This window comes from Leptodactylus fuscus, chromosome 2 (genome assembly GCF_031893055.1).
Source record: "Leptodactylus fuscus isolate aLepFus1 chromosome 2, aLepFus1.hap2, whole genome shotgun sequence".
NCBI classification, from domain to species: Eukaryota; Metazoa; Chordata; class Amphibia; order Anura; family Leptodactylidae; genus Leptodactylus; species Leptodactylus fuscus.
In genome coordinates this window covers 261,034,639-261,106,727 of record NC_134266.1, presented here as the reverse complement: position 1 = coordinate 261,106,727, position 72,089 = coordinate 261,034,639, and the positions used below count along the sequence as shown (strand labels likewise).

At 48.0% G+C, this 72,089-nt stretch overlaps 1 long non-coding RNA gene across 1 annotated transcript; it reads right to left on the bottom strand.

Annotated features, from left to right (window-relative positions):
- Positions 1–13,445: 13,445 nt before the first annotated feature.
- Positions 13,446–58,915, bottom strand: LOC142193958 (uncharacterized). The gene is made up of 3 exons (XR_012715007.1): positions 58,805–58,915; positions 13,906–14,009; positions 13,446–13,522 (listed from the first exon to the last, which is right to left on the bottom strand). It is a non-coding gene; the product is annotated as an uncharacterized LOC142193958 (long non-coding RNA).
- Positions 58,916–72,089: the final 13,174 nt, after the last annotated feature.

Here is a 72,089-nt window from a genome sequence, read left to right as displayed (position 1 = left end):
ACTCTGTCCCAGTGTCCAGTCATGTTTCCCAATCATAGGTCTATGGTCCTCTTGGGGTGGCTGACATACCCCAAGAGGTCGGGAAAGAAGACCAGACACCATGGTGGAGTCCCATTGGTGGTCTCTGGAGGAATGGGGTAAGAAGAATATTCCCTTTTTTAATTTTTGTGCACTTTACTGTGGGGGTCACAGAGGACATCATAGTGTAGTGTGGGGGAGCATTATAGTGTGGCACCCAAAATGAGAGGACATTATAATGTGGTGACCACAAGGAGAGGGATCACAAAGGGACCAGTTGGGATTCTAAAAGTTGGGAGGTTTGCATACAGTTTCTCCTTGTTAAACCCTCCTGACATTAAGTGTTCAATTTCCCTATAGCGCCACCACAGTAAGACTGAAGCATTACACAGTATGTTGTCTGGATAATGCAGGACAGGTTTTCCAGAGTGAGAGTTGATCGTTCTATCCCCTCTCCTCTCTGACTGGGCAGAGGACCCCCACAACTCTATTAATTCCTCTAATAAGAGATGTGATGATAGGATTGGATACCCTTTAAGGATCCGGCATTATACTATGGACACGGCGCAGTCTCCTGCTCTGTACTGAAGGATACTGATCACTTGACTTATTCAGCATGTTTTCACCAGATGGTTATTTGCGCTACTTGTATCGCTGCGTTCTCTAACAGAAAGTGTCACCAAGAGATGAATTACAAAGATCAGGATGACACGGGGAACGCTCGACTTGTAATTTGCTTTTAATATGTGACCTGAGGGCAAACAGCAAAATCAATTTTACAATTAAAATTTAAATTATGAATCTTATCTCCTGATAGAGATCTATTGACGGCTGCTCTTTAGAATGCACAACCAGGGGACGTCTTCCTGTCCTGACATTTCAGATTACAGCTTCAGCCATGTTTCTGTATATAGTATTCTGTTATACACTAGGTCACGTACAGAAAATGCACAAAACTTAAAGCCTATGTCAGCACTTCCTCCCTTCATTTCCGCACCTCATCTATTTATCTCATAGGACAAATAAAAATGAAGAATCTATAAAGAAAGGAGCTGAGCCTTGTTCCCTCTCCTTGTTGTTTTGTGCCTGGCTGTAAGACAACTGGCTGCAGCAGGAGCTTCCCCCTTCTGCTCTGTCTGCAATAGGATACAAAGATGGTCACAATCCAGGCTCTCGTCTAAGCCCCACCCTAGCAAGAAATTAAAAATTCTAACATATAGATATAATTATGTTTTGTGTGTCTGAGGAACTCAGCCATGCCCTCAATGTTAGGCTGTAAGACAACTGGCTGCAGCAGGAGGCTCCCCTTTCTACCCTGTCGGCAATAGGATACAAAGATGGTCACAATCCAGGCTTTCATATAAACCCCATTAGATTACAATGTATGTAGATACTGTATATATAATGTAAGATATATATATATATATATATATATATATATATATATATATATATCTTCCCTGTGTATCCAATTAGCTTAGCCATTTCCCTCTCCTCTTCAGTGTCCTGTGTCTGGCTGTAAGAAAACTGGCTGCAGCAGGAGCCTCCCCCTTCTGCTCTGTCTGCAATAGGATACAAAGATGGTCACAATCCAGGCTCTCGTCTAAGCCCCACCCTAGCAAGAAATTAAAAATTCTAACATATAGATATAATTATGTTTTGTGTGTCTGAGGAACTCAGCCATGCCCTCAATGTTAGGCTGTAAGACAACTGGCTGCAGCAGGAGGCTCCCCTTTCTACCCTGTCGGCAATAGGATACAAAGATGGTCACAATCCAGGCTTTCATATAAACCCCATTAGATTACAATGTATGTAGATACTGTATATATAATGTAAGATATATATATATATATATCTTCCCTGTGTATCCAATTAGCTTAGCCATTTCCCTCTCCTCTTCAGTGTCCTGTGTCTGGCTGTAAGAAAACTGGCTGCAGCAGGAGCCTCCCCCTTCTGCTCTGTCTACTGTAGGGTACAAACATAGTTACGGCTCGTTCACATCAGCGTTGTGAACTCCGTACTTCAGGTTTCCGTTTCCTGCCTAAAACAGAGGCAGGATATGGAAACCTGCAGGAGTCTCTCTCACCCATTCATTTGAATGGGTGAGAGAGATGTCCGGCCGTGAGCGGCGGTGAGCGTTTTAGGCTCTCCGCCGCGAAACCGGGTTTTATAATCCGGACACAGAGTCGGACATTCAGTACTCTGTGTCCGGATAAAAAAATCCGGTTTTGCGGCGGAGAGCCTAAAACGCTCACCGCCGCTCACGGCCGGACCCGGTCTGTGGTTTCCGTCTTCTGGCATGCAGAAGACGGAAACCACAGAACGGACAGGAGAACGCTAGTGTGAACCTAGCATTACAATGTATCCTTTTGTCTAAGCCCCACCACAGTCAAGAGTGAAATAAAACTGATGAACAGGAATAAATCTAAATAATTATGCTCTGTGTGTCTGAAGGGCTCAGCCATGCCCTACTTCGATCCTTAATATTAGGCAGTAAGACAACTGGCTGCAGCAGGAGCCTCCCCCCCTGCCCTGTCTGCAATAGGATACAAAGATGGTCACAATCTTTGCTTTTGTCTAAGCCCCATCACAGAAAAAATGGAACAATTCAGAAATCAACGCATTGCTGGCATTGAGCCCAGTGCATGAGGAATAAGTCACTCCAGTTGATATTTGGGCACAAAGGTGGACACAAATGAATGAGGGGCACAAGATAACACAATGGAAAGTTATTACTGTGTAGTGACACTGAGACTATTCGGATAGGGGATAAAAAAAAGGTGTTATTACTTTGGGGGGGGGGGGCAGAGAGGGACTATAGAGGGAAAATAATATAGTCTGGGACTTATTAGATCATGCATGCTCTGCTAAGAATTCTGGGTAAGGAATACAAAGACCTCGTTGGTTAAAAAGAGGCATTTGCTCCTTGTTGTACCTTGGATGAGTTTGTATATGGAGATAGTTGGGGTTGGAAGACGTCTACGTAGCAATCTGGAAGATGTCAACTCTAAGTCACTGACAAGTTTCGTGCGCTATCCCATAAGCGACTGCCTATTTACAGTCAGCGACTACTTAGTTCTACTGTTTATAATTAGAGGAGACATTTTTTTGATGGACAGATCAGGTATCATTACCAGATGACGGATGATTTTACCAGCGACACATTATCATCTGTCATCCTTCACTGCGGGAATCAATTGTCTTACGAAATTTGCAATTCTCTTTTTGACCTTTTATGATTATCCGACTGAAAATAGAAAGTATAATAAGAAAAATTGGAGAAGTCGCATCATGAAAGGAGACGGAATATGGAGAATGTTTCACATTGGCAATGACAATTGCGAAAAAAGTTTCTGTCTTATATTTCAGTATTGTGTGAACCTGGTTGGAAGGTCACATGTGTACAGGTCCTGTACCTTATAGGCCCAATACGCAAAAGGAGAGAAGAAGAGCACCGATAGGCAAGCTACCTTCATTTGAAAACATGGCCAGCGGTCTCTGGGACCTAGCGGCAGGAAAAACTTAAAGGGATTGTCCAAATTTCTTTTATTTTTCATGTGTTTGGACAATACCAGACAGGACCCATGGACAAATGTGGGTCTGTTTCTGGAAAAAAAATGCCGTATAGACTCGAGTATAAGCCGACCCGAATATAAGCCAAGGCCCCTAATTTTATCGCAAAAAACTGGGAAAACTTATTGACTCGAGTATAAGCCGAGGGGGGAAATGCAGCAGCTACTGGAAAATTTCAAAAATTAAAATGGTCGGTGTTTTTGGGTGCAGTAGATGCTGGGGAAGGGGAGGGGAGGGGGTGTTTTGGTTGTCTGTCTGCCCCTTCCCTGAGCTTGAGGACTGGGTTTGTTTTCCCCCACTTGGAATTCAGTCTGGCTGTATATAGGGGATCTGCAGTGCTCCTATTAACCCCTTCCCGACGGAACAGGAGCACTGCAGATCCCCTATATTCAGTAGACCGGGCACTGTCAGGCACAGGGATATCTAATGTGTATGTGTGTCACAGTCATTTTCTACTTTTATATGTATTCTAGGGAAAGGAGGGATTTACAACTTATTTATTTTATTTTTTTTACTATATTTTTTAAAGTTTTTTTTCACTATTTTTGGGAGATTCTATACATTACTATTGTGGCTGGTCAAAAAATGTATTTATTTTTTATTTTTTTGCTTGACTCGAGTATAAGCAAAAACTGTGCTGAAAAACTCGACTTATACTCGAGAATATACGGTAAGTCTTTCCTAAACAATCAAAATTCTAAACAACCCTCTCTACCTGAGAAGGTCCTGACTATTAAACTGGTTTCTATTGTAGTTACCTTGCACTTGAGAAAGGGTCGAAACGCGTTGTGATTTTTCTGCTTTTAGCTACCCCCAAAAAAGGTTTTTTGTCCATTTGGATTGTCCTGACTCTTCTTCTACAAACCAGTGAGCGCGGATTCCCTGTCTGTGGACTTAGGTCCATTTTGTTGCCTCCATTACATGAGTGAAGGATGGTGACCCATATACCATTTAATGGCTTACATACTGGGACCACTAAGGCTGGATTCCATTCTGGAATTCTGTCCCCCATTCTGTCCCCCATTCCTGCAAGCAGGACTCTCCACAATTTTTGGGTGGAAACTGAGCTGAAACCCACTCCGATCCCTGTTTTTAAGCAGATTGGGTTTCCATTTTTTGGGTCCTCAAGTGGACCAAAAGCGCAGGTGTGAAGACACAATCGGCACTACCACCAACACGGATCTTAGTAGTGGTTGTCAGATGTATTCCAGAGCAGCCCCTCATTCGGTGTATTATTTGCCTAGCAAAACCCTTGACAGGCAGCAATTCCCAACACAACCACTGGATGGCCACACGTACCAATATGGATAGATGTCTCCTGACAGAGTATTGCAAAATCACATTTTTGTTACAAACTTGGTCATCTAGCACCATTTATAGGATGAGCCAAAAGTAAAGGTAAGGAAGGACAGATAATGGGATGATCCACACGAAACATCTGCAGGTTGAGCTGACTTTGGTCTAACGTGTATGGCGAGTTTTCAGTCTTCATGTTGGTCACGGAATCTACGTCCTTCCCAATCGTGCAATGTTGCCAAGAAGCAAATGCAACGTTCTTAGTCAATTTTTTCATTTTCAATAATTTAGGTTTATTCATAAACTTTCAGATTTCTATTGACCGTGTTGTTCCAAAATATCATGCAACACATGCACGGTGCTGTGTGAGAGGTTTCCCCAGCAGACTCAATGAGTGCCAAGACATTTGCTTTTATCGTGTCACTTGACTGCTCTCATCGTTGTGACAAGGTGGGAGATTTTACACGAGATAAGTGCAAACATCGAAACGTAACATCAGAAGAGCTAGAAACAGAAAAGAACAATTCTCCCCAAATCTGTAAAGGAATAATAGACCTAAAATATTAACTATTATATAACAATGAGCTGCTAAGAATATACAGCAGTAAAACACAAGGAGAACGAGACTGCAATACCACACACAGCCAAGGGACAAGGGTGGTGCTATTTATGGCAAATGGGATCTTGTTTCTATTCTTATAGATATTTTTTTTTACTTCCTATTCAGATCCTCTATATACTACACCACACAGGACTGGTCCTCTATATACTACACCACACAGGACAGATCCTCTATATACTACACCACACAGGACAGATCCTCTATATACTACACCACACAGGACAGGTCCTCTATATACTACACCACACAGGACAGGTCCTCTATATACTACACCACACAGGAGAGATCCTCTATATACTACACCACACAGGACAGATCCTCTATATACTACACCACACAGGACAGATCCTCTATATACTACACCACACAGGAGAGATCCTCTATATACTACACCACACAGGACAGGTCCTCTATATACTACACCACACAGGACAGGTCCTCTATATACTACACCACACAGGACAGGTCCTCTATATACTACACCACACAGGACAGATCCTCTATATACTACACCACACAGGAGAAAGGACAGATCCTCTATATACTACACCACACAGGAGAGATCCTCTATATACTACACCACACAGGACAGATCCTCTATATACTACACCAAACAGGACAGGTCCTCTATATACTACACCACACAGGAGAGATCCTCTATATACTACACCACACAGGACAGGTCCTCTATATACTACACCACACAGGACAGGTCCTCTATATACTACACCACACAGGACAGATCCACTATATACTACACCACACAGGACAGGTCCTCTATATACTACACCACACAGGACAGATCCTCTATATACTACACCACACAGGAGAGAGGACAGATCCTCTATATACTACACCACACAGGAGAGATCCTCTATATACTACACCACACAGGAGAGATCCTCTATATACTACACCACACAGGAGAGATCCTCTATATAGTACACCACACAGGACAGGTCCTCTATATACTACATCACACAGGAGAGGTCCTCTATATACTACACCACACAGGACAGATCCTCTATATACTACACCACACAGGAGAGGTCCTCTATATACTACACCACACAGGACAGATCCTCTATATACTACACCACACAGGACAGATCCTCTATATACTACACCACACAGGAGAGGTCCTCTATATACTACACCACACAGGACAGGTCCTCTATATACTACACCACACAGGACAGGTCCTCTATATACTACACCACACAGGACAGATCATCTATATACTACACCACACAGGACAGATCCTCTATATACTACACCACACAGGACAGATCCTCTATATACTACACCACACAGGACAGATCCTCTATATACTACACCACACAGGACAGGTCCTCTATATACTACACCACACAGGACAGGTCCTCTATATACTACACCACACAGGACAGGTCCTCTATATACTACACCACACAGGACAGATCCACTATATACTACACCACACAGGAGAGATCCTCTATATACTACACCACACAGGACAGGTCCTCTATATACTACAGCACACAGGACAGATCCTCTATATACTACACCACACAGGAGAGAGGACAGATCCTCTATATACACCACCACACAGGACAGATCCTCTATATACTACACCACACAGGAGAGATCCTCTATATACTACACCACACAGGACGGATCCTCTATATACTACACCACACAGGAGAGAGGACAGATCCTCTATATACTACACCACACAGGACAGATCCTCTATATACTACACCGCACAAGAGAGATCCTCTATATACTACAGTACACCACACAGGACAGATCCTCTATATACTACACCACACAGGACAGATCCTCTATATACTACACCACACAGGAGAGATCCTCTATATACTACACCACACAGGAGAGATCCTCTATATACTACACCACACAGGAAAGGTCCTCTATATACTACATCACACAGGACAGATCCTCTATATACTACACCGCACAGGAGAGATCCTCTATATACTACACCACACAGGAGAGATCCTCTATATACTACACCACATAGGACAGATCCTCTATATACTACACCACACAGGACAGAACCTCTATATACTACACCACACAGGAGAGAGGACAGATCCTCTATATACACCACTGCACAGGAGAGATCCTCTATATACTACACCACACAGGACAGGTTCTCTATATACTACACCACACAGACAGATCCTCTATATACTACACCGCACAGGAGAGATCCTCTATATACACCACCACACAGGACAGATCCTCTATATACTACACCACACAGGACAGGTCCTCTATATACTACACCACACAGGAGAGATCCTCTATATACTACACCACACAGGACACATCCTCTATATACTACAGCACACAGGACAGATCCTCTATATACTACACCACACAGGACAGATCCTCTATATACTACACCACACAGGACAGGTCCTCTATATACTACACCACACAGGACAGGTCCTCTATATACTACACCACACAGGACAGATCCTCTATATACTACACCACACAGGAGAGATCCTCTATATACTACACCACACAGGACAGATCCTCTATATACTACACCACACAGGACAGATCCTCTATATACTACACCACACAGGAGAGATCCTCTATATACTACACCACACAGGACAGGTCCTCTATATACTACACCACACAGGACAGATCCTCTATATACTACACCACACAGGAGAGAGGACAGATCCTCTATATACTACACCACACAGGAAAGAGGACAGGTCCTCTATATACTACACCACACAGGACAGGTCTTCTATATACTACACCACACAGGACAGGTCCTCTATATACTACACCACACAGGACAGGTCCTCTATATACTACACCACACAGGACAGATCCTCTATATACTACACCACACAGGAGAGAGGACAGATCCTCTATATACTACACCACACAGGAGAGATCCTCTATATACTACACCACACAGGACAGATCCTCTATATACTACACCACACAGGACAGGTCCTCTATATACTACACCACACAGGAGAGATCCTCTATATACTACACCACACAGGAGAGATCCTCTATATACTACACCACACAGGAGAGATCCTCTATATACTACACCACACAGGAGAGATCCTCTATATAGTACACCAAACAGGACAGGTCTTCTATATACTACATCACACAGGAGAGGTCCTCTATATACTACACCACACAGGACAGATCCTCTATATACTACACCACACAGGAGAGGTCCTCTATATACTACACCACACAGGACAGGTCCTCTATATACTACACCACACAGGACAGGTCCTCTATATACTACACCACACAGGACAGATCCTCTATATACTACACCACACAGGACAGATCCTCTATATACTACACCACACAGGACAGATCCTCTATATACTACACCACACAGGACAGATCCTCTATATACTACACCACACAGGAGAGGTCCTCTATATACTACACCACACAGGACAGGTCCTCTATATACTACACCACACAGGACAGCTCCTCTATATACTACACCACACAGGACAGATCCTCTATATACTACACCACACAGGACAGATCCTCTATATACTACACCACACAGGACAGATCCTCTATATACTACACCACACAGGACAGATCCTCTATATACTACACCACACAGGACAGGACCTCTATATACTACACCACACAGGACAGGTCCTCTATATACTACACCACACAGGACAGGTCCTCTATATACTACACCACACAGGACAGATCCTCTATATACTACACCACACAGGAGAGATCCTCTATATACTACACCACACAGGACAGGTCCTCTATATACTACACCACACAGGACAGATCCTCTATATACTACACCACACAGGAGAGATCCTCTATATACTACACCACACAGGACGGATCCTCTATATACTACACCACACAGGAGAGAGGACAGATCCTCTATATACTACACCACACAGGACAGATCCTCTATATACTACACCGCACAAGAGAGATCCTCTATATACTACACCACACAGGAGAGATCCTCTATATACTACACCACACAGGAAAGGTCCTCTATATACTACATCACACAGGACAGATCCTCTATATACTACACCGCACAGGAGAGATCCTCTATATACTACACCACACAGGAGAGATCCTCTATATACTACACCACATAGGACAGATCCTCTATATACTACACCACACAGGACAGAACCTCTATATACTACACCACACAGGAGAGAGGACAGATCCTCTATATACACCACTGCACAGGAGAGATCCTCTATATACTACACCACACAGGACAGGTTCTCTATATACTACACCACACAGACAGATCCTCTATATACTACACCGCACAGGAGAGATCCTCTATATACACCACCACACAGGACAGATCCTCTATATACTACACCACACAGGACAGGTCCTCTATATACTACACCACACAGGAGAGATCCTCTATATACTACACCACACAGGACACATCCTCTATATACTACAGCACACAGGACAGATCCTCTATATACTACACCACACAGGACAGATCCTCTATATACTACACCACACAGGACAGGTCCTCTATATACTACACCACACAGGACAGGTCCTCTATATACTACACCACACAGGACAGATCCTCTATATACTACACCACACAGGAGAGATCCTCTATATACTACACCACACAGGACAGATCCTCTATATACTACACCACACAGGACAGATCCTCTATATACTACACCACACAGGAGAGATCCTCTATATACTACACCACACAGGACAGGTCCTCTATATACTACACCACACAGGACAGATCCTCTATATACTACACCACACAGGAGAGAGGACAGATCCTCTATATACTACACCACACAGGAAAGAGGACAGGTCCTCTATATACTACACCACACAGGACAGGTCTTCTATATACTACACCACACAGGACAGGTCCTCTATATACTACACCACACAGGACAGGTCCTCTATATACTACACCACACAGGACAGATCCTCTATATACTACACCACACAGGAGAGAGGACAGATCCTCTATATACTACAACACACAGGAGAGATCCTCTATATACTACACCACACAGGACAGATCCTCTATATACTACACCACACAGGACAGGTCCTCTATATACTACACCACACAGGAGAGATCCTCTATATACTACACCACACAGGAGAGATCCTCTATATACTACACCACACAGGAGAGATCCTCTATATACTACACCACACAGGAGAGATCCTCTATATAGTACACCACACAGGACAGGTCCTCTATATACTACATCACACAGGACAGGTCCTCTATATACTACACCACACAGGACAGATCCTCTATATACTACACCACACAGGAGAGGTCCTCTATATACTACACCACACAGGAGAGGTCCTCTATATACTACACCACACAGGACAGGTCCTCTATATACTACACCACACAGGACAGATCCTCTATATACTACACCACACAGGACAGATCCTCTATATACTACACCACACAGGACAGATCCTCTATATACTACACCACACAGGACAGATCCTCTATATACTACACCACACAGGAGAGGTCCTCTATATACTACACCACACAGGACAGGTCCTCTATATACTACACCACACAGGACAGCTCCTCTATATACTACACCACACAGGACAGATCCTCTATATACTACACCACACAGGACAGATCCTCTATATACTACACCACACAGGACAGATCCTCTATGTACTACACCACACAGGACAGATCCTCTATATACTACACCACACAGGACAGGTCCTCTATATACTACACCACACAGGACAGGTCCTCTATATACTACACCACACAGGACAGGTCCTCTATATACTACACCACACAGGACAGATCCTCTATATACTACACCACACAGGAGAGATCCTCTATATACTACACCACACAGGACAGGTCCTCTATATACTACACCACACAGGACAGATCCTCTATATACTACACCACACAGGAGAGAGGACAGATCCTCTATATACACCACCACACAGGACAGATCCTCTATATACTACACCACACAGGAGAGATCCTCTATATACTACACCACACAGGACGGATCCTCTATATACTACACCACACAGGAGAGAGGACAGATCCTCTATATACTACACCACACAGGACAGATCCTCTATATACTACACCGCACAAGAGAGATCCTCTATATACTACAGTACACCACACAGGACAGATCCTCTATATACTACACCACACAGGACAGATCCTCTATATACTACACCACACAGGAGAGATCCTCTATATACTACACCACACAGGAGAGATCCTCTATATACTACACCACACAGGAAAGGTCCTCTATATACTACATCACACAGGACAGATCCTCTATATACTACACCGCACAGGAGAGATCCTCTATATACTACACCACACAGGAGAGATCCTCTATATACTACACCACATAGGACAGATCCTCTATATACTACACCACACAGGACAGAACCTCTATATACTACACCACACAGGAGAGAGGACAGATCGTCTATATACACCACTGCACAGGAGAGATCCTCTATATACTACACCACACAGGACAGGTTCTCTATATACTACACCACACAGACAGATCCTCTATATACTACACCGCACAGGAGAGATCCTCTATATACTACACCACACAGGAGAGATCCTCTATATACTACACCACACAGGACAGGTCCTCTATATACTACACCACACAGGAGAGATCCTCTATATACTACACCACACAGGACACATCCTCTATATACTACACCACACAGGACAGATCCTCTATATACTACACCACACAGGACAGATCCTCTATATACTACACCACACAGGACACATCCTCTATATACTACACCACACAGGACAGCTCCTCTATATACTACACCACACAGGAGAGATCCTCTATATACTACACCACACAGGACAGATCCTCTATATACTACATCACACAGGACAGATCCTCTATATACTACACCGCACAGGAGAGATCCTCTATATACTACACCACACAGGAGAGATCCTCTATATACTACACCACACAGGACAGATCCTCTATATACTACACCACACAGGACACATCCTCTATATACTACACCACACAGGACAGATCCTCTATATACTACACCACACAGGACAGATCCTCTATATGCTATACCGCACAGGACAGGTCCTCTATATACTACACCACACAGGACAGATGCTCTATATACTACACCACACTGGACAGGTCCTCTATATACTACACCACACAGGACAGATCCTCTATATACTACACCACACAGGGCAGATCCGCTATATACTACACCGCACAGGGAAGATCCTCTATATACTACACCGCACAGGACAGATCCTCTATATACTACACCACACAGGACAGGTCCTCTATATACTACACCACACAGGACAGATCCTCTATATACTACACCACACAGGACAGGTCCTCTATATACTACATCAGACAGGAGAGATCCTCTATATACTACACCGCACAGGACAGATCCTCTATATACTACAGCACACAGGACAGATCCTCTATATACTACAGCACACAGGACAGGTCCTCTATATACTACACCACACAGGAGAGAGGACAGATCCTCTATATACCACACCACACAGAAGAGAGGACAGATCCTCTATATACTACACCGCACAGGAGAGATCCTCTATATACTACACTGCACAGGAGAGATCCTCTATATACACCACCACACAGGACAGGTCCTCTATATACTACACCACACAGGACAGGTTCTCTATATACTACACCACACAGGACAGTTCCTCTATATACTACACCACACAGGACAGATCCTCTATATACTACATCACACAGGACAGATCCTCTATATACTACACCATACAGGACAGGTCCTCTATATACTACACCACACAGGACAGATCCTCTATATACTACATCACACAGGACAGATCCTCTATATACTACACCACACAGGACAGATCCTCTATATACTACACCGCACAGGAGAGATCCTCTATATACTACACCGCACAGGAGAGATCCTCTATATACACCACCACACAGGACAGGTCCTCTATATACTACACCACACAGGACAGGTCCTCTATATACTACACCACACAGGACAGATCCTCTATATACTACACCACACAGGACAGATCCTCTATATACTACAGCACACAGGACAGATCCTCTATATACTACAGCACACAGGACAGATCCTCTATATACTACAGCACACAGGACAGATCCTCTATATACTACACCACACAGGACAGATCCTCTATATACTACACCACACAGGACAGGTCCTCTATATACTACACCACAAAGGACAGATCCTCTATATACTACACCACACAGGAGAGATCCTCTATATACTACACCACACAGGACAGATCCTCTATATACTACACCACACAGAAGAGAGGACAGATCCTCTATATACTACACCGCACAGGAGAGATCCTCTATATACTACACCGCACAGGAGAGATCCTCTATATACACCACTAGAGATGAGCGAACACTAAAATGTTCGAGGTTCGAAATTCGATTCGAACAGCCGCTCACTGTTCGTGTGTTCGAACGGGTTTCGAACCCCATTATAGTCTACGGGGAACATATACTCGTTAAGGGGGAAACCCAAATCCGTGTCTCGAGGGTCACCAAGTCCACTATGACACCCCAGGAAATGATGCCAACACCTCTGGAATGACACTGGGACAGCAGGGGAAGCATGTCTGGGGGCATCTAACACACCAAAGACCCTCTATTACCCCAACATCACAGCCTAACAACTACACACTTTACACACTCAATACCACCTCTCTGACAGTAGGAAAACACCTTGAAACATGTGTATTTGGCACTTGGAGTGAGGAGAGCTTGTCACCAGCAGTGAATTTGGCCCTTGTAGTAAGTTGAGGTTGGCACCAACATTTGTTTTGAAAATCAGGGTGGATTGAGCCTCTAACCAGCAGAGTTTGGGCAAATTCATGGTGGAGGGAGCCTCTAAAAACCCCAGTTTGGACCAATTCATGGTGGAGGGAGCCTCTAAAAACCCCAGTTTGGACCAATTCATGGTGGAGGGAGCCTCTAAAAACCCCAGTTAGGCCAAATTCATGGTGGAGGGAGCCTCTAAAAACCCCAGTTTGGACCAATTCATGGTGGAGGGAGCCTCTAAAACCCCCAGTTTGGACCAATTCATGGTGGAGGGAGCCTCTAAAAACCCCAGTTTGGACCAATTCATGGTGGAGGGAGCCTCTAAAAACCCCAGTTAGGCCAAATTCATGGTGGAGGGAGCCTCTAAACAGCCCAGTTTGGACCAATTCATGGTGGAGGGAGCCTCTAAAAACCCCAGTTAGGCCAAATTCATGGTGGAGGGAGCCTCTAAACAGCCCAGTTTGGACCAATTCATGGTGGAGGGAGCCTCTAAAACCCCAGTTAGGCCAAATTCATGGTGGAGGGAGCCTCTAAACAGCCCAGTTTGGACCAATTCATGGTGGAGGGAGCCTCTAAAAATCCCAGTTTGGACCAATTCATGGTGGAGGGAGCCTCTAAACAGCCCAGTTTGGGCAAATTCATGGTGGAGGGAGCCTCTAAAAACCCCAGTTTGGACCAATTCATGGTGGAGGGAGCCTCTAAAAACCCCAGTTTGGACCAATTCATGGTGGAGGGAGCCTCTAAACAGACCAGTTTGGACCAATTCATGGTGGAGGGAGCCTCTAAAAACCCCAGTTAGGCCAAATTCATGGTTTAGGGAGCCTCTAAACAGCCCAGTTTGGACCAATTCATGGTGGAGGGAGCCTCTAAAACCCCCAGTTAGGCCAAATTCATGGTGGAGGGAGCCTCTAAACAGCCCAGTTTGGACCAATTCATGGTGGAGGGAGCCTCTAAAAATCCCAGTTTGGACCAATTCATGGTGGAGGGAGCCTCTAAAAATCCCAGTTTGGACCAATTCATGGTGGAGGGAGCCTCTAAACAGCCCAGTTTGGGCACATTCATGGTGGAGGGAGCCTCTAAAAACCCCAGTTTGGACCAATTCATGGTGGAGAGAGCCTCTAAAAACCCCAGTTAGGCCAAATTCATGGTGGAGGGAGCCTCTAAAAACCCCAGTTAGGCCTAATTCATGGTGGAGGGAGCCTCTAAACAGCCCAGTTTGGACCAATTCATGGTGGAGGGAGCCTCTAAAAACACCAGTTAGGCCAAATTCATGGTGGAGGGAGCCTCTAAACAGCCCAGTTTGGACCAATTCATGGTGGAGGGAGCCTCTAAAAATCCCAGTTTGGACCAATTCATGGTGGAGGGAGCATCTAAACAGCCCAGTTTGGACCAATTCATGGTGGAGGGAGCCTCTAAACAGCCCAGTTTGGCCAAATTCATGGTGGAGGGAGCCTCTAAAAACCCCAGTTTGGACCAATTCATGGTGGAGGGAGCCTCTAAAAACCCCAGTTTGGACCAATTCATGGTGGAGAGAGCCTCTAAAAATCCCAGTTTGGACCAATTCATGGTGGAGGGAGCCTCTAAACAGCCCAGTTTGGGCAAATTCATGGTGGAGGGAGCCTCTAAACAGCCCAGTTTGGACCAATTCATGGTGGAGGGAGCCTCTAAACAGCCCAGTTTGGACCAATTCATGGTGGAGGGAGCCTCTAAAAATCCCAGTTTGGACCAATTCATGGTGGAGGGAGCCTCTAAAAACCCCAGTTTGGACCAATTCATGGTGGAGGGAGCCTCTAAAAACCCCAGTTTGGACCAATTCATGGTGGAGGGAGCCTCTAAAAACCCCAGTTAGGCCAAATTCATGGTGGAGGGAGCCTCTAAACAGCCCAGTTTGGGCAAATTCATGGTGGAGGGAGCCTCTAAACAGCCCAGTTTGGGCAAATTCATGGTGGAGGGAGCCTCTAAAAACCCCAGTTTGGACCAATTCATGGTGGAGGGAGCCTCTAAAAACCCCAGTTTGGACCAATTCATGGTGGAGGGAGCCTCTAAAAACCCCAGTTAGGCCAAATTCATGGTGGAGGGAGCCTCTAAACAGCCCAGTTTGGACCAATTCATGGTGGAGGGAGCCTCTAAAAACCCCAGTTTGGACCAATTCATGGTGGAGGGAGCATCTAAAAACCCCAGTTAGGCCAAATTCATGGTGGAGGGAGCCTCTAAACAGCCCAGTTTGGGCAAATTCATGGTGGAGGGAGCCTCTAAAAACCCCAGTTAGGCCAAATTCATGGTGGAGGGAGCCTCTAAACAGCCCAGTTTGGGCAAATTCATGGTGGAGGGAGCCTCGAAAAACCCCAGTTTGGACCAATTCATGGTGGAGGGAGCCTCTAAAAACCCCAGTTTGGACCAATTCATGGTGGAGGGAGCTTCTAAAAACCCCAGTTAGGCCAAATTCATGGTGGAGGGAGCCTCTAAAAACCCCAGTTTGGACCAATTCATGGTGGAGGGAGCCCCTAAAACCCCCAGTTTGGACCAATTCATGGTGGAGGGAGCCTCTAAAAACCCCAGTTTGGACCAATTCATGGTGGAGGGAGCCTCTAAAAACCCCAGTTAGGCCAAATTCATGGTGGAGGGAGCCTCTAAACAGCCCAGTTTGGACCAATTCATGGTGGAGGGAGCCTCTAAAACCCCAGTTAGGCCAAATTCATGGTGGAGGGAGCCTCTAAACAGCCCAGTTTGGACCAATTCATGGTGGAGGGAGCCTCTAAAAATCCCAGTTTGGACCAATTCATGGTGGAGGGAGCCTCTAAACAGCCCAGTTTGGGCAAATTCATGGTGGAGGGAGCCTCTAAAAACCCCAGTTTGGACCAATTCATGGTGGAGGGAGCCTCTAAAAACCCCAGTTAGGCCAAATTCATGGTGGAGGGAGCCTCTAAACAGCCCAGTTTGGGCAAATTCATGGTGGAGGGAGCCTCTAAACAGCCCAGTTTGGACCAATTCATGGTGGAGGGAGCCTCTAAAAACCCCAGTTTGGACCAATTCATGGTTGAGGGAGCCTCTAAAAACCCCAGTTTGGACCAATTCATGGTGGAGGGAGCCTCTAAAAACCCCAGTTAGGCCAAATTCATGGTGGAGGGAGCCTGTAAAAACCCCAGTTAGGCCAAATTCATGGTGGAGGGAGCCTCTAAAAACCCCAGTTAGGCCAAATTCATGGTGGAGGGAGCCTCTAAACAGCCCAGTTTGGACCAATTCATGGTGGAGGGAGCCTCTAAACAGCCCAGTTTGGACCAATTCATGGTGGAGGGAGCCTCTAAAAATCCCAGTTTGGACCAATTCATGGTGGAGGGAGCCTCTAAACAGCCCAGTTTGGGCAAATTCATGGTGGAGGGAGCCTCTAAAACCCCCAGTTTGGACCAATTCATGGTGGAGTGAGCCTCTAAACAGCCCAGTTTGGGCAAATTCATGGTGGAGGGAGCCTCTAAACAGCCCAGTTTGGACCAATTCATGGTGGAGGGAGCCTCTAAAAATCGCAGTTTGGACCAATTCATGGTGGAGGGAGCCTCTAAACAGCCCAGTTTGGGCAAATTGATGGTGGAGGGAGCCTCTAAATATCCCAGTTTGGACCAATTCATGGTGGAGGGAGCCTCTAAACAGCCCATTTTGGGCAAATTCATGGTGGAGGGAGCCTCTAAAACCCCAGTTTGGACCAATTCATGGTGGAGGGAGCCTCTAAAAACCCCAGTTTGGACCAATTCATTGTGGAGGGAGCCTCTAAAAACCCCAGTTAGGCCAAATTCATGGTGGAGGGAGCCTCTAAAAACCCCAGTTAGGCGAAATTCATGGTGGAGGGAGCCTCTAAACAGCCCAGTTTGGACCAATTCATGGTGGAGGGAGCCTCTAAAAATCCCAGTTTGGACCAATTCATGGTGGAGGGAGCCTCTAAACAGCCCAGTTTGGGCAAATTCATGGTGGAGGGAGCCTCTAAAAACCCCAGTTTGGACCAATTCATGGTGGAGGGAGCCTCTAAACAGCCCAGTTTGGACCAATTCATGGTGGAGGGAGCCTCTAAACAGCCCAGTTTGGACCAATTCATGGTGGAGGGAGCCTCTAAAAATCCCAGTTTGGACCAATTCATGGTGGAGGGAGCCTCTAAACAGCCCAGTTTGGGCAAATTCATGGTGGAGGGAGCCTCTAAAAACCCCAGTTTGGACCAATTCATGGTGGAGTGAGCCTCTAAACAGCCCAGTTTGGGCAAATTCATGGTGGAGGGAGCCTCTAAACAGCCCAGTTTGGACCAATTCATGGTGGAGGGAGCCTCTAAACAGCCCAGTTTGGGCAAATTGATGGTGGAGGGAGCCTCTAAATATCCCAGTTTGGACCAATTCATGGTGGAGGGAGCCTCTAAACAGCCCATTTTGGGCAAATTCATGGTGGAGGGAGCCTCTAAAACCCCAGTTTGGACCAATTCATGGTGGAGGGAGCCTCTAAAAACCCCAGTTAGGCCAAATTCATGGTGGAGGGAGCCTCTAAAAACCCCAGTTAGGCGAAATTCATGGTGGAGGGAGCCTCTAAACAGCCCAGTTTGGACCAATTCATGGTGGAGGGAGCCTCTAAAAATCCCAGTTTGGACCAATTCATGGTGGAGGGAGCCTCTAAACAGCCCAGTTTGGGCAAATTCATGGTGGAGGGAGCCTCTAAAAACCCCAGTTTGGACCAATTCATGGTGGAGGGAGTCTCTAAAAACCCCAGTTTGGACCAATTCATGGTGGAGGGAGCCTCTAAAAACCCCAGTTAGGCCAAATTCATGGTGGAGGGAGCCTCTAAAAACCCCAGTTTGGACCAATTCATGGTGGAGGGAGCCTCTAAAAACCCCAGTTAGGCCAAATTCATGGTGGATGGAGCCTCTAAACAGCCCAGTTTGGGCAAATTCATGGTAGAGGGAGCCTCTAAAAACCCCAGTTTGGGCAAATTCATGGTGGAGGGAGCCTCTAAAAACCCCAGTTTGGACCAATTCATGGTGGAGGGAGCCTCTAAAAACCCCAGTTTGGACCAATTCATGGTGGAGGGAGCCTCTAAAAACCCCAGTTTGGACCAATTCATGGTGGAGGGAGCCTCTAAAAACCCCAGTTAGGCCAAATTCATGGTGGAGGGAGCCTCTAAACAGCCCAGTTTGGACCAATTCATGGTGGAGGGAGCCTCTAAAAACCCCAGTTTGGACCAATTCATGGTGGAGGGAGCATCTAAAAACCCCAGTTAGGCCAAATTCATGGTGGAGGGAGCCTCTAAACAGCCCAGTTTGGGCAAATTCATGGTGGAGGGAGCCTCTAAAAACCCCAGTTAGGCCAAATTCATGGTGGAGGAATCCTCTAAACAGCCCAGTTTGGGCAAATTCATGGTGGAGGGAGCCTCGAAAAACCCCAGTTTGGACCAATTCATGGTGGAGGGAGCCTCTAAAAACCCCAGTTTGGACCAATTCATGGTGGAGGGAGCTTCTAAAAACCCCAGTTAGGCCAAATTCATGGTGGGGGGAGCCTCTAAAAACCCCAGTTTGGACCAATTCATGGTGGAGGGAGCCCCTAAAACCCCCAGTTTGGACCAATTCATGGTGGAGGGAGCCTCTAAAAACCCCAGTTTGGACCAATTCATGGTGGAGGGAGCCTCTAAAAACCCCAGTTAGGCCAAATTCATGGTGGAGGGAGCCTCTAAACAGCCCAGTTTGGACCAATTCATGGTGGAGGGAGCCTCTAAAACCCCAGTTAGGCCAAATTCATGGTGGAGGGAGCCTCTAAACAGCCCAGTTTGGACCAATTCATGGTGGAGGGAGCCTCTAAAAATCCCAGTTTGGACCAATTCATGGTGGAGGGAGCCTCTAAACAGCCCAGTTTGGGCAAATTCATGGTGGAGGGAGCCTCTAAAAACCCCAGTTTGGACCAATTCATGGTGGAGGGAGCCTCTAAAAACCCCAGTTAGGCCAAATTCATGGTGGAGGGAGCCTCTAAACAGCCCAGTTTGGGCAAATTCATGGTGGAGGGAGCCTCTAAACAGCCCAGTTTGGACCAATTCATGGTGGAGGGAGCCTCTAAAAACCCCAGTTTGGACCAATTCATGGTTGAGGGAGCCTCTAAAAACCCCAGTTTGGACCAATTCATGGTGGAGGGAGCCTCTAAAAACCCCAGTTAGGCCAAATTCATGGTGGAGGGAGCCTGTAAAAACCCCAGTTAGGCCAAATTCATGGTGGAGGGAGCCTCTAAAAACCCCAGTTAGGCCAAGTTCGTGGTGGAGGGAGCCTCTAAACAGCCCAGTTTGGACCAATTCATGGTGGAGGGAGCCTCTAAACAGCCCAGTTTGGACCAATTCATGGTGGAGGGAGCCTCTAAAAATCCCAGTTTGGACCAATTCATGGTGGAGGGAGCCTCTAAACAGCCCAGTTTGGGCAAATTCATGGTGGAGGGAGCCTCTAAAAACCCCAGTTAGGCCTAATTCATGGTGGAGGGAGACTCTAAACAGCCCAGTTTGGACCAATTCATGGTGGAGGGAGCCTCTAAAAACCCCAGTTAGGCCAAATTCATGGTGGAGGGAGCCTCTAAACAGCCCAGTTTGGACCAATTCATGGTGGAGGGAGCCTCTAAAAATCCCAGTTTGGACCAATTCATGGTGGAGGGAGCCTCTAAACAGCCCAGTTTGGGCAAATTCATGGTGGAGGGAGCCTCTAAAAACCCCAGTTTGGACCAATTCATGGTGGAGTGAGCCTCTAAACAGCCCAGTTTGGGCAAATTCATGGTGGAGGGATCCTCTAAACAGCCCAGTTTGGACCAATTCATGGTGGAGGGAGCCTGTAAAAACCCCAGTTTGGACCAATTCATGGTTGAGGGAGCCTCTAAAAACCCCAGTTTGGACCAATTCATGGTGGAGGGAGCCTCTAAAAACCCCAGTTAGGCCAAATTCATGGTGGAGGGAGCCTGTAAAAACCCCAGTTAGGCCAAATTCATGGTGGAGGGAGCCTCTAAAAACCCCAGTTAGGCCAAGTTCATGGTGGAGGGAGCCTCTAAACAGCCCAGTTTGGACCAATTCATGGTGGAGGGAGCCTCTAAACAGCCCAGTTTGGACCAATTCATGGTGGAGGGAGCCTCTAAAAATCCCAGTTTGGACCAATTCATGGTGGAGGGAGCCTCTAAACAGCCCAGTTTGGGCAAATTCATGGTGGAGGGAGACTCTAAAAACCCCAGTTAGGCCTAATTCATGGTGGAGGGAGACTCTAAACAGCCCAGTTTGGACCAATTCATGGTAGAGGGAGCCTCTAAAAACCCCAGTTAGGCCAAATTCATGGTGGAGGGAGCCTCTAAACAGCCCAGTTTGGACCAATTCATGGTGGAGGGAGCCTCTAAAAATCCCAGTTTGGACCAATTCATGGTGGAGGGAGCCTCTAAACAGCCCAGTTTGGGCAAATTCATGGTGGAGGGAGCCTCTAAAAACCCCAGTTTGGACCAATTCATGATGGAGTGAGCCTCTAAACAGCCCAGTTTGGGCAAATTCATGGTGGAGGGAGCCTCTAAACAGCCCAGTTTGGACCAATTCATGGTGGAGGGAGCCTCTAAAAATCGCAGTTTGGACCAATTCATGGTGGAGGGAGCCTCTAAACAGCCCAGTTTGGGCAAATTGATGGTGGAGGGAGCCTCTAAATATCCCAGTTTGGACCAATTCATGGTGGAGGGAGCCTCTAAACAGCCCAGTTTGGGCAAATTCATGGTGGAGGGAGCCTCTAAAACCCCAGTTTGGACCAATTCATGGTGGAGGGAGCCTCTAAAAACCCCAGTTTGGACCAATTCATGGTGGAGGGAGCCTCTAAAAACCCCAGTTAGGCCAAATTCATGGTGGAGGGAGCCTCTAAAAACCCCAGTTAGGCGAAATTCATGGTGGAGGGAGCCTCTAAACAGCCCAGTTTGGACCAATTCATGGTGGAGGGAGCCTCTAAAAATCCCAGTTTGGACCAATTCGTGGTGGAGGGAGCCTCTAAACAGCCCAGTTTGGGCAAATTCATGGTGGAGGGAGCCTCTAAAAACCCCAGTTTGGACCAATTCATGGTGGAGGGAGCCTCTAAAAACCCCAGTTTGGACCAATTCATGGTGGAGGGAGCCTCTAAAAACCCCAGTTAGGCCAAATTCATGGTGGAGGGAGCCTCTAAAAACCCCAGTTTGGACCAATTCATGGTGGAGGGAGCCCCTAAAACCCCCAGTTTGGACCAATTCATGGTGGAGGGAGCCTCTAAAAACCCCAGTTTGGACCAATTCATGGTGGAGGGAGCCTCTAAAAACCCCAGTTAGGCCTAATTCATGGTGGAGGGAGCCTCTAAACAGCCCAGTTTGGACCAATTCATGGTGGAGGGAGCCTCTAAAAACCCCAGTTTGGACCAATTCATGGTGGAGGGAGCCTCTAAAAACCCCAGTTTGGACCAATTCATGGTGGAGGGAGCCTCTAAAAACCCCAGTTAGGCCAAATTCATGGTGGAGGGAGCCTCTAAAAACCCCAGTTTGGACCAATTCATGGTGGAGGGAGCCTCTAAAACCCCCAGTTTGGACCAATTCATGGTGGAGGGAGCCTCTAAAAACCCCAGTTTGGACCAATTCATGGTGGAGGGAGCCTCTAAAAACCCCAGTTAGGCCAAATTCATGGTGGAGGGAGCCTCTAAACAGCCCAGTTTGGACCAATTCATGGTGGAGGGAGCCTCTAAAAACCCCAGTTAGGCCAAATTCATGGTGGAGGGAGCCTCTAAACAGCCCAGTTTGGACCAATTCATGGTGGAGGGAGCCTCTAAAACCCCAGTTAGGCCAAATTCATGGTGGAGGGAGCCTCTAAACAGCCCAGTTTGGACCAATTCATGGTGGAGGGAGCCTCTAAAAATCCCAGTTTGGACCAATTCATGGTGGAGGGAGCCTCTAAACAGCCCAGTTTGGGCAAATTCATGGTGGAGGGAGCCTCTAAAAACCCCAGTTTGGACCAATTCATGGTGGAGGGAGCCTCTAAAAACCCCAGTTTGGACCAATTCATGGTGGAGGGAGCCTCTAAACAGACCAGTTTGGACCAATTCATGGTGGAGGGAGCCTCTAAAAACCCCAGTTAGGCCAAATTCATGGTTTAGGGAGCCTCTAAACAGCCCAGTTTGGACCAATTCATGGTGGAGGGAGCCTCTAAAACCCCCAGTTAGGCCAAATTCATGGTGGAGGGAGCCTCTAAACAGCCCAGTTTGGACCAATTCATGGTGGAGGGAGCCTCTAAAAATCCCAGTTTGGACCAATTCATGGTGGAGGGAGCCTCTAAAAATCCCAGTTTGGACCAATTCATGGTGGAGGGAGCCTCTAAACAGCCCAGTTTGGGCACATTCATGGTGGAGGGAGCCTCTAAAAACCCCAGTTTGGACCAATTCATGGTGGAGAGAGCCTCTAAAAACCCCAGTTAGGCCAAATTCATGGTGGAGGGAGCCTCTAAAAACCCCAGTTAGGCCTAATTCATGGTGGAGGGAGCCTCTAAACAGCCCAGTTTGGACCAATTCATGGTGGAGGGAGCCTCTAAAAACACCAGTTAGGCCAAATTTATGGTGGAGGGAGCCTCTAAACAGCCCAGTTTGGACCAATTCATGGTGGAGGGAGCCTCTAAAAATCCCAGTTTGGACCAATTCATGGTGGAGGGAGCATCTAAACAGCCCAGTTTGGACCAATTCATGGTGGAGGGAGCCTCTAAACAGCCCAGTTTGGCCAAATTCATGGTGGAGGGAGCCTCTAAAAACCCCAGTTTGGACCAATTCATGGTGGAGGGAGCCTCTAAAAACCCCAGTTTGGACCAATTCATGGTGGAGAGAGCCTCTAAAAATCCCAGTTTGGACCAATTCATGGTGGAGGGAGCCTCTAAACAGCCCAGTTTGGGCAAATTCATGGTGGAGGGAGCCTCTAAACAGCCCAGTTTGGACCAATTCATGGTGGAGGGAGCCTCTAAACAGCCCAGTTTGGACCAATTCATGGTGGAGGGAGTCTCTAAAAATCCCAGTTTGGACCAATTCATGGTGGAGGGAGCCTCTAAAAACCCCAGTTTGGACCAATTCATGGTGGAGGGAGCCTCTAAAAACCCCAGTTAGGCCAAATTCATGGTGGATGGAGCCTCTAAACAGCCCAGTTTGGGCAAATTCATGGTAGAGGGAGCCTCTAAAAACCCCAGTTTGGGCAAATTCATGGTGGAGGGAGCCTCTAAAAACCCCAGTTTGGACCAATTCATGGTGGAGGGAGCCTCTAAAAACCCCAGTTTGGACCAATTCATGGTGGAGGGAGCCTCTAAAAACCCCAGTTAGGCCAAATTCATGGTGGAGGGAGCCTCTAAACAGCCCAGTTTGGGCAAATTCATGGTGGAGGGAGCCTCTAAACAGCCCAGTTTGGGCAAATTCATGGTGGAGGGAGCCTCTAAAAACCCCAGTTTGGACCAATTCATGGTGGAGGGAGCCTCTAAAAACCCCAGTTTGGACCAATTCATGGTGGAGGGAGCCTCTAAAAACCCCAGTTAGGCCAAATTCATGGTGGAGGGAGCCTCTAAACAGCCCAGTTTGGACCAATTCATGGTGGAGGGAGCCTCTAAAAACCCCAGTTTGGACCAATTCATGGTGGAGGGAGCATCTAAAAACCCCAGTTAGGCCAAATTCATGGTGGAGGGAGCCTCTAAACAGCCCAGTTTGGGCAAATTCATGGTGGAGGGAGCCTCTAAACAGCCCAGTTTGGGCAAATTCATGGTGGAGGGAGCCTCGAAAAACCCCAGTTTGGACCAATTCATGGTGGAGGGAGCCTCTAAAAACCCCAGTTTGGACCAATTCATGGTGGAGGGAGCTTCTAAAAACCCCAGTTAGGCCAAATTCATGGTGGAGGGAGCCTCTAAAAACCCCAGTTTGGACCAATTCATGGTGGAGGGAGCCCCTAAAACCACCAGTTTGGACCAATTCATGGTGGAGGGAGCCTCTAAAAACCCCAGTTTGGACCAATTCATGGTGGAGGGAGCCTCTAAAAACCCCAGTTAGGCCAAGTTCATGGTGGAGGGAGCCTCTAAACAGCCCAGTTTGGACCAATTCATGGTGGAGGGAGCCTCTAAAACCCCAGTTAGGCCAAATTCATGGTGGAGGGAGCCTCTAAACAGCCCAGTTTGGACCAATTCATGGTGGAGGGAGCCTCTAAAAATCCCAGTTTGGACCAATTCATGGTGGAGGGAGCCTCTAAACAGCCCAGTTTGGGCAAATTCATGGTGGAGGGAGCCTCTAAAAACCCCAGTTTGGACCAATTCATGGTGGAGGGAGCCTCTAAAAACCCCAGTTAGGCCAAATTCATGGTGGAGGGAGCCTCTAAACAGCCCAGTTTGGGCAAATTCATGGTGGAGGGAGCCTCTAAACAGCCCAGTTTGGACCAATTCATGGTGGAGGGAGCCTCTAAAAACCCCAGTTTGGACCAATTCATGGTTGAGGGAGCCTCTAAAAACCCCAGTTTGGACCAATTCATGGTGGAGGGAGCCTCTAAAAACCCCAGTTAGGCCAAAATCATGGTGGAGGGAGCCTGTAAAAACCCCAGTTAGGCCAAATTCATGGTGGAGGGAGCCTCTAAAAACCCAGTTAGGCCAATTCATGGTGGAGGGAGCCTCTAAACAGCCCAGTTTGGACCAATTCATGGTGGAGGGAGCCTCTAAAATCCCAGTTTGGACCAATTCATGGTGGAGGGAGCCTCTAAACAGCCCAGTTTGGGCAAATTCATGGTGGAGGGAGCCTCTATAAACCCAGTTTGGACCAATTCATGGTGGAGTGAGCCTCTAAACAGCCCAGTTTGGGCAAATTCATGGTGGAGGGAGCCTCTAAACAGCCCAGTTTGGACCAATTCATGGTGGAGGGAGCCTCTAAAAATCGCAGTTTGGACCAATTCATGGTGGAGGGAGCCTCTAAACAGCCAGTTTGGGCAAATTGATGGTGGAGGGAGCCTCTAAATATCCCAGTTTGGACCAATTCATGGTGGAGGGAGCCTCTAAACAGCCCATTTTGGGCAAATTCATGGTGGAGGGAGCCTCTAAAACCCCAGTTTGGACCAATTCATGGTGGAGGGAGCCTCTAAAAACCCCAGTTTGGACCAATTCATTGTGGAGGGAGCCTCTAAAAACCCCAGTTAGGCCAAATTCATGGTGGAGGGAGCCTCTAAAAACCCCAGTTAGGCGAAATTCATGGTGGAGGGAGCCTCTAAACAGCCCAGTTTGGACCAATTCATGGTGGAGGGAGCCTCTAAAAATCCCAGTTTGGACCAATTCATGGTGGAGGGAGCCTCTAAACAGCCAGTTTGGGCAAATTCATGGTGGAGGGAGCCTCTAAAAACCCCAGTTTGGACCAATTCATGGTGGAGGGAGCCTCTAAAAACCCCAGTTTGGACCAATTCATGGTGGAGGGAGCCTCTAAAAACCCCAGTTAGGCCAAATTCATGGTGGAGGGAGCCTCTAAAAACCCCAGTTTGGACCAATTCATGGTGGAGGGAGCCTCTAAAAACCCCAGTTAGGCCAAATTCATGGTGGATGGAGCCTCTAAACAGCCCAGTTTGGGCAAATTCATGGTAGAGGGAGCCTCTAAAAACCCCAGTTTGGGCAAATTCATGGTGGAGGGAGCCTCTAAAAACCCCAGTTTGGACCAATTCATGGTGGAGGGAGCCTCTAAAAACCCCAGTTTGGACCAATTCATGGTGGAGGGAGACTCTAAAAACCCCAGTTAGGCCAAATTCATGGTGGAGGGAGCCTCTAAACAGCCCAGTTTGGGCAAATTCATGGTGGAGGGAGCCTCTAAACAGCCCAGTTTGGGCCAAATTCATGGTGGAGGGAGCCTCTAAAAACCCCAGTTTGGACCAATTCATGGTGGAGGGAGCCTCTAAAAACCCAGTTTGGACCAATTCATGGTGGAGGGAGCCTCTAAAAACCCCAGTTAGGCCAAATTCATGGTGGAGGGAGCCTCTAAACAGCCCAGTTTGGACCAATTCATGGTGGAGGGAGCCTCTAAAAACCCCAGTTTGGACCAATTCATGGTGGAGGGAGCATCTAAAAACCCAGTTAGGCCAAATTCATGGTGGAGGGAGCCTCTAAACAGCCCAGTTTGGGCAAATTCATGGTGGAGGGAGCCTCTAAAAACCCCAGTTAGGCCAAATTCATGGTGGAGGAATCCTCTAAACAGCCCAGTTTGGGCAAATTCATGGTGGAGGGAGCCTCGAAAACCCCAGTTTGGACCAATTCATGGTGGAGGGAGCCTCTAAAAACCCCAGTTTGGACCAATTCATGGTGGAGGGAGCTTCTAAAAACCCCAGTTAGGCCAAATTCATGGTGGAGGGAGCCTCTAAAAACCCCAGTTTGGACCAATTCATGGTGGAGGGAGCCCCTAAAACCCCCAGTTTGGACCAATTCATGGTGGAGGGAGCCTCTAAAAACCCAGTTTGGACCAATTCATGGTGGAGGGAGCCTCTAAAAACCCCAGTTAGGCCAAATTCATGGTGGAGGGAGCCTCTAAAAACCCCAGTTTGGACCAATTCATGGTGGAGGGAGCCTCTAAAAACCCCAGTTAGGCCAAATTCATGGTGGATGGAGCCTCTAAACAGCCCAGTTTGGGCAAATTCATGGTAGAGGGAGCCTCTAAAAACCCCAGTTTGGGCAAATTCATGGTGGAGGGAGCCTCTAAAAACCCCAGTTTGGACCAATTCATGGTGGAGGGAGCCTCTAAAAACCCCAGTTTGGACCAATTCATGGTGGAGGGAGACTCTAAAAACCCCAGTTAGGCCAAATTCATGGTGGAGGGAGCCTCTAAACAGCCCAGTTTGGGCAAATTCATGGTGGAGGGAGCCTCTAAACAGCCCAGTTTGGGGCAAATTCATGGTGGAGGGAGCCTCTAAAAACCCCAGTTTGGACCAATTCATGGTGGAGGGAGCCTCTAAAAACCCCAGTTTGGACCAATTCATGGTGGAGGGAGCCTCTAAAAACCCCAGTTAGGCCAAATTCATGGTGGAGGGAGCCTCTAAACAGCCCAGTTTGGACCAATTCATGGTGGAGGGAGCCTCTAAAAACCCCAGTTTGGACCAATTCATGGTGGAGGGAGCATCTAAAAACCCCAGTTAGGCCAAATTCATGGTGGAGGGAGCCTCTAAACAGCCCAGTTTGGGCAAATTCATGGTGGAGGGAGCCTCTAAAAACCCCAGTTAGGCCAAATTCATGGTGGAGGAATCCTCTAAACAGCCCAGTTTGGGCAAATTCATGGTGGAGGGAGCCTCGAAAACCCCAGTTTGGACCAATTCATGGTGGAGGGAGCCTCTAAAAACCCCAGTTTGGACCAATTCATGGTGGAGGGAGCTTCTAAAAACCCAGTTAGGCCAAATTCATGGTGGAGGGAGCCTCTAAAAACCCCAGTTTGGACCAATTCATGGTGGAGGGAGCCCCTAAAACCCCCAGTTTGGACCAATTCATGGTGGAGGGAGCCTCTAAAAACCCCAGTTTGGACCAATTCATGGTGGAGGGAGCCTCTAAAAACCCCAGTTAGGCCAAATTCATGGTGGAGGGAGCCTCTAAACAGCCCAGTTTGGACCAATTCATGGTGGAGGGAGCCTCTAAAACCCCAGTTAGGCCAAATTCATGGTGGAGGGAGCCTCTAAACAGCCCAGTTTGGACCAATTCATGGTGGAGGGAGCCTCTAAAAATCCCAGTTTGGACCAATTCATGGTGGAGGGAGCCTCTAAACAGCCCAGTTTGGGCAAATTCATGGTGGAGGGAGCCTCTAAAAACCCCAGTTTGGACCAATTCATGGTGGAGGGAGCCTCTAAAAACCCCAGTTAGGCCAAATTCATGGTGGAGGGAGCCTCTAAACAGCCCAGTTTGGGCAAATTCATGGTGGAGGGAGCCTCTAAACAGCCCAGTTTGGACCAATTCATGGTGGAGGGAGCCTCTAAAAACCCCAGTTTGGACCAATTCATGGTGGAGGGAGCCTCTAAAAACCCCAGTTAGGCCAAATTCATGGTGGAGGGAGCCTGTAAAAACCCCAGTTTGGACCAATTCATGGTGGAGGGAGCCTCTAAAAATCGCAGTTTGGACCAATTCATGGTGGAGGGAGCCTCTAAACAGCCCAGTTTGGGCAAATTGATGGTGGAGGGAGCCTCTAAATATCCCAGTTTGGACCAATTCATGGTGGAGGGAGCCTCTAAACAGCCCATTTTGGGCAAATTCATGGTGGAGGGAGCCTCTAAAACCCCAGTTTGGACCAATTCATGGTGGAGGGAGCCTCTAAAAACCCCAGTTTGGACCAATTCATTGTGGAGGGAGCCTCTAAAAACCCCAGTTAGGCCAAATTCATGGTGGAGGGAGCCTCTAAAAAACCCCAGTTAGGCGAAATTCATGGTGGAGGGAGCCTCTAAACAGCCCAGTTTGACCAATTCATGGTGGAGGGAGCCTCTAAAAATCCCAGTTTGGACCAATTCATGGTGGAGGGAGCCTCTAAACAGCCCAGTTTGGGCAAATTCATGGTGGAGGGAGCCTCTAAAAACCCCAGTTTGGACCAATTCATGGTGGAGGGAGCCTCTAAAAACCCCAGTTTGGACCAATTCATGGTGGAGGGAGCCTCTAAAACCCCAGTTAGGCCAAATTCATGGTGGAGGGAGCCTCTAAAAACCCCAGTTTGGACCAATTCATGGTGGAGGGAGCCTCTAAAAACCCCAGTTAGGCCAAATTCATGGTGGATGGAGCCTCTAAACAGCCCAGTTTGGGCAAATTCATGGTAGAGATGGTAGAGGGAGCCTCTAAAAACCCCAGTTTGGGCAAATTCATGGTGGAGGGAGCCTCTAAAAACCCCAGTTTGGACCAATTCATGGTGGAGGGAGCCTCTAAAAACCCCAGTTTGGACCAATTCATGGTGGAGGGAGCCTCTAAAAACCCCAGTTAGGCCAAATTCATGGTGGAGGGAGCCTCTAAACAGCCCAGTTTGGACCAATTCATGGTGGAGGGAGCCTCTAAAAACCCCAGTTTGGACCAATTCATGGTGGAGGGAGCATCTAAAAACCCCAGTTAGGCCAAATTCATGGTGGAGGGAGCCTCTAAACAGCCCAGTTTGGGCAAATTCATGGTGGAGGGAGCCTCTAAAAACCCCAGTTAGGCCAAATTCATGGTGGAGGAATCCTCTAAACAGCCCAGTTTGGGCAAATTCATGGTGGAGGGAGCCTCGAAAAACCCCAGTTTGGACCAATTCATGGTGGAGGGAGCCTCTAAAAACCCAGTTTGGACCAATTCATGGTGGAGGGAGCTTCTAAAAACCCCAGTTAGGCCAAATTCATGGTGGAGGGAGCCTCTAAAAACCCCAGTTTGGACCAATTCATGGTGGAGGGAGCCCCTAAAACCCCCAGTTTGGACCAATTCATGGTGGAGGGAGCCTCTAAAAACCCCAGTTTGGACCAATTCATGGTGGAGGGAGCCTCTAAAAACCCCAGTTAGGCCAAATTCATGGTGGAGGGAGCCTCTAAAAACCCCAGTTTGGACCAATTCATGGTGGAGGGAGCCTCTAAAAACCCCAGTTAGGCCAAATTCATGGTGGATGGAGCCTCTAAACAGCCCAGTTTGGGCAAATTCATGGTAGAGGGAGCCTCTAAAAACCCCAGTTTGGGCAAATTCATGGTGGAGGGAGCCTCTAAAAACCCCAGTTTGGACCAATTCATGGTGGAGGGAGCCTCTAAAAACCCCAGTTTGGACCAATTCATGGTGGAGGGAGACTCTAAAAACCCCAGTTAGGCCAAATTCATGGTGGAGGGAGCCTCTAAACAGCCCAGTTTGGGCAAATTCATGGTGGAGGGAGCCTCTAAACAGCCCAGTTTGGGCAAATTCATGGTGGAGGGAGCCTCTAAAAACCCCAGTTTGGACCAATTCATGGTGGAGGGAGCCTCTAAAAACCCCAGTTTGGACCAATTCATGGTGGAGGGAGCCTCTAAAAACCCCAGTTAGGCCAAATTCATGGTGGAGGGAGCCTCTAAACAGCCCAGTTTGGACCAATTCATGGTGGAGGGAGCCTCTAAAAACCCCAGTTTGGACCAATTCATGGTGGAGGGAGCATCTAAAAACCCCAGTTAGGCCAAATTCATGGTGGAGGGAGCCTCTAAACAGCCCAGTTTGGGCAAATTCATGGTGGAGGGAGCCTCTAAAAACCCCAGTTAGGCCAAATTCATGGTGGAGGAATCCTCTAAACAGCCCAGTTTGGGCAAATTCATGGTGGAGGGAGCCTCGAAAACCCCCAGTTTGGACCAATTCATGGTGGAGGGAGCCTCTAAAAACCCCAGTTTGGACCAATTCATGGTGGAGGGAGCTTCTAAAAACCCCAGTTAGGCCAAATTCATGGTGGAGGGAGCCTCTAAAAACCCCAGTTTGGACCAATTCATGGTGGAGGGAGCCCTAAAACCCCCAGTTTGGACCAATTCATGGTGGAGGGAGCCTCTAAAAACCCCAGTTTGGACCAATTCATGGTGGAGGGAGCCTCTAAAAACCCCAGTTAGGCCAAATTCATGGTGGAGGGAGCCTCTAAACAGCCCAGTTTGGACCAATTCATGGTGGAGGGAGCCTCTAAAACCCCAGTTAGGCCAAATTCATGGTGGAGGGAGCCTCTAAACAGCCCAGTTTGGACCAATTCATGGTGGAGGGAGCCTCTAAAAATCCCAGTTTGGACCAATTCATGGTGGAGGGAGCCTCTAAACAGCCCAGTTTGGGCAAATTCATGGTGGAGGGAGCCTCTAAAAACCCCAGTTTGGACCAATTCATGGTGGAGGGAGCCTCTAAAAACCCCAGTTAGGCCAAATTCATGGTGGAGGGAGCCTCTAAACAGCCCAGTTTGGGCAAATTCATGGTGGAGGGAGCCTCTAAACAGCCCAGTTTGGACCAATTCATGGTGGAGGGAGCCTCTAAAAACCCCAGTTTGGACCAATTCATGGTGGAGGGAGCCTCTAAAAACCCCAGTTAGGCCAAATTCATGGTGGAGGGAGCCTGTAAAAACCCCAGTTTGGACCAATTCATGGTGGAGGGAGCCTCTAAAATCGCAGTTTGGACCAATTCATGGTGGAGGGAGCCTCTAAACAGCCCAGTTTGGGCAAATTGATGGTGGAGGGAGCCTCTAAATATCCAGTTTGGACCAATTCATGGTGGAGGGAGCCTCTAAACAGCCCATTTTGGGCAAATTCATGGTGGAGGGAGCCTCTAAAACCCCAGTTTGGACCAATTCATGGTGGAGGGAGCCTCTAAAAACCCCAGTTTGGACCAATTCATTGTGGAGGGAGCCTCTAAAAAACCCCAGTTAGGCCAAATTCATGGTGGAGGGAGCCTCTAAAAACCCCAGTTAGGCGAAATTCATGGTGGAGGGAGCCTCTAAACAGCCCAGTTTGGACCAATTCATGGTGGAGGGAGCCTCTAAAAATCCCAGTTTGGACCAATTCATGGTGGAGGGAGCCTCTAAACAGCCCAGTTTGGGCAAATTCATGGTGGAGGGAGCCTCTAAAAACCCCAGTTTGGACCAATTCATGGTGGAGGGAGCCTCTAAAAACCCCAGTTTGGACCAATTCATGGTGGAGGGAGCCTCTAAAAACCCCAGTTAGGCCAAATTCATGGTGGAGGGAGCCTCTAAAAACCCCAGTTTGGACCAATTCATGGTGGAGGGAGCCTCTAAAAACCCCAGTTAGGCCAAATTCATGGTGGATGGAGCCTCTAAACAGCCCAGTTTGGGCAAATTCATGGTAGAGGGAGCCTCTAAAAACCCCAGTTTGGGCAAATTCATGGTGGAGGGAGCCTCTAAAAACCCAGTTTGGACCAATTCATGGTGGAGGGAGCCTCTAAAAACCCCAGTTTGGACCAATTCATGGTGGAGGGAGCCTCTAAAAACCCCAGTTAGGCCAAATTCATGGTGGAGGGAGCCTCTAAACAGCCCAGTTTGGACCAATTCATGGTGGAGGGAGCCTCTAAAAACCCCAGTTTGGACCAATTCATGGTGGAGGGAGCATCTAAAAACCCCAGTTAGGCCAAATTCATGGTGGAGGGAGCCTCTAAACAGCCCAGTTTGGGCAAATTCATGGTGGAGGGAGCCTCTAAAAACCCCAGTTAGGCCAAATTCATGGTGGAGGAATCCTCTAAACAGCCCAGTTTGGGCAAATTCATGGTGGAGGGAGCCTCGAAAAACCCCAGTTTGGACCAATTCATGGTGGAGGGAGCCTCTAAAAACCCAGTTTGGACCAATTCATGGTGGAGGGAGCTTCTAAAAACCCCAGTTAGGCCAAATTCATGGTGGAGGGAGCCTCTAAAAACCCCAGTTTGGACCAATTCATGGTGGAGGGAGCCCCTAAAACCCCCAGTTTGGACCAATTCATGGTGGAGGGAGCCTCTAAAAACCCCAGTTTGGACCAATTCATGGTGGAGGGAGCCTCTAAAAACCCCAGTTAGGCCAAATTCATGGTGGAGGGAGCCTCTAAAAACCCCAGTTTGGACCAATTCATGGTGGAGGGAGCCTCTAAAAACCCCAGTTAGGCCAAATTCATGGTGGATGGAGCCTCTAAACAGCCCAGTTTGGGCAAATTCATGGTAGAGGGAGCCTCTAAAAACCCCAGTTTGGGCAAATTCATGGTGGAGGGAGCCTCTAAAAACCCCAGTTTGGACCAATTCATGGTGGAGGGAGCCTCTAAAAACCCCAGTTTGGACCAATTCATGGTGGAGGGAGACTCTAAAAACCCCAGTTAGGCCAAATTCATGGTGGAGGGAGCCTCTAAACAGCCCAGTTTGGGCAAATTCATGGTGGAGGGAGCCTCTAAACAGCCCAGTTTGGGCAAATTCATGGTGGAGGGAGCCTCTAAAAACCCCAGTTTGGACCAATTCATGGTGGAGGGAGCCTCTAAAAACCCCAGTTTGGACCAATTCATGGTGGAGGGAGCCTCTAAAAACCCCAGTTAGGCCAAATTCATGGTGGAGGGAGCCTCTAAACAGCCCAGTTTGGACCAATTCATGGTGGAGGGAGCCTCTAAAAACCCCAGTTTGGACCAATTCATGGTGGAGGGAGCATCTAAAAACCCCAGTTAGGCCAAATTCATGGTGGAGGGAGCCTCTAAACAGCCCAGTTTGGGCAAATTCATGGTGGAGGGAGCCTCTAAAAACCCCAGTTAGGCCAAATTCATGGTGGAGGGAATCCTCTAAACAGCCCAGTTTGGGCAAATTCATGGTGGAGGGAGCCTCGAAAAACCCCAGTTTGGACCAATTCATGGTGGAGGGAGCCTCTAAAAACCCAGTTTGGACCAATTCATGGTGGAGGGAGCTTCTAAAAACCCCAGTTAGGCCAAATTCATGGTGGAGGGAGCCTCTAAAAACCCCAGTTTGGACCAATTCATGGTGGAGGGAGCCCCTAAAACCCCCAGTTTGGACCAATTCATGGTGGAGGGAGCCTCTAAAAACCCCAGTTTGGACCAATTCATGGTGGAGGGAGCCTCTAAAAACCCCAGTTAGGCCAAATTCATGGTGGAGGCAGCCTCTAAACAGCCCAGTTTGGACCAATTCATGGTGGAGGGAGCCTCTAAAACCCCAGTTAGGCCAAATTCATGGTGGAGGGAGCCTCTAAACAGCCCAGTTTGGACCAATTCATGGTGGAGGGAGCCTCTAAAAATCCCAGTTTGGACCAATTCATGGTGGAGGGAGCCTCTAAACAGCCCAGTTTGGGCAAATTCATGGTGGAGGGAGCCTCTAAAAACCCCAGTTTGGACCAATTCATGGTGGAGGGAGCCTCTAAAAACCCCAGTTAGGCCAAATTCATGGTGGAGGGAGCCTCTAAACAGCCCAGTTTGGGCAAATTCATGGTGGAGGGAGCCTCTAAACAGCCCAGTTTGGACCAATTCATGGTGGAGGGAGCCTCTAAAAACCCCAGTTTGGACCAATTCATGGTGGAGGGAGCCTCTAAAAACCCCAGTTAGGCCAAATTCATGGTGGAGGGAGCCTGTAAAAACCCCAGTTAGGCCAAATTCATGGTGGAGGGAGCCTCTAAAAACCCCAGTTAGGCCAAGTTCATGGTGGAGGGAGCCTCTAAACAGCCCAGTTTGGACCAATTCATGGTGGAGGGAGCCTCTAAACAGCCCAGTTTGGACCAATTCATGGTGGAGGGAGCCTCTAAAAATCCCAGTTTGGACCAATTCATGGTGGAGGGAGCCTCTAAACAGCCCAGTTTGGGCAAATTCATGGTGGAGGGAGCCTCTAAAAACCCCAGTTAGGCCTAATTCATGGTGGAGGGAGACTCTAAACAGCCCAGTTTGGACCAATTCATGGTGGAGGGAGCCTCTAAAAACCCCAGTTAGGCCAAATTCATGGTGGAGGGTGCCTCTAAACAGCCCAGTTTGGACCAATTCATGGTGGAGGGAGCCTCTAAAAATCCCAGTTTGGACCAATTCATGGTGGAGGGAGCCTCTAAACAGCCCAGTTTGGGCAAATTCATGGTGGAGGGAGCCTCTAAAAACCCCAGTTTGGACCAATTCATGGTGGAGTGAGCCTCTAAACAGCCCAGTTTGGGCAAATTCATGGTGGAGGGAGCCTCTAAACAGCCCAGTTTGGACCAATTCATGGTGGAGGGAGCCTCTAAAAATCGCAGTTTGGACCAATTCATGGTGGAGGGAGCCTCTAAACAGCCCAGTTTGGGCAAATTGATGGTGGAGGGAGCCTCTAAATATCCCAGTTTGGACCAATTCATGGTGGAGGGAGCCTCTAAACAGCCCAGTTTGGGCAAATTCATGGTGGAGGGAGCCTCTAAAACCCCAGTTTGGACCAATTCATGGTGGAGGGAGCCTCTAAAAACCCCAGTTTGGACCAATTCATGGTGGAGGGAGCCTCTAAAAACCCCAGTTAGGCCAAATTCATGGTGGAGGGAGCCTCTAAAAACCCCAGTTAGGCGAAATTCATGGTGGAGGGAGCCTCTAAACAGCCCAGTTTGGACCAATTCATGGTGGAGGGAGCCTCTAAAAATCCCAGTTTGGACCAATTCGTGGTGGAGGGAGCCTCTAAACAGCCCAGTTTGGGCAAATTCATGGTGGAGGGAGCCTCTAAAAACCCCAGTTTGGACCAATTCATGGTGGAGGGAGCCTCTAAAAACCCCAGTTTGGACCAATTCATGGTGGAGGGAGCCTCTAAAAACCCCAGTTAGGCCAAATTCATGGTGGAGGGAGCCTCTAAACAGCCCAGTTTGGACCAATTCATGGTGGAGGGAGCCTCTAAAAACCCCAGTTTGGACCAATTCATGGTGGAGGGAGCCTCTAAAAACCCCAGTTTGGACCAATTCATGGTGGAGGGAGCCTCTAAAAACCCCAGTTAGGCCAAATTCATGGTGGAGGGAGCCTCTAAAAACCCCAGTTTGGACCAATTCATGGTGGAGGGAGCCTCTAAAACCCCCAGTTTGGACCAATTCATGGTGGAGGGAGCCTCTAAAAACCCCAGTTTGGACCAATTCATGGTGGAGGGAGCCTCTAAAAACCCCAGTTAGGCCAAATTCATGGTGGAGGGAGCCTCTAAACAGCCCAGTTTGGACCAATTCATGGTGGAGGGAGCCTCTAAAAACCCCAGTTAGGCCAAATTCATGGTGGAGGGAGCCTCTAAACAGCCCAGTTTGGACCAATTCATGGTGGAGGGAGCCTCTAAAACCCCAGTTAGGCCAAATTCATGGTGGAGGGAGCCTCTAAACAGCCCAGTTTGGACCAATTCATGGTGGAGGGAGCCTCTAAAAATCCCAGTTTGGACCAATTCATGGTGGAGGGAGCCTCTAAACAGCCCAGTTTGGGCAAATTCATGGTGGAGGGAGCCTCTAAAAACCCCAGTTTGGACCAATTCATGGTGGAGGGAGCCTCTAAAAACCCCAGTTTGGACCAATTCATGGTGGAGGGAGCCTCTAAACAGACCAGTTTGGACCAATTCATGGTGGAGGGAGCCTCTAAAAACCCCAGTTAGGCCAAATTCATGGTTTAGGGAGCCTCTAAACAGCCCAGTTTGGACCAATTCATGGTGGAGGGAGCCTCTAAAACCCCCAGTTAGGCCAAATTCATGGTGGAGGGAGCCTCTAAACAGCCCAGTTTGGACCAATTCATGGTGGAGGGAGCCTCTAAAAATCCCAGTTTGGACCAATTCATGGTGGAGGGAGCCTCTAAAAATCCCAGTTTGGACCAATTCATGGTGGAGGGAGCCTCTAAACAGCCCAGTTTGGGCACATTCATGGTGGAGGGAGCCTCTAAAAACCCCAGTTTGGACCAATTCATGGTGGAGAGAGCCTCTAAAAACCCCAGTTAGGCCAAATTCATGGTGGAGGGAGCCTCTAAAAACCCCAGTTAGGCCTAATTCATGGTGGAGGGAGCCTCTAAACAGCCCAGTTTGGACCAATTCATGGTGGAGGGAGCCTCTAAAAACACCAGTTAGGCCAAATTCATGGTGGAGGGAGCCTCTAAACAGCCCAGTTTGGACCAATTCATGGTGGAGGGAGCCTCTAAAAATCCCAGTTTGGACCAATTCATGGTGGAGGGAGCATCTAAACAGCCCAGTTTGGACCAATTCATGGTGGAGGGAGCCTCTAAACAGCCCAGTTTGGCCAAATTCATGGTGGAGGGAGCCTCTAAAAACCCCAGTTTGGACCAATTCATGGTGGAGGGAGCCTCTAAAAACCCCAGTTTGGACCAATTCATGGTGGAGAGAGCCTCTAAAAATCCCAGTTTGGACCAATTCATGGTGGAGGGAGCCTCTAAACAGCCCAGTTTGGGCAAATTCATGGTGGAGGGAGCCTCTAAACAGCCCAGTTTGGACCAATTCATGGTGGAGGGAGCCTCTAAACAGCCCAGTTTGGACCAATTCATGGTGGAGGGAGCCTCTAAAAATCCCAGTTTGGACCAATTCATGGTGGAGGGAGCCTCTAAAAACCCCAGTTTGGACCAATTCATGGTGGAGGGAGCCTCTAAAAACCCCAGTTAGGCCAAATTCATGGTGGAGGGAGCCTCTAAAAACCCCAGTTTGGGCAAATTCATGGTGGAGGGAGCCTCTAAAAACCCCAGTTTGGACCAATTCATGGTGGAGGGAGCCTCTAAAAACCCCAGTTTGGACCAATTCATGGTGGAGGGAGCCTCTAAAAACCCCAGTTTGGGCAAATTCATGGTGGAGGGAGCCTCTAAAAACCCCAGTTTGGACCAATTCATGGTGGAGGGAGCCTCTAAAAACCCCAGTTTGGACCAATTCATGGTGGAGGGAGCCTCTAAAAACCCCAGTTAGGCCAAATTCATGGTGGAGGGAGCCTCTAAACAGCCCAGTTTGGGCAAATTCATGGTGGAGGGAGCCTCTAAACAGCCCAGTTTGGGCAAATTCATGGTGGAGGAAGCCTCTAAAAACCCCAGTTTGGACCAATTCATGGTGGAGGGAGCCTCTAAAAACCCCAGTTTGGACCAATTCATGGTGGAGGGAGCCTCTAAAAACCCCAGTTAGGCCAAATTCATGGTGGAGGGAGCCTCTAAACAGCCCAGTTTGGACCAATTCATGGTGGAGGGAGCCTCTAAAAACCCCAGTTTGGACCAATTCATGGTGGAGGGAGCATCTAAAAACCCCAGTTAGGCCAAATTCATGGTGGAGGGAGCCTCTAAACAGCCCAGTTTGGGCAAATTCATGGTGGAGGGAGCCTCTAAAAACCCCAGTTAGGCCAAATTCATGGTGGAGGGAGCCTCTAAACAGCCCAGTTTGGGCAAATTCATGGTGGAGGGAGCCTCGAAAAACCCCAGTTTGGACCAATTCATGGTGGAGGGAGCCTCTAAAAACCCCAGTTTGGACCAATTCATGGTGGAGGGAGCTTCTAAAAACCCCAGTTAGGCCAAATTCATGGTGGAGGGAGCCTCTAAAAACCCCAGTTTGGACCAATTCATGGTGGAGGGAGCCCCTAAAACCCCCAGTTTGGACCAATTCATGGTGGAGGGAGCCTCTAAAAACCCCAGTTTGGACCAATTCATGGTGGAGGGAGCCTCTAAAAACCCCAGTTAGGCCAAATTCATGGTGGAGGGAGCCTCTAAACAGCCCAGTTTGGACCAATTCATGGTGGAGGGAGCCTCTAAAACCCCAGTTAGGCCAAATTCATGGTGGAGGGAGCCTCTTAACAGCCCAGTTTGGACCAATTCATGGTGGAGGGAGCCTCTAAAAATCCCAGTTTGGACCAATTCATGGTGGAGGGAGCCTCTAAACAGCCCAGTTTGGGCAAATTCATGGTGGAGGGAGCCTCTAAAAACCCCAGTTTGGACCAATTCATGGTGGAGGGAGCCTCTAAAAACCCCAGTTAGGCCAAATTCATGGTGGAGGGAGCCTCTAAACAGCCCAGTTTGGGCAAATTCATGGTGGAGGGAGCCTCTAAACAGCCCAGTTTGGACCAATTCATGGTGGAGGGAGCCTCTAAAAACCCCAGTTTGGACCAATTCATGGTTGAGGGAGCCTCTAAAAACCCCAGTTTGGACCAATTCATGGTGGAGGGAGCCTCTAAAAACCCCAGTTAGGCCAAATTCATGGTGGAGGGAGCCTGTAAAAACCCCAGTTAGGCCAAATTCATGGTGGAGGGAGCCTCTAAAAACCCCAGTTAGGCCAAATTCATGGTGGAGGGAGCCTCTAAACAGCCCAGTTTGGACCAATTCATGGTGGAGGGAGCCTCTAAACAGCCCAGTTTGGACCAATTCATGGTGGAGGGAGCCTCTAAAAATCCCAGTTTGGACCAATTCATGGTGGAGGGAGCCTCTAAACAGCCCAGTTTGGGCAAATTCATGGTGGAGGGAGCCTCTAAAAACCCCAGTTTGGACCAATTCATGGTGGAGTGAGCCTCTAAACAGCCCAGTTTGGGCAAATTCATGGTGGAGGGAGCCTCTAAACAGCCCAGTTTGGACCAATTCATGGTGGAGGGAGCCTCTAAAAATCGCAGTGTGGACCAATTCATGGTGGAGGGAGCCTCTAAACAGCCCAGTTTGGGCAAATTGATGGTGGACGGAGCCTCTAAATATCCCAGTTTGGACCAATTCATGGTGGAGGGAGCCTCTAAACAGCCCATTTTGGGCAAATTCATGGTGGAGGGAGCCTCTAAAACCCCAGTTTGGACCAATTCATGGTGGAGGGAGCCTCTAAAAACCCCAGTTTGGACCAATTCATTGTGGAGGGAGCCTCTAAAAACCCCAGTTAGGCCAAATTCATGGTGGAGGGAGCCTCTAAAAACCCCAGTTAGGCGAAATTCATGGTGGAGGGAGCCTCTAAACAGCCCAGTTTGGACCAATTCATGGTGGAGGGAGCCTCTAAAAATCCCAGTTTGGACCAATTCATGGTGGAGGGAGCCTCTAAACAGCCCAGTTTGGGCAAATTCATGGTGGAGGGAGCCTCTAAAAACCCCAGTTTGGACCAATTCATGGTGGAGGGAGCCTCTAAAAACCCCAGTTTGGACCAATTCATGGTGGAGGGAGCCTCTAAAAACCCCAGTTAGGCCAAATTCATGGTGGAGGGAGCCTCTAAAAACCCCAGTTTGGACCAATTCATGGTGGAGGGAGCCTCTAAAAACCCCAGTTAGGCCAAATTCATGGTGGATGGAGCCTCTAAACAGCCCAGTTTGGGCAAATTCATGGTAGAGGGAGCCTCTAAAAGCCCCAGTTTGGGCAAATTCATGGTGGAGGGAGCCTCTAAAAACCCCAGTTTGGACCAATTCATGGTGGAGGGAGCCTCTAAAAACCCCAGTTTGGACCAATTCATGGTGGAGGGAGCCTCTAAAAACCCCAGTTAGGCCAAATTCATGGTGGAGGGAGCCTCTAAACAGCCCAGTTTGGGCAAATTCATGGTGGAGGGAGCCTCTAAACAGCCCAGTTTGGGCAAATTGATGGTGGAGGGAGCCTCTAAAAACCCCAGTTTGGACCAATTCATGGTGGAGGGAGCCTCTAAAAACCCCAGTTTGGACCAATTCATGGTGGAGGGAGCCTCTAAATACCCCAGTTAGGCCAAATTCATGGTGGAGGGAGCCTCTAAACAGCCCAGTTTGGACCAATTCATGGTGGAGGGAGCATCTAAAAACCCCAGTTAGGCCAAATTCATGGTGGAGGGAGCCTCTAAACAGCCCAGTTTGGGCAAATTCATGGTGGAGGGAGCCTCTAAAAACCCCAGTTAGGCCAAATTCATGGTGGAGGAATTCTCTAAACAGCCCAGTTTGGGCAAATTCATGGTGGAGGGAGCCTCGAAAAACCCCAGTTTGGACCAATTCATGGTGGAGGGAGCCTCTAAAAACCCCAGTTTGGACCAATTCATGGTGGAGGGAGCTTCTAAAAACCCCAGTTAGGCCAAATTCATGGTGGAGGGAGCCTCTAAAAACCCCAGTTTGGACCAATTCATGGTGGAGGGAGCCCCTAAAACCCCCAGTTTGGACCAATTCATGGTGGAGGGAGCCTCTAAAAACCCCAGTTTGGACCAATTCATGGTGGAGGGAGCCTCTAAAAACCCCAGTTAGGCCAAATTCATGGTGGAGGGAGCCTTTAAACAGCCCAGTTTGGACCAATTCATGGTGGAGGGAGCCTCTAAAACCCCAGTTAGGCCAAATTCATGGTGGAGGGAGCCTCTAAACAGCCCAGTTTGGACCAATTCATGGTGGAGGGAGCCTCTAAAAATCCCAGTTTGGACCAATTCATGGTGGAGGGAGCCTCTAAACAGCCCAGTTTGGGCAAATTCATGGTGGAGGGAGCCTCTAAAAACCCCAGTTTGGACCAATTCATGGTGGAGGGAGCCTCTAAAAACCCCAGTTAGGCCAAATTCATGGTGGAGGGAGCATCTAAACAGCCCAGTTTGGGCAAATTCATGGTGGAGGGAGCCTCTAAACAGCCCAGTTTGGACCAATTCATGGTGGAGGGAGCCTCTAAAAACCCCAGTTTGGACCAATTCATGGTTGAGGGAGCCTCTAAAAACCCCAGTTTGGACCAATTCATGGTGGAGGGAGCCTCTAAAAACCCCAGTTAGGCCAAATTCATGGTGGAGGGAGCCTGTAAAAACCCCAGTTAGGCCAAATTCATGGTGGAGGGAGCCTCTAAAAATCCCAGTTAGGCCAAGTTCATGGTGGAGGGAGCCTCTAAACAGCCCAGTTTGGACCAATTCATGGTGGAGGGAGCCTCTAAACAGCCCAGTTTGGACCAATTCATGGTGGAGGGAGCCTCTAAAAATCCCAGTTTGGACCAATTCATGGTGGAGGGAGCCTCTAAACAGCCCAGTTTGGGCAAATTCATGGTGGAGGGAGCCTCTAAAAACCCCAGTTAGGCCTAATTCATGGTGGAGGGAGACTCTAAACAGCCCAGTTTGGACCAATTCATGGTGGAGGGAGCCTCTAAAAACCCCAGTTAGGCCAAATTCGTGGTGGAGGGAGCCTCGAAAAACCCCAGTTTGGACCAATTCATGGTGGAGGGAGCCTCTAAAAACCCCAGTTTGGACCAATTCATGGTGGAGGGAGCCTCTAAAAACCCCAGTTAGGCCAAATTCATGGTGGAGGGAGCCTCTAAACAGCCCAGTTTGGACCAATTCATGGTGGAGGGAGCCTCTAAAAACCCCAGTTTGGACCAATTCATGGTGGAGGGAGCATCTAAAAACCCCAGTTAGGCCAAATTCATGGTGGAGGGAGCCTCTAAACAGCCCAGTTTGGGCAAATTCATGGTGGAGGGAGCCTCTAAAAACCCCAGTTAGGCCAAATTCATGGTGGAGGAATCCTCTAAACAGCCCAGTTTGGGCAAATTCATGGTGGAGGGAGCCTCGAAAAACCCCAGTTTGGACCAATTCATGGGGGAGGGAGTCTCTAAAAACCCCAGTTTGGACCAATTCATGGTGGAGGGAGCTTCTAAAAACCCCAGTTAGGCCAAATTCATGGTGGAGGGAGCCTCTAAAAACCCCAGTTTGGACCAATTCATGGTGGAGGGAGCCCCTAAAACCCCCAGTTTGGACCAATTCATGGTGGAGGGAGCCTCTAAAAACCCCAGTTTGGACCAATTCATGGTGGAGGGAGCCTCTAAAAACCCCAGTTAGGCCAAATTCATGGTGGAGGGAGCCTCTAAACAGCCCAGTTTGGACCAATTCATGGTGGAGGGAGCCTCTAAAACCCCAGTAAGGCCAAATTCATGGTGGAGGGAGCCTCTAAACAGCCCAGTTTGGACCAATTCATGGTGGAGGGAGCCTCTAAAAATCCCAGTTTGGACCAATTCATGGTGGAGGGAGCCTCTAAACAGCCCAGTTTGGGCAAATTCATGGTGGAGGGAGCCTCTAAAAACCCCAGTTTGGACCAATTCATGGTGGAGGGAGCCTCTAAAAACCCCAGTTAGGCCAAATTCATGGTGGAGGGAGCCTCTAAACAGCCCAGTTTGGGCAAATTCATGGTGGAGGGAGCCTCTAAACAGCCCAGTTTGGACCAATTCATGGTGGAGGGAGCCTCTAAAAACCCCAGTTTGGACCAATTCATGGTTGAGGGAGCCTCTAAAAACCCCAGTTTGGACCAATTCATGGTGGAGGGAGCCTCTAAAAACCCCAGTTAGGCCAAATTCATGGTGGAGGGAGCCTGTAAAAACCCCAGTTAGGCCAAATTCATGGTGGAGGGAGCCTCTAAAAATCCCAGTTAGGCCAAGTTCATGGTGGAGGGAGCCTCTAAACAGCCCAGTTTGGACCAATTCATGGTGGAGGGAGCCTCTAAACAGCCCAGTTTGGACCAATTCATGGTGGAGGGAGCCTCTAAAAATCCCAGTTTGGACCAATTCATGGTGGAGGGAGCCTCTAAACAGCCCAGTTTGGGCAAATTCATGGTGGAGGGAGCCTCTAAAAACCCCAGTTAGGCCTAATTCATGGTGGAGGGAGACTCTAAACAGCCCAGTTTGGACCAATTCATGGTGGAGGGAGCCTCTAAAAACCCCAGTTAGGCCAAATTCATGGTGGAGGGAGCCTCTAAACAGCCCAGTTTGGACCAATTCATGGTGGAGGGAGCCTCTAAAAATCCCAGTTTGGACCAATTCATGGTGGAGGGAGCCTCTAAACAGCCCAGTTTGGGCAAATTCATGGTGGAGGGAGCCTCTAAAAACCCCAGTTTGGACCAATTCATGGTGGAGTGAGCCTCTAAACAGCCCAGTTTGGGCAAATTCATGGTGGAGGGAGCCTCTAAACAGCCCAGTTTGGACCAATTCATGGTGGAGGGAGCCTCTAAAAACCCCAGTTTGGACCAATTCATGGTTGAGGGAGCCTCTAAAAACCCCAGTTTGGACCAATTCATGGTGGAGGGAGCCTCTAAAAACCCCAGTTAGGCCAAATTCATGGTGGAGGGAGCCTGTAAAAACCCCAGTTAGGCCAAGTTCATGGTGGAGGGAGCCTCTAAAAACCCCAGTTAGGCCAAGTTCATGGTGGAGGGAGCCTCTAAACAGCCCAGTTTGGACCAATTCATGGTGGAGGGAGCCTCTAAACAGCCCAGTTTGGACCAATTCATGGTGGAGGGAGCCTCTAAAAATCCCAGTTTGGACCAATTCATGGAGGAGGGAGCCTCTAAACAGCCCAGTTTGGGCAAATTCATGGTGGAGGGAGCCTCTAAAAACCCCAGTTAGGCCTAATTCATGGTGGAGGGAGACTCTAAACAGCCCAGTTTGGACCAATTCATGGTGGAGGGAGCCTCTAAAAACCCCAGTTAGGCCAAATTCATGGTGGAGGGAGCCTCTAAACAGCCCAGTTTGGACCAATTCATGGTGGAGGGAGCCTCTAAAAATCCCAGTTTGGACCAATTCATGGTGGAGGGAGCCTCTAAACAGCCCAGTTTGGGCAAATTCATGGTGGAGGGAGCCTCTAAAAACCCCAGTTTGGACCAATTCATGGTGGAGTGAGCCTCTAAACAGCCCAGTTTGGGCAAATTCATGGTGGAGGGAGCCTCTAAACAGCCCAGTTTGGACCAATTCATGGTGGAGGGAGCCTCTAAAAATCGCAGTTTGGACCAATTCATGGTGGAGGGAGCCTCTAAACAGCCCAGTTTGGGCAAATTGATGGTGGAGGGAGCCTCTAAATATCCCAGTTTGGACCAATTCATGGTGGAGGGAGCCTCTAAACAGCCCAGTTTGGGCAAATTCATGGTGGAGGGAGCCTCTAAAACCCCAGTTTGGACCAATTCATGGTGGAGGGAGCCTCTAAAAACCCCAGTTTGGACCCAATTCATGGTGGAGGGAGCCTCTAAAAACCCCAGTTAGGCCAAATTCATGGTGGAGGGAGCCTCTAAAAACCCCAGTTAGGCGAAATTCATGGTGGAGGGAGCCTCTAAACAGCCCAGTTTGGACCAATTCATGGTGGAGGGAGCCTCTAAAAATCCCAGTTTGGACCAATTCGTGGTGGAGGGAGCCTCTAAACAGCCCAGTTTGGGCAAATTCATGGTGGAGGGAGCCTCTAAAAACCCCAGTTTGGACCAATTCATGGTGGAGGGAGCCTCTAAAAACCCCAGTTTGGACCAATTCATGGTGGAGGGAGCCTCTAAAAACCCCAGTTAGGCCAAATTCATGGTGGAGGGAGCCTCTAAAAACCCCAGTTTGGACCAATTCATGGTGGAGGGAGCCCCTAAAACCCCCAGTTTGGACCAATTCATGGTGGAGGGAGCCTCTAAAAACCCCAGTTTGGACCAATTCATGGTGGAGGGGAGCCTCTAAAAACCCCAGTTAGGCCTAATTCATGGTGGAGGGAGCCTCTAAACAGCCCAGTTTGGACCAATTCATGGTGGAGGGAGCCTCTAAAAACCCCAGTTAGGCCAAATTCATGGTGGAGGGAGCCTCTAAACAGCCCAGTTTGGACCAATTCATGGTGGAGGGAGCCTCTAAAAATCCCAGTTTGGACCAATTCATGGTGGAGGGAGCCTCTTAGCAGCCCAGTTTGGGCAAATTCATGGTGGAGGGAGCCTCTAAAAACCCTAGTTTGGACCAATTCATGGTGGAGGGAGCCTCTAAAAACCCCAGTTAGGCCAAATTCATGGTGGAGGGAGCCTCTAAACAGCCCAGTTTGGGCAAATTCATGGTGGAGGGAGCCTCTAAAAACCCCAGTTTGGACCAATTCATGGTGGAGGGAGCCTCTAAAAACCCCAGTTTGGACCAATTCATGGTGGAGGGAGCCTCTAAAAACCCCAGTTAGGCCAAATTCATGGTGGAGGGAGCCTCTAAAAACCCCAGTTAGGCCAAATTCATGGTGGAGGGAGCCTCTAAACAGCCCAGTTTGGACCAATTCATGGTGGAGGGAGCCTCTAAAAATCCCAGTTTGGACCAATTCATGGTGGAGGGAGCCTCTAAACAGCCCAGTTTGGGCAAATTCATGGTGGAGGGAGCCTCTAAAAACCCCAGTTTGGACCAATTCATGGTGGAGGGAGCCTCTAAAAACCCCAGTTAGGCCAAATTCATGGTGGATGGAGCCTCTAAACAGCCCAGTTTGGGCAAATTCATGGTAGAGGGAGCCTCTAAAAACCCCAGTTTGGGCAAATTCATGGTGGAGGGAGCCTCTAAAAACCCCAGTTTGGACCAATTCATGGTGGAGGGAGCCTCTAAAAACCCCAGTTTGGACCAATTCATGGTGGAGGGAGCCTCTAAAAACCCCAGTTAGGCCAAATTCATGGTGGAGGGAGCCTCTAAACAGCCCAGTTTGGGCAAATTCATGGTGGAGGGAGCCTCTAAACAGCCCAGTTTGGGCAAATTCATGGTGGAGAGAGCCTCTAAAAACCCCAGTTTGGACCAATTCATGGTGGAGGGAGCCTCTAAAAACCCCAGTTTGGACCAATTCATGGTGGAGGGAGCCTCTAAAAACCCCAGTTAGGCCAAATTCATGGTGGAGGGAGCCTCTAAAAACCCCAGTTAGGCTAAATTCATGGTGGAGGGAGCCTCTAAACAGCCCAGTTTGGACCAATTCATGGTGGAGGGAGCCTCTAAAAACCCCAGTTAGGCCAAATTCATGGTGGAGGGAGCCTCTAAACAGCCCAGTTTGGACCAATTCATGGTGGAGGGAGCCTCTAAAAATCCCAGTTTGGACCAATTCATGGTGGAGGGAGCCTCTAAACAGCTCAGTTTGGGCAAATTCATGGTGGAGGGAGCCTCTAAAAACCCAGTTAGGCCTAATTCATGGTGGAGGGAGCCTCTAAACAGCCCAGTTTGGACCAATTCATGGTGGAGGGAGCCTCTAAAAACCCCAGTTAGGCCAAATTCATGGTGGAGGGAGCCTCTAAACAGCCCAGTTTGGACCAATTCATGGTGGAGGGAGCCTCTAAACAGCCCAGTTTGGGCAAATTCATGGTGGAGGGAGCCTCTAAAAACCCCAGTTTGGACCAATTCATGGTGGAGTGAGCCTCTAAGCAGCCCAGTTTGGGCAAATTCATGGTGGAGGGAGCCTCTAAACAGCCCAGTTTGGGCAAATTCATGGTGGAGGGAGCCTCTAAACAGCCCAGTTTGGACCAATTCATGGTGGAGGGAGCCTCTAAAAACCCCAGTTTGGACCAATTCATGGTTGAGGGAGCCTCTAAAAACCCCAGTTTGGACCAATTCATGGTGGAGGGAGCCTCTAAAAACCCCAGTTAGGCCAAATTCATGGTGGAGGGAGCCTGTAAAAACCCCAGTTAGGCCAAATTCATGGTGGAGGAATCCTCTAAACAGCCCAGTTTGGGCAAATTCATGGTGGAGGGAGCCTCGAAAAACCCCAGTTTGGACCAATTCATGGTGGAGGGAGCCTCTAAAAACCCCAGTTTGGACCAATTCATGGTGGAGGGAGCTTCTAAAAACCCCAGTTAGGCCAAATTCATGGTGGAGGGAGCCTCTAAAAACCCCAGTTTGGACCAATTCATGGTGGAGGGAGCCCCTAAAACCCCCAGTTTGGACCAATTCATGGTGGAGGGAGCCTCTAAAAACCCCAGTTTGGACCAATTCATGGTGGAGGGAGCCTCTAAAAACCCCAGTTAGGCCAAATTCATGGTGGAGGGAGCCTCTAAACAGCCCAGTTTGGACCAATTCATGGTGGAGGGAGCCTCTAAAACCCCAGTAAGGCCAAATTCATGGTGGAGGGAGCCTCTAAACAGCCCAGTTTGGGCAAATTCATGGTGGAGGGAGCCTCTAAAAACCCCAGTTTGGACCAATTCATGGTGGAGTGAGCCTCTAAACAGCCCAGTTTGGGCAAATTCATGGTGGAGGGAGCCTCTAAACAGCCCAGTTTGGACCAATTCATGGTGGAGGGAGCCTCTAAAAATCGCAGTTTGGACCAATTCATGGTGGAGGGAGCCTCTAAACAGCCCAGTTTGGGCAAATTGATGGTGGAGGGAGCCTCTAAATATCCCAGTTTGGACCAATTCATGGTGGAGGGAGCCTCTAAACAGCCCATTTTGGGCAAATTCATGGTGGAGGGAGCCTCTAAAACCCCAGTTTGGACCAATTCATGGTGGAGGGAGCCTTTAAAAACCCCAGTTTGGACCAATTTATTGTGGAGGGAGCCTCTAAAAACCCCAGTTAGGCCAAATTCATGGTGGAGGGAGCCTCTAAAAACCCCAGTTAGGCGAAATTCATGGTGGAGGGAGCCTCTAAACAGCCCAGTTTGGACCAATTCATGGTGGAGGGAGCCTCTAAAAATCCCAGTTTGGACCAATTCATGGTGGAGGGAGCCTCTAAACAGCCCAGTTTGGGCAAATTCATGGTGGAGGGAGCCTCTAAAAACCCCAGTTTGGACCAATTCATGGTGGAGGGAGCCTCTAAAAACCCCAGTTTGGACCAATTCATGGTGGAGGGAGCCTCTAAAAACCCCAGTTAGGCCAAATTCATGGTGGAGGGAGCCTCTAAAAACCCCAGTTTGGACCAATTCATGGTGGAGGGAGCCTCTAAAAACCCCAGTTAGGCCAAATTCATGGTGGATGGAGCCTCTAAACAGCCCAGTTTGGGCAAATTCATGGTAGAGGGAGCCTCTAAAAACCCCAGTTTGGGCAAATTCATGGTGGAGGGAGCCTCTAAAAACCCCAGTTTGGACCAATTCATGGTGGAGGGAGCCTCTAAAAACCCCAGTTTGGACCAATTCATGGTGGAGGGAGCCTCTAAAAACCCCAGTTAGGCCAAATTCATGGTGGAGGGAGCCTCTAAACAGCCCAGTTTGGGCAAATTCATGGTGGAGGGAGCCTCTAAACAGCCCAGTTTGGGCAAATTCATGTTGGAGGGAGCCTCTAAAAACCCCAGTTTGGACCAATTCATGGTGGAGGGAGCCTCTAAAAACCCCAGTTTGGACCAATTCATGGTGGAGGTAGCCTCTAAAAACCCCAGTTATGCCAAATTCATGGTGGAGGGAGCCTCTAAACAGCCCAGTTTGGACCAATTCATGGTGGAGGGAGCCTCTAAAAACCCCAGTTTGGACCAATTCATGGTGGAGGGAGCATCTAAAAACCCCAGTTAGGCCAAATTCATGGTGGAGGGAGCCTCTAAACAGCCCAGTTTGGTCAAATTCATGGTGGAGGGAGCCTCTAAAAACCCCAGTTAGGCCAAATTCATGGTGGAGGGATCCTCTAAATAGCCCAGTTTGGGCAAATTCATGGTGGAGGCAGCCTCGAAAAACCCCAGTTTGGACCAATTCATGGTGGAGGGAGCCTCTAAAAACCCCAGTTTGGACCAATTCATGGTGGAGGGAGCTTCTAAAAACCCCAGTTAGGCCAAATTCATGGTGGAGGGAGCCTCTAAAAACCCCAGTTTGGACCAATTCATGGTGGAGGGAGCCCCTAAAACCCCCAGTTTGGACCAATTCATGGTGGAGGGAGCCTCTAAAAACCCCAGTTTGGACCAATTCATGGTGGAGGGAGCCTCTAAAAACCCCAGTTAGGCCAAATTCATGGTGGAGGGAGCCTCTAAACAGCCCAGTTTGGACCATTTCATGGTGGAGGGTGCCTCTAAAACCCCAGTTAGGCCAAATTCATGGTGGAGGGAGCCTCTAAACAGCCCAGTTTGGACCAATTCATGGTGGAGGGAGCCTCTAAAAATCCCAGTTTGGACCAATTCATGGTGGAGGGAGCCTCTAAACAGCCCAGTTTGGGCAAATTCATGGTGGAGGGAGCCTCTAAAAACCCCAGTTTGGACCAATTCATGGTGGAGGGAGCCTCTAAAAACCCCAGTTAGGCCAAATTCATGGTGGAGGGAGCCTCTAAACAGCCCAGTTTGGGCAAATTCATGGTGGAGGGAGCCTCTAAACAGCCCAGTTTGGACCAATTCATGGTGGAGGGAGCCTCTAAAAACCCCAGTTTGGACCAATTCATGGTTGAGGGAGCCTCTAAAAACCCCAGTTTGGACCAATTCATGGTGGAGGGAGCCTCTAAAAACCCCAGTTAGGCCAAATTCATGGTGGAGGGAGCCTGTAAAAACCCCAGTTAGGCCAAATTCATGGTGGAGGGAGCCTCTAAAAACCCCAGTTAGGCCAAGTTCATGGTGGAGGGAGCCTCTAAACAGCCCAGTTTGGACCAATTCATGGTGGAGGGAGCCTCTAAACAGCCCAGTTTGGACCAATTCATGGTGGAGGGAGCCTCTAAAAATCCCAGTTTGGACCAATTCATGGTGGAGGGAGCCTCTAAACAGCCCAGTTTGGGCAAATTCATGGTGGAGGGAGCCTCTAAAAACCCCAGTTAGGCCTAATTCATGGTGGAGGGAGACTCTAAACAGCCCAGTTTGGACCAATTCATGGTGGAGGGAGCCTCTAAAAACCCCAGTTAGGCCAAATTCATGGTGGAGGGAGCCTCTAAACAGCCCAGTTTGGACCAATTCATGGTGGAGGGAGCCTCTAAAAATCCCAGTTTGGACCAATTCATGGTGGAGGGAGCCTCTAAACAGCCCAGTTTGGGCAAATTCATGGTGGAGGGAGCCTCTAAAAACCCCAGTTTGGACCAATTCATGGTGGAGTGAGCCTCTAAACAGCCCAGTTTGGGCAAATTCATGGTGGAGGGAGCCTCTAAACAGCCCAGTTTGGACCAATTCATGGTGGAGGGAGCCTCTAAAAATCGCAGTTTGGACCAATTCATGGTGGAGGGAGCCTCTAAACAGCCCAGTTTGGGCAAATTGATGGTGGAGGGAGCCTCTAAGTATCCCAGTTTGGACCAATTCATGGTGGAGTGAGCCTCTAAACAGCCCAGTTTGGGCAAATTCATGGTGGAGGGAGCCTCTAAACAGCCCAGTTTGGACCAATTCATGGTGGAGGGAGCCTCTAAAAATCGCAGTTTGGACCAATTCATGGTGGAGGGAGCCTCTAAACAGCCCAGTTTGGGCAAATTGATGGTGGAGGGAGCCTCTAAATATCCCAGTTTGGACCAATTCATGGTGGAGGGAGCCTCTAAACAGCCCAGTTTGGGCAAATTCATGGTGGAGGGAGCCTCTAAAACCCCAGTTTGGACCAATTCATGGTGGAGGGAGCCTCTAAAAACCCCAGTTTGGACCAATTCATGGTGGAGGGAGCCTCTAAAAACCCCAGTTAGGCCAAATTCATGGTGGAGGGAGCCTCTAAAAACCCCAGTTAGGCGAAATTCATGGTGGAGGGAGCCTCTAAACAGCCCAGTTTGGACCAATTCATGGTGGAGGGAGCCTCTAAAAATCCCAGTTTGGACCAATTCGTGGTGGAGGGAGCCTCTAAACAGCCCAGTTTGGGCAAATTCATGGTGGAGGGAGCCTCTAAAAACCCCAGTTTGGACCAATTCATGGTGGAGGGAGCCTCTAAAAACCCCAGTTTGGACCAATTCATGGTGGAGGGAGCCTCTAAAAACCCCAGTTAGGCCAAATTCATGGTGGAGGGAGCCTCTAAAAACCCCAGTTTGGACCAATTCATGGTGGAGGAAGCCCCTAAAACCCCCAGTTTGGACCAATTCATGGTGGAGGGAGCCTCTAAAAACCCCAGTTTGGACCAATTCATGGTGGAGGGAGCCTCTAAAAACCCCAGTTAGGCCTAATTCATGGTGGAGGGAGCCTCTAAACAGCCCAGTTTGGACCAATTCATGGTGGAGGGAGCCTCTAAAAACCCCAGTTAGGCCAAATTCATGGTGGAGGGAGCCTCTAAACAGCCCAGTTTGGACCAATTCATGGTGGAGGGAGCCTCTAAAAATCCCAGTTTGGACCAATTCATGGTGGAGGGAGCCTCTTAACAGCCCAGTTTGGGCAAATTCATGGTGGAGGGAGCCTCTAAAAACCCTAGTTTGGACCAATTCATGGTGGAGGGAGCCTCTAAAAACCCCAGTTAGGCCAAATTCATGGTGGAGGGAGCCTCTAAACAGCCCAGTTTGGGCAAATTCATGGTGGAGGGAGCCTCTAAAAACCCCAGTTTGGACCAATTCATGGTGGAGGGAGCCTCTAAAAACCCCAGTTTGGACCAATTCATGGTGGAGGGAGCCTCTAAAAACCCCAGTTAGGCCAAATTCATGGTGGAGGGAGCCTCTAAAAACCCCAGTTAGGCCAAATTCATGGTGGAGGGAGCCTCTAAACAGCCCAGTTTGGACCAATTCATGGTGGAGGGAGCCTCTAAAAATCCCAGTTTGGACCAATTCATGGTGGAGGGAGCCTCTAAACAGCCCAGTTTGGGCAAATTCATGGTGGAGGGAGCCTCTAAAAACCCCAGTTTGGACCAATTCATGGTGGAGGGAGCCTCTAAAAACCCCAGTTAGGCCAAATTCATGGTGGATGGAGCCTCTAAACAGCCCAGTTTGGGCAAATTCATGGTAGAGGGAGCCTCTAAAAACCCCAGTTTGGGCAAATTCATGGTGGAGGGAGCCTCTAAAAACCCCAGTTTGGACCAATTCATGGTGGAGGGAGCCTCTAAAAACCCCAGTTTGGACCAATTCATGGTGGAGGGAGCCTCTAAAAACCCCAGTTAGGCCAAATTCATGGTGGAGGGAGCCTCTAAACAGCCCAGTTTGGGCAAATTCATGGTGGAGGGAGCCTCTAAACAGCCCAGTTTGGGCAAATTCATGGTGGAGGGAGCCTCTAAAAACCCCAGTTTGGACCAATTCATGGTGGAGGGAGCCTCTAAAAACCCCAGTTTGGACCAATTCATGGTGGAGGGAGCCTCTAAAAACCCCAGTTAGGCCAAATTCATGGTGGAGGGAGCCTCTAAAAACCCCAGTTAGGCTAAATTCATGGTGGAGGGAGCCTCTAAACAGCCCAGTTTGGACCAATTCATGGTGGAGGGAGCCTCTAAAAACCCCAGTTAGGCCAAATTCATGGTGGAGGGAGCCTCTAAACAGCCCAGTTTGGACCAATTCATGGTGGAGGGAGCCTCTAAAAATCCCAGTTTGGACCAATTCATGGTGGAGGGAGCCTCTAAACAGCCCAGTTTGGGCAAATTCATGGTGGAGGGAGCCTCTAAAAACCCCAGTTAGGCCTAATTCATGGTGGAGGGAGCCTCTAAACAGCCCAGTTTGGACCAATTCATGGTGGAGGGAGCCTCTAAAAACCCCAGTTAGGCCAAATTCATGGTGGAGGGAGCCTCTAAACAGCCCAGTTTGGACCAATTCATGGTGGAGGGAGCCTCTAAACAGCCCAGTTTGGGCAAATTCATGGTGGAGGGAGCCTCTAAAAACCCCAGTTTGGACCAATTCATGGTGGAGTGAGCCTCTAAGCAGCCCAGTTTGGGCAAATTCATGGTGGAGGGAGCCTCTAAACAGCCCAGTTTGGACCAATTAATGGTGGAGGGAGCCTCTAAAAACCCCAGTTAGGCCAAATTCATGGTGGAGGGAGCCTCTAAAAACCCCAGTTAGGCCAAATTCATGGTGGAGGGAGCCTCTAAACAGCCCAGTTTGGACCAATTCATGGTAGAGGGAGCCTCTAACCAGCAGAGTTGTGGGAAATCAGGGTGGAGGGAGCCTCTAACCAGCAGAGTTGTGGGAAATCTGGGTGGAGGGAGCCTCTAACCAGCAGAGTTGGTGGAAATCAGGGTGGAGGGAGCCTCTAACCAGCAGAGTTGGGGGAAATCAGGGTGGAGGGAGCCTAGTATTAGCAGAATTGTGTAACGCTTATGGTGGATGAGTATGAGGATGCGGAGGAATTGGAGAGGTTGAGTACAGACATGGAGTTTCATGTTGGGGTGCTTTACACAGGTGGGCACAAAAATGAAGGCTCTATCCAGTGGTGGTTCATTTTTATCAAAGTGAGCCGGTCGGCACTCTCAGCTGACAGACGGGTGCGCTTGTCAGTGATGATGCCACCGGCTGCACTGAACACCCTCTCAGATAGGACGCTGGCGGCAGGACAGGACAGCACCTCCAAGGCATATAGGGCAAGTTCAAGCCACAGGTCCAACTTCGACACCCAATACGTGTAGGGCGCAGAGGGGTCGGAGAGGACAGGGCTGTGGTCAGAAAGGTATTCCCGCAACATGCGCCTATACTTCTCACGTCTGGTGACACTAGGACCCTCCGTGGCGGCACTTTGGCGAAGGGGTGCCATCAAGGTGTCCCAGACCTTAGACAGTGTGCCCCTCGTTTGTGTGGACCGGTGAGAACTTGGTCGCCTACTGGAGGAACTGCCCTCCCTGCCGCCAACGTCACATGCTGGAAACATCTCCATCATATTCTGCACCAATTGCCTGTGGCAAGCATTGATGCGATTGGCCCTCCCCTCTACCGGAATAAAAGAGGAGATGTTGTTTTTATACCAGGGGTCAAGGATAGCAAAGATCCAGTACTGGTTGTCCTCCATGATTTTGACAATACGCTTGTCGGTTGTAAAGCACCCCAACATGAACTCAGCCATGTCTGCCACAGTGTTAGTTGGCATGACTCCTCTGGCCCCACCGAAAAGTTCAATCTCCATTTCCTCCTCATCGTCCATGTCTACCCATCCGCGCTGCAACAATGGGACGATTCGAAGTTGCCCGGAAGTCTCCTGTATCACCATCACATCATCGGACAACTCTTCTTCCTCCTCCTCCTCCTCCTCCTCCTCCATTAAACGCGATGAAGCGGACAGATGTGTGGACCTACTCTCCAGCTGTGACGGATCGGATGCTATCCCTAACTCCTCTGTGTGATCTGAGTTATCCCTGATGTCAATCAGGGATTCTCTCAGAACACACAAGAGCGGGATTGTAAGGCTCACCATCGCATCCTCAGAGCTCACCCTCCTTGTGGAGTCCTCAAACACCCGTAGGATGTCACAAAGGTCTCTCATCCATGGCCACTCATGGATGTGAAACTGAGGCAGCTGACTTTGTGGCACCCTAGGGTTTTGTAGCTGGTATTCCATCAAAGGTCTCTGCTGCTCAACCACTCTATTCAACATCTGAAACGTTGAGTTCCAGCATGTGGGGACGTCACACAAAAGCTGGTGTTGTGGCACATGCAGGCGTTGCTGGAGAGATTTTAAGCTAGCAGCAGCTACTGTCGACTTGCGAAAGTGGGCGCACATGCGCCGCACTTTCACCAGTAGCTCTGGAACATTGGGGTAGCTCTTTAGGAAACGTTGCACCACTAGGTTGAAGACGTGGGCCAGGCATGGAACATGTTGGAGTCCGGCAAGCTCCAGAGCTGCTACCAGGTTCCGGCCGTTATCACAAACGACCATGCCTGGGCCCAGGTGCAGCGGCTCAAACCATATTGCCGTCTCATCGAGGAGGGCATCCCTCACCTCGGAGGCAGTGTGCTGTCTGTCCCCCAAGCTGATCAGCTTCAGCACGGCCTGCTGACGTCTACCAACGCCAGTGCTGCAACGTTTCCAACTCGTAGCTGGGGTCAATCTAACAGCGGAGGAGGAGGCGGTGGTGGAGGAGGAGGCGGTGGAGGAGGAGGAGGAGGGGGGTGTTCTTCTCATGTCCCTGCCAGGAATGTTAGGCGGGGAGACGAGGTACACCGGGCCAGTTTGGGAAGCAGTCCCAGCCTCAACTATATTCACCCAGTGTGCCGTCAGTGAAATGTAGCGTCCCTGTCCGCATGCACTTGTCCACGCGTCTGTGGTCAAGTGGACCTTTGTGCAAAGCGCGGAACTAAGGGCCCGCCTGATGTTGAGTGACACGTGCTGGTGCAAGGCGGGGACGGCACACCGGGAGAAGTAGTGACGGCTAGGGACGGCATAGCGAGGTGCCGCAGTTGCCATCAGGTCCAGGAAGGCGGGAGTTTCAACAAGCCGGAACGCCAACATCTCCTGGGCCAGCAGTTTAGCGATGTTGGCGTTCAAGGCTTGCGCGTGTGGGTGGTTAGCGGTGTATTTCTGCCGCCGCTCCAATGTCTGAGAGATGGTGGGTTGTTGTAAAGAAGCGCCTGATGGTGCCTTTGATGGTGCAGGAGAAGGAGATAAGACAGGAACAGGGGAGGATGAGGAAGAAGTCAACAAAGTGGCGGAGGCAGATGAAGTGGTGTCCTGGCTCGTCCTCTGGAGTGCATCGCCAGCACTGTGAGCAGTGGCAGTGGCAGAGGCAGAGGCAGTGGCGTGAACGGCAGGCGGCCTTTGTCCTGCCGTTGCTGCCTGCCACTGATTCCAGTGCTTGGATTCCAAATGACGGTGCATTGAAGTGGTGGACAGGTTGCTCTTCTCAGAGCCCCTAATCAATTTCGAGAGGCAAATTGTGCAGACAACACTATATCTGTCCTTGGCGCATTCCTTGAAAAAACTCCACACCTTCGAGAAACGTGCCCTCGAGGTGGGAGTTTTTCGGGGCTGGGTACGAACTGGAACATCTTGGGAGATTCCGGGTGTGGCCTGGCTTCGCCTAAGCTGCTGACCTCTGCCTCTGCCTCTAGCTACCCTTTTTGGTGCTGCACTTGCCTCAACATCCACACTACTTTCCCCGCTTGACATCCCCCCTGTCCAGGTCGGGTCAGTGTCCTCATCATCCACCACTTCCTCTTCCAACTCCTGTCTCATCTCCTCCTCCCGCACAATGCGCAGGTCAACTGGATGCCCTGACGGCAACTGCGTCACATCGTCGTCGATGAGGGTGGGTTGCTGGTCATCCACCACCAGATCGAACGGAGATGGAGGAGACTCTAGTGTTTGAGCATCTGGACACAGATGCTCCTCTGTTAGGTTCGTGGAATCGCGACGTGGAGGGGCAGGTTGAGGGACAATGAAAGGAGCGGAGAACAGCTCTAGGGAGCAGGGACAGTTGGGGTTATTGTTCTGTGAAGCTTGGGAATTTTGGGAGGAAGGAGGACAAGACTGTTGGGTAATAGGAGGAGAGGAGGCAGAGTCTGACTGGCTGCTGGACAATGTGCTGTAAGCGTTCTCTGACAGCCATTGCAAGACCTGTTCCTGGTTCTCGGGCCTACTAAGGTTTGTACCCTGCAGTTTAGTTAATGTGGCAAGCAACCCTGGCACTGGGGAGTGGCGCAATGCTTGCGGCCCCACAGGAGTAGGCACGGGACGCCCTGTGGCTTCACTGCTACCTTGCTCCCCAGAACCATTCCCCCGACCTCGCCCACGGCCTCGTCCACGTCCCTTTCCGGGAGCCTTGTGCATTTTGAATTCCCAGTCAGAAACTGGCACTATATGGCAGTAGCAAGAAATGAGGGTATTTGTAACCCCAATATATTCTTTGAATTCCCAGTCAGACAAAGGCACTATATACCAGTAGCAAGAAATGAGGGTATTTGTAAACCCAATATATTATTGGAATTCCCAGTCAGAAACTGGCACTATATGGCAGTAGCAAAAATAGTGGGTGTATATAGCCTCAATTCTATTGCTAGGGGACTTGCAGGGTATTTCTGGGGTGAAGGTGGGGGGGGGGCACACCGTTGGAACGGGGATTTGGGGTGTATATATGGGGTATACGGGAATACACTGTCAGTGTATTCCATTCAGGATCCTGGGAAAGCTGGGTTGCGGCGATTGAGCCCGTCAGTGCCACGTTACACTGACAAGCTTCTCCCTGGAATTTAGCTCTTATAAGAGCTGTTGGTTGTCTTCTCCTTCCTATCCTAGCCTGTCCCTGCCTACCCAGAATCTAAGCCCTAGCTAACTGGACGGAAACCTCCGTCCCCGGTGAATTGCAAGCTCAGAATGACGCGAACCTGGGCGTCGCTGTTCTTTTAAATTAGAGGTCACATGTTTTCGGCAGCCAATGGGTTTTGCCTACTTTTTTCAACGTCACCGGTGTCGTAGTTCCTGTCCCACCTACCCTGCGCTGTTATTGGAGCAAAAAAGGCGCCAGGGAAGGTGGGAGGGGAATCGAGTAATGGCGCACTTTACCACGCGGTGTTCGATTCGATTCGAACATGCCGAACAGCCTAATATCCGATCGAACATGAGTTCGATAGAACACTGTTCGCTCATCTCTATACACCACCACACAGGACAGCTCCTCTATATACTACACCATACAGGACAGGTCCTCTATATACTACACCACACAGGAGAGAGGACAGATCCTCTATATACTACACCACACAGGACAGATCCTCTATATACTACACCACACAGGACAGGTCCTCTATATACTACACCACACAGGACAGATCCTCTATATACTACACCACACAGGACAGATCCTCTATATACTACACCATACAGGACAGGTCCTCTATATACTACACCACACAGGACAGATCCTCTATATACTACACCACACAGGACAGGTCCTCTATATACTACACCACACAGGACAGATCCTCTATATACTACACCACACAGGACAGGTCCTCTATATACTACACCACACAGGAGAGATCCTCTATATACTACACCACACAGGAGAGATCCTCTATATACTACACCACACAGGACAGGTCCTCTATATACTACACCACACAGGACAGATCCTCTATATACTACACCACACAGGACAGGTCCTCTATATACTACACCACACAGGACAGATCCTCTATATACTACACCACACAGGACAGATCCTCTATATACTACACCACACAGGACACATCCTCTATATACTACACCACACAGGACACATCCTCTATATACTACACCACACAGGACACATCCTCTATATACTACACCACACAGGAGAGAGGAGAGATGGTTCTTGTGTAACAACTATGCAAGCTCCTAGATAGAATTTGATGATCTTTGATCATCCAATAAGAAGTCCTATGCTGACACACAATATCTTGGAGCATCTTATCTCAGCCATGTTTAATAATAACGTTCAATTCATTGAGAAAGATTTTGCACCGATTAGAAATGATACTTTCTAACTTTAATGTTCTCAACTCCAAGAACATATATTGTAGTTTTTGTCATTTGAAAGACATTTATGTTTGTTGAGTCCCCTTTTCATGCCCCCCCTTCCCCCCGATTCATTTACATGTCTTCTTTTCCCATGATTTTCTCTGTGTTCTATGACATCAGTAGATGAGAAGAATTAGAAGAGAATCAGTAGGAGAGAATTCAGGGGATCTCCAAGTTGTAGCTTCTATTTGGATTTCTCACATTTGATAATCTTTTTGATATCTTCTACAACCTGCTCCAGGCTATCACAATGGGGACAATGCTGTCAATCAGTACTGAAGAACCTTATCTTTTACTTCCGAGGTGTAAAGATGTTGTTTTCCTTGAATGATTTGTTGTCTAACTATATCTCTTTCTTTTTCATTTCCATCTCTAATTTTCCAGTTATCTTTTTCAGCCTTTACCAGCTTCAGCCTGACATTGAACAGAAACATTTTCAGTTTATTCTTTATCAAAAGGGAGAACAATTCAGCCCCCAGGACCAGGGCTGGTGTCAGCGCACGGCATAGTCGGGCAAGTGCCGGGGCCCACAGAGCCTCTGGGGGCCCCCCGGCACTTGCCTGTCACAATTTCAGCTCATCGGCGTCCGTCCGCCGATGAGCTGGAATACATACGCGATGCAGGAGCTGTGAGATCAGCTCCTGCTTTAAAGCTCCGGCCCGGCTTGCGTGTGTAGGCGCGATGACGTCATCACGTCACGCCTACACACGCAAGCCGGGCCGGAGCTAAGCAGGAGCTGATCTCACAGCTCCTGCATCGCGTATGTGATTGGAGGGAGAGAGAGAGGAGCGTCGGGGGAACGAGGGAAGGTGAGTGATAGAAAGTGAGTGTAAGTGTTTGTTTTGTATTACATATTAAGGTGAAACATAATGAAGGGGGCCCATGAAACTGGAGGGCAAAAGAAGGGGAGGGGGGGAATGGCATGACACTGGAGAACATGAAGGGGGTGGGGAGAGAACGGCATGAAACTGGGGACAGAGATGGAGGGGGCCCAAAGAAACTGGGGGGCAAATGAAGGGGAGGGGGGAACAGCATGACACTGGGGCAGATGGAGGGGGGGGGGAACAGCATGACACTGGGGCAGATGGAGGGGGTGGGGAGAGAACGGCATGGAACTGGGGACAGAGATGGAGGGGGCCCAATGAAACTGAAGGGGCAAATGAAGGGGAGGGGGGGAACGGCATGACACTGGGGCAGAGACGGGGGACATGAAACTGTGGGCAGATGAAGGGGGAGAACATGATGAAACTGGGGACAGAGATGGAGGGGGGACATGAAACTGGGGGCAGAGGAAGGGTGTATATGAAACTGGGGGAGAGATGGAGGGGGGGGCATATAATTTACAGGTGACTGTAGGAGGATTATACTGTGTGGGAGCACATAATGAATGAGAATGGGTGGAATCAACATAAAAGTGGGTGGAGCTAAATTTGCAGCGGCGCGCAGAGCGCGCAGCACATTTTGCCTCTCTTTCTACTCTTTAAAAGATTGGGAGGTATGGCGTTGGTGACGCCACACTCCTGCATGACGTCACTCGCTTCATCTGCAACGCACAGTGTCTCGACTCCCCCACCTCCTTTACAAGGGGGCCCACTGAGGCTCTGTCGCCCAAGGGCCCATAAAAACCTGGAGCCGGCCCTGCCCAGGACATTAATATAGGCAAAATGAAACATTACATGTTCCCCCAAACTGGTGCTGTCTTAAAATACAGCTCATCACACAAAAACTAAGCCCTTATATATTTACATTGATCAAAAAAATAAAGTTTTTGAAAGAATTTGAAATGCGAAGATTGTAAAACGAAATAAGTTATTGTCATCACCTTCAGATCCAAACTAGATGGTGTCCTTAAAGGAATTGGACCACCAAAGCAAGCTAAGACCTATTCACAGTGGGTGGGCTTCCACTGATCCAATGAATAGGGTCCTATTTCCTCCTACTGAACAGGACAGAAGGTTGTGAATTCCTGTTGCTGCCCCAAGCATAATACAGTATATCCTACTAATATTATAAATGTGAACATTTGGGGGTTTGGATGTTTGTGGATTTGGATGTTTGTTCCTCAATCACGCAAAAACAGCTGAACGGATTTGCATGAAATTTGCCACATACATACATAGGAACCCCGATTAAAACATAGGCTACTTTTTATCCCAGTAAATGACATCACCACACAACTGCAGTGAAGGAATTTAGATTCACACAACACTAAAGAACCTGTGATGACATCATCACAGGTCCTTCAACCATTCTAGGATAGGATCATGCTATGCAGTGGGCGGAGCTACACAATATTTTGTGGGCGGAGCTATATAGGATGAAGCTGGACAGTGTGAAAGCTGAAAGAAAATGGAGTTTCATGGAATTACAGGAGACTACAGAACATGCAGGATGTGTGTGGGCAACAGGAGTATATTGGGTGTAGAGTTTCAGTGAGTACTACAGGGAATGTGATGTTCTGCCTCTGATGGGGGAGGGGGAGAACTTTGGCACATTTCAGCAACATCCGTTCAGCCCTTTGTAACAAAGAAGCTGCTCAGGCAGTCACATAACAAAACCCCTGTAATCACAATTGCCCGATGTAGCAGAGCTTACGCTGTAACACACCTCTGTAGGCACTCCATATGCAAACATGTACATACAGCTGGATATCCTACGCATATGCAGCGATGTAGCAGAGCCAAGATGCGGGAGCAGGCTGATCAAACTCTGGCAAATTTCAGCAACATCCATTCAGCCCTTTGTAACACAGAAGCTGCTCACATACTGACATAAGAACACCCCTATAATCCAAATGGCCAGATGTAGCAGAGCTTAAGCACCGTTGTAGCACAGTTCAGTACGCTCTCCATATGCAAAGATACATACAACTGAGTATGCTGCGCATATGCTGCGATGTAGCAGAGCCGAGGCACGACAGCAGGTGGATCATCCACAACAGCAATTGGCTAAATATAAGCGGCTCAGCGCCAACACCAACTTGCAGACGTAGTCGCAGGCAGATACTAGTAACTTAATATAACTTTTTAATTTATTCTTTATATGGCAACGGAAAGGCTTATTCTTTGCATGACAAGTTGATTTTTTTTTAGATTGTACCATTTTAGGTTTATATAATACTTTGCCAAGCTTTTAACAATGTTTTTGTTTGGTCAATGCCTAAAAAAACCTTTGAATTTTTCAGTGTTTTTGTACTTTGGCACCAAATCCTCTTACAGGCTTTGTGGTGACTTCGGATTTTTTCTACCATTTTCATGATGGATATACAGTGCCTACAAGTAGTATTCAACCCCCTGTCGATTTAGCAGGTTTGATAAGATGCAAATAAGTTAGAGCCTTCAAAATTCAAACAAGAGCAGGATTTATTAACAGATGCATAAATCTTACAAACCAAAAAGTTATGTTGCTCAGTTAAATTTTAATAAATTTTAAACATAAAAGTGTGGGTCAATTATTATTCAACCCCTAGGTTTAATATTTTGTGCAATAACCCTTGTTTGCAATTACAGCTAATAATCGTCTTTTATAAGACCTGATCAGGCCGGCACAGGTCTCTGGAGTTATCTTGGCCCACTCCTCCATGCAGATCTTCTCCAAGTTATCTAGGTTCTTTGGGTGTCTCATGTGGACTTTAATCTTGAGCTCCTTCCACAAGTTTTCAATTGGGTTAAGGTCAGGAGACTTGCTAGGCCACTGCAACACCTTGATTTTTTTCCCTCTTGAACCAGGCCTTGGTTTTCTTGGCTGTGTGCTTTGGGTCGTTGTCTTGTTGGAAGATGAAATGACGACCCATCTTAAGATCCTTGATGGAGGAGCGGAGGTTCTTGGCCAAAATCTCCAGGTAGGCCGTGCTATCCATCTTCCCATGGATGCGGACCAGATGGCCAGGCCCCTTGGCTGAGAAGCAGCCCCACAGCATGATGCTGCCACCACCATGCTTGACTGTAGGGATGGTATTCTTGGGGTCGTATGCAGTGCCATCCAGTCTCCAAACGTCACGTGTGTGGTTGGCACCAAAGATCTCGATCTTGGTCTCATCAGACCAGAGAACCTTGAACCAGTCTGTCTCAGAGTCCTCCAAGTGATCATGAGCAAACTGTAGACGAGCCTTGACATGACACTTTGAAAGTTAAGGTACCTTACGGGATTGTCTGGAACGGAGACCATTGCGGTGGAGTACGTTACTTTTGGTATTGACTGAAACCAATGTTCCCACTGCCATGAGATCTTCCCGGAGCTCCTTCCTTGTTGTCCTTGGGTTAGCCTTGACTCTTCGGACAAGCCTGGCCTCGGCACAGGAGGAAACTTTCAAAGGCTGTCCAGGCCGTGGAAGGCTAACAGTAGTTCCATAAGCCTGCCACTTCCGGATGATGCTTCCAACAGTGGAGACAGGTAGGCCCAACTCCTTGGAAAGGGTTTTGTACCCCTTGCCAGCCTTGTGACCCTCCACGATCTTTTCTTTGATGGCCTTGGAATGCTCCTTTGTCTTTCCCATGTTGACCATGTATGAGTGCTGTTCACAAGTTTGGGGAGGGTCTTAAATAGTCAGAAAAGGCTGGAAAAAGAGATAATTAATCCAAACATGTGAAGTTCATTGTTCTTTGTGCCTGAACTACTTCTTAATACTTTAGGGGAACCAAACAGAATTCTGGTGGTTTGAGGGGTTGAATAATAAATGACCCTCTGAATAAACTTTTCACAATTTAAAAAAAAATTAAACAAAGAAAAAACATTCTTTTTTGCTGCAGTGCATTTCACACTTCCAGGCTGATCTACAGCCCAAATGTCACAATGCCAAGTTAATTCCGAATGTGTAAACCTGCTAAATCTGCAGGGGGTTGAATACTACTTGTAGGCACTGTATGATAGGACTCTTTATTTGTGGGGAAAATAGTGCTTTTATTTGTACTGATGCTTGTTATATATGACTTTTGGATAATTTTTTCTTGTTATTTTTTTTGGGAAAGCAAGGTGACCAAAATACGTAAAATTCAGCTTTTTTTAAATAATGTTCACGTACCCAATAAATAACACTATTTTTACATAGTGTGGATGCAACCTAACGTGTTTGTTTATTTTTTATTTGTTTTTTAATATTTTATTTAAAACTTTTATTTTTTTTAATTTTTTTTACAATTTTTAACTTTCCCACAAGGGGATTTGAACCCGTTAGCTCTGATCCCATATGCAATGTACTACAGGTACTGCAGCACTGCACAAATAGGTGCCTTATGTGTTATTGGCCGTTGCTTAGCCTCCTGGCTGCCATGGTAATCCCTTAGACACCGAAACTTCATAAAGGGGAATCCGAGTGATGGCAGGAGGAAGTGAAATTGTCCTGGACCCCCAAATGCCATGCTTCCTATTGATCGCGGCTAGGGTTGAGCGATCGGGATCGGAAAAGATCAGATAAAATTTAACGATCGCGATTGGAATTCCGATCCTGATCTTTTCGGACGGGATTGAGATCAGGGCTTATTTCCCACAATGCTTTGCTACTGGCCAATCATTGTGGGAAAAGCTTAGCACCCATAAGAATGAATGGAAGTGGCTGGCCGCTTAACCCCCTGGGTGCCGGCTGCGTCCATTCATTCCTATGGATTTACCGCAGCCTGCTACTCTTCTGCTTCCTCCCTGTTTTACTGTATACTCATCTGAATATACGGCAAAACAGGGACGAAGCAGAAGAGTGCCAGGCTGCGGTAAATCACTGTGTGTTGCGCTGCTGTGAGGACGATGAGGCAAGTTCGCGAGTAGATAGATACTACTGTACATTGACTTGTCTATCTACTAGACAAGTCAGTGTACAGTAATATCTATCTACTCGTGAACTTCGCTCAACTTACCTGCTCAGAAGTGCTGCCGCTGCCCTCTGCTGGTCCGGTCCTCTGTCCTTCATGTGGCTTCAGAGTGCCCCGCGCCCTGTCCCTGCCTCTGCCTCCCTAGAATAATATTATAGAGAAGGCAGGGCTTAGGAGAGTGTGGGCGGGTACTCCCTGCATCTCTACAGTACTAGTCTAGGGAGGTGGGGAGGCAGGGCGCTCTGAAGACGTGAAGGACAGAGGACCGGACGAAGAAGAACTGGGAGCTGCAGGTAAGCGAACAATTTTTGGACTACATGCTGTATAGTGAATAGGATCGTTTTTTAAATCCGATCTCTGATTATTTAAAAAATCCCATTGACTTGCATTGGGATCGGAATTGGGATCGGGATAGGGTTTGAATGGAAAATGATTGGAAATCGGATTTTAAAAACGATCCTGAAATTTCAAGATCGGCTGAACCCTAATTACGGCTTATGAGGAGTCAGTCCTAGCTAGTCCCGGACCTCAGATGTGTAAGGGTAGGTTCACACGGAGTATTTTACAGGTGGATTTTGACGTGGAAGCCGCCTCAAAATCCACCTACCATTCATTTCATTGGGAGTTTCTAGCAGTTTTCTAGCGACATGCCCTTTCTTCGCGGGGATTCCATATGCGACTCGAGACTCCCTCCTGACTAGGCCCATTCATTCAGGCCTATTCAGGAGCGGGATGACATAACGGGATCCCATCATGGCTAGCTGTGCAAAAAAGCCACACTTACCCTAATATAGCCAAGTGCCGGAAGTAATGTCGCGGGTATTGAGCAATAACTACACACTCAGCGCAACGTAATAGTATGGCGCAGACCAGGAACGGGTTAAGACACACTGCAGACATTTTGTAACAGGGGTATAGCTTTATTTGCTTATACTTTAGATAAATCTACAATTTAGCTGCGTGAGACTTTCCGTCACGTTTTCGTTGTTTGTGCTGTTTGTATAAAAAGCTTTAATTCTTTCTTGTACGTAGTCTGAAAAATGAACCTTGACAGGCCCTTCATACAGCACAAATAACCAAAGCTGCAGGTCACAGATTATAGAAAACCTGAATCCTAGGACTGTTAGTACATGAGAGAAAAGCTTGTGCCTGCGGTGCTAATACGAGGATACACAACAGGACGTCGCTTGCGCAAATTGTTAAGTAACATGGAAAAAAATGTGTATTTTCAGTTCCGGCCCAACAAAACAGAGAAGCGGCTCCTTGTGAATGTGACAGGCTAAGTGACATAATTGTATTAACGACAACTCCAAAGTATAAAGTTACATTAAATGCCGCAATCTCCGTACAATGTCAACACGAAGAGTTGTGGGTTGTGTACAATTCCTTTTTGTTAGAGGGGTCACCGAACTATAAGGGGGTTACAGACGAGCCTGCTGTTCGGATCCCAATGGGACTGCTGTCATTAAAGACGAGTGAACCGGTTTTTAACAAACCAGATTCATTCATTCAGGTTTGACTGAGCTTACAATGTTTGGGGTTTGACAACCGTGAATCATAATCATTAGAGATGAGCGAACAGTAAAATGTTTGAGGTTCCATATTCGTTTCGAGTAGCCCCTCAATATTCGACTACTCGAATCGAATATCGAACCCTATTATAGTCTATGGGGGGAAAATGCTCGTTTCAGGGGTAGGCAACGTTCGATCAAATTATACTTACCAAGTCCACGAGTGAGGGTCGGGCTGGATCCTCCGAGAAGTCTTCTCCGTGCAGCGTCCCTGCGGCGTCTTCCGGCTCTGAATTCATTCTGCCAGGCATCAGACTTCTAAAGGTAGGAGAAGAACCAGTGTTGATTGGCCGACTGTATAGCATTCGGCCAATCAATGCTGGTTTTGCATCGAACTTTTCCATTCGAATAGTGAGTGGTACTCGATGGAGTACGAGTATTTAGAATACCGTAGTATTCGATCGAATACCTACTCAATCGAATACTACTCGCTCATCTCGGCTATCTCTAATTATTATGCTTTGGGGTCTCTTCAGACCCCAAATTATAATAGGTGAAGCCCAATGGGGAGGTGTAAAAAATAAAAAAAAATTATACTCTCTTTCCCTCACCTCATTCGGGCCTCCTCACAGCATTCGGTGATCTGTGTTTTCCTCCTTCCTCCTTCAGAACATAAGAGTCGGCATCTGGTGCTCCTCGGTGACATCATGAACCTCAGTGAGGACATAGCCAATGAGCTTCATTGCGTCATCATATTTGGCATGCCCATTTCACTATTGAGGCCCAACCAAGGTGATCCCAGATGCATGACATAACAGAAGAGCGCCCCAAGGAGGAAGACACAGATCGTCGGCTCCATGAGGAGGCCACAAAGAAGTGAGGGAAGGTGAGTATAATTTTTTTTTTATTTCTTACACCTACATCGGGTTTAAACCTATTGTACTCTGGGTCCAAAGACCCCACAGTATAATAAATGATGTTGTGGTGGTCATTTTAGTTAATTTTGAGATGAATTCCTTGATGTCATGATGTTTATGTTCAGTCAAAATGACGTTGATGCACCCGATGTGACCACTTATACCCAACCACAGGTCTCAGTGGTGTTCCACGGCTCATGACATCACCAAGGAGATCAGAAAAGGACTGAAGAGGATCCCGAGGAAGTGCAGAAAGCCATGAAGGAGCCCAAAAGAGGCGAGTACACAAGTACAATAATAGTACTTCTACTTCTACTTCTACTACTACTACTACTACTACTACCAAAGCAACTGGATGAACCTGTCAGATATTAGCAAAATGTATCTCTAGTTGCGATGTGAGGGAGATTCTAGCGAAGAGTGTATCCACTATGGGACATTGTACTGTGTAAAAGGGCCACTATTTGACATACTGCATGGGGGGCACTATGGGAGATTATACTGTGGGCATGGGCCACTATAGGACATTATAGTGTGTGGGGGCTACTATGGGACATTATGCTGTATGGAGGGGCTGCTATTGGATATGGGACTGTATACTTCTTTAGGCCACTATGGGACATTACACAGTATGAAGCGCTTGAGGTTTATTATGATGTTATAAGCTGTATAGCTTAGGGTAAGTTCACACAGGGTTTTTGAAAATCAATGAGAGCCAGTCAAATCCCCGGCTCCTGGAAAAAAGAAGCAAGATGCTCATTCTTCAGGCCGATTCGCCTCGCGATTCGGCCTGAAGACACTCCCTCCTCCCGACTAGGCCCATTCATTGGGCTTAATCCGGAGCGGAGTGCGCGACTAGATGCCGGTGCAGTGCACCGACATTCAGTCACGGCTACCCGTTTTTCGGACTGGAACCTGAGGCGGAGGCCAAAAATCCCCATGTGAACTTACCCTAAGAGATGCATTTTTCGGATGTGCTTGAAACACTGAATGTTGGGTATTGTGATTGTCCTAGGTAGAGCAATCTAGAGAACAAGTGCAACTCAGGAGAAGTCTTGGAGATAGGAGTTCTGTTTATAGATCTAGGTTCTGCATTAGAACTTTGTATAGCCACTGATACAGAATTGTATAAAATACACTGCAGTTGCTGCAGAACCTCTTTACAGTCAATCAGCAATCGCCCCATTAGAAGAAACTTTATGCAAGATGTCATAACCAGCGCCCAGGCATAATTCTTAAAGATTCTGACATCAGATTGTGATGGTGATAGAAATACTATAGACAGACGAGCGAATGGAACATTCTTATCAATGTGTAATATGACATAATAAAGTATCAAATTTTGATAGATATCGAGTGCTAAAAGTGAAGCTATTTTAGTGGGAAGGATGGCGGAGCGGATATAGCTTTATTATCTCGCTTTCCATCCATCTAACATTTATCGCTACGTTATTATTGGAGGGTGTAATCAATATCACATATCGCGAGCGCCCTAATTGAAGGCTCATTATGTTGTTTTAAAGCGTTCTGGTCAATGGTCGCTCCATCTGATTTACCGGCTTTGAAAGGTCACAATGTAAACAAATGACATCTCCTCGCTGAATACAGACAACATTAGCGCCATCATACTTCATCCTCACGGCAAGGCTTAATGAGGATGTAAAGCGCGTCCCATTACGTGGCCGCAAATTTGCAATCATGATATTTAAATCTGCTAATGATAATTTACTTGCAATCTGTAGGGCGCTGTTAACACATATATGATAATAACCCTTTTTAACCGTATCCCAAATGTGACCTTTTTTTTTTTTCCGTCTTCTCTTTTATGAGATTTGTATTCAATACAGAGCCGCGTTCTGCGGGGTTGGCACATTGTACTATGCCTTCCTTTTACAGCCACTCAGTAATACTAGCTAGCAATTTTACAAGCCGAGATAATTTGCATTCACTGCAGAGTTCGAAGAATATACACCGCTATATCTGTAGAGCCAAAAATAAATGGCTATTAAGGAAAAAGATATGTTTTTGAAGTTGTTTTTGTAAAAAGTCATCTCATCTACTGTTGGGTTAGATGGGGTAGACTAGTACAATGGATAAGATTTCTGTCTCAAACACATCCACTCATGATTCCATGCTATAAAAGTAGAAACACTTTGTGCGCCACTGTATAGTACCTATGTATGGCAGTGTATTATAGAGGTGAGGGTAATAATTTCATAATATAGCATCTAATAGCATAGGACACTGTCAGGACTCCTAGGGACCTATCTATAAAACATAGTGTAGAATACTGTCAGGGCTTCTAGGAACCTATGTATAAAACATAGTGTATAACACTGTCAGGGCTCCTAGGAACCTATCTATAAAACATAGTGTATAACACTGTCAGGGCTCCTAGGAACCTATCTATAAAACATAGTGTATAACACTGTCAGGACTCCTAGGAACCTATCTATAAAACATAGTGTATAACACTGTCAGGACTCCTAGGAACCTATCTATAAAACATAGTGTATGACACTGTCAGGACTCCTAGGAACCTATCTATAAAACATAGTGTAGTACACTGTCAGGGCTCCTAGGAACCTATCTATAAAACATAGTGTATAACACTGTCAGGGCTCCTAGGAACCTATCTATAAAACATAGTGTATAACACTGTCAGGACCCCTAGGAACCTATCTATAAAACATAGTGTAGAATACTGTCAGGGCTCCTAGGAACCTATCTATAAAATATAGTGTAGAATACTGTCAGGGCTCCTAGGAACCTATCTATAAAATATAGTGTAGAACACTGTCAGGGCTCCTAGGAACCTATCTATAAAACATAGTGTAGAACACTGTCAGGGCTCCTAGGAACCTATCTATAAAACATAGTGTAGAACACTGTCAGGGCTCCTAGGAACCTATCTATAAAACATAGTGTAGAACACTGTCAGGGCTCCTAGGAACCTATCTATAAAACATAGTGTATAACACTGTCAGGGCTCCTAGGAACCTATCTATAAAACATAGTGTAGAACACTGCCAGGGCTCCTAGGAACCTATCTATAAAACATAGTGTATGACACTGTCACGGCTCCTAGGAACCTATCTATAAAACATAGTGTAGAACACTGTCAGGATTCCTAGGAACCTATCTATAAAACATAGTGTAGAACACTGTCAGGGCACATAGAAACCTATCTATAAAACATAGTGTAGAACACTGTCAGGGCTCCTAGGAACCTATCTATAAAACATAGTGTATAACACTGTCAGGACCCCTAGGAACCTATCTATAAAACATAGTGTAGAATACTGTCAGGGCTCCTAGGAACCTATCTATAAAATATAATGTAGAACACTGTCAGGGCTCCTAGGAACCTATCTATAAAACATAGTGTAGAACACTGTCAGGGCTCCTAGGAACCTATCTATAAAACATAGTGTAGAACACTGTCAGGGCTCCTAGGAACCTATCTATAAAACATAGTGTAGAACACTGTCAGGGCTCCTAGGAACCTATCTATAAAACATAGTGTAGAACACTGTCAGGGCTCCTAGGAACCTATCTATAACACATAGTGTGGAACACTGTCAGGACTCCTAGGAACCTATCTATAAAACATAGTGTATAACACTGTCAGGGCTCCTAGGAACCTATCTATAAAACATAGTGTAGAACACTGCCAGGGCTCCTAGGAACCTATCTATAAAACATAGTGTATGACACTGTCACGGCTCCTAGGAACCTATCTATAAAACATAGTGTAGAACACTGTCAGGATTCCTAGGAACCTATCTATAAAACATAGTGTAGAACACTGTCAGGGCACATAGAAACCTATCTATAAAACATAGTGTAGAACACTGTCAGGGCTCCTAGGATCCTATCTATAAAACATGGTGTAGAACACTGTCAGGGCTCCTAGGAACTTATCTATAATACATAGTGTAGAACACTGTCAGGGCTCCTAGGAACCTATCTATAAAACATAGTGTATAACACTGTCAGGGCTCCTAGGAACCTATCTATAAAACATAGTGTATAACACTGTCAGGGCTCCTAGGAACCTATCTATAAAACATAGTGTATAACACTGTCAGGGCTCCTAGGACCCTATCTATAAAACATAGTGTATAACACTGTCAGGGCTCCTTGGAAGCTATCTATAACACATAGTGTGAAACACTGTCAGGACTCCTAGGAACC